Source organism: Adiantum capillus-veneris, chromosome 6, assembly GCF_014529385.1.
Source record: "Adiantum capillus-veneris isolate H3 chromosome 6, ASM1452938v2, whole genome shotgun sequence".
In the NCBI taxonomy this organism is placed as follows: Eukaryota; Viridiplantae; Streptophyta; class Polypodiopsida; order Polypodiales; family Pteridaceae; genus Adiantum; species Adiantum capillus-veneris.
The window spans coordinates 171,331,266-171,403,354 of record NC_140936.1 but is presented as its reverse complement, the minus strand read 5'-3'; positions in this window follow the sequence as shown (position 1 = coordinate 171,403,354).

Below are 72,089 nucleotides of genomic sequence, written 5' to 3'. Positions count from 1 at the left end.
TTCATGACAGAGTTAAATGACTTCAAATTTCTCTTTGCCCATGGAACACAAGGCATAAAGGTAGTAATAAGGCACCAGTATGAAATGAATAATTCTTAGTCTGACATGGAGAGGCCATTCCTCACAGTGCCATGCAGCAATCTTACAGTACACCTTCTTAAGGAGCCAATGTTGTAGGTCAGTCTGAGATACATTCACACCAATGGGGTACCCCAAATGTCTGAAGATATGTCCTTTTGATAGCCCCCCCCCCCCCCCCCCCCCCCCCCCCATATTAGTGCATGCAAATTTTCAGCAGTGACATCTATTAGAGTTGAATTTATTCAATGCAGCCATACACCTTGACACATTCACATTATTGGCCTTCTAAAAAACAAAGGTCATCAGCAAAACCTTGTCCCAGCGTTTGACCAGAACCTCTAGATAGACCCTACAGTACTTGCTGCTGGGCCAAGGAGTCAAGATAACAGAAAAAGGGATGAGTGGACACTGCAAACAGCAAGGGACTAAGTGGACAACCTTGTCTAACAAAGTGGCTGATTGCAATTTCCTTGGACATTGTTCCATTTATCAGTAGTCTAGACCATGCATCTCTACCCAGCATGAATATGTAGTTTAATCCCCATCTTCTCAAGAATTTTGGCAATGAAGTCCCATTGCACTGTGTCAAAGGCTTTCTCATAGTGAATTTTGTAGTACCATGTCTTGCTTTGATCTTTGAGCATGCTCAATGCTTATCTGAATTGATAGAATATTATGAAAAATAGACCTGCCACTAATGAAACCAGTTTGACCCCTGTGGATGAATTTTCTAAGGAGGGGATTCAATTTGATAGCGACTGCCTTAGCTAGCAGTTTATAGACAATGCCCATCATTGTTATGGGTCTCCAGTGCCCCAATTGATTTGGGAAGGTTGGTTTAGGAATCAGCTTGATAAGGCCGTGTTTCAAACAAGGATCCATGTACTGAGCAGACCAAGAGGAGTTTATCAGACACATGATGATGTCCTTGAGCTCATCCAAAAGGGAACCACAAATTCCTTGGAAATACCACAAATTCCAGGTGTTTTTTCATTTCCCAACTTTGACAGTGCATATATGATCTCAGAGATCTCAAAGGGTAGTTCCAACCTCTTTGCATCAGCTTGCTTAGTACATGTATCCACAGTTTGAAGCAGATCCTCAATATCAAATTCCCTATCACAAGTGACTTTAGCCTATCCATTAAGTAGTTGAGTATATAATTTCTCACAGAAGTGCATCATCTCTGCTTGATTATCCAACACAATACCATCCTCATTTTGCTAACAATGCATGACTTCTCTTTTCCTCTTGGATTTTAACTTATTGAAAAACCCCTTTGACACATCATTGGAATCCTTCAGTGCATGGATTCTACATAGAAATCTACACCTTTCAGCTTGCTGCAGGTCAATTTTTCTAATTGCTTCCCTTCCTTCCTGCAATTCTACAAATTTCCTTTTTCACACTGTAGAGACTTTGGCCTGTTGAGCGAGATGCTTAATTTTCTGTTGGTCATCCATCTTGCCCTTTTCCTTCTGTTTGTTAGCAGCCCTTTTGAGCCAGATGCTCAATTTTCTTTTGGCGCATCTTGCCCTTTTTCCTGTGTTTGGTAGCAGCCCTTTTGAGACTTTGGCCTGTTGAGCCAGATGCTCAATTTTATTTTGGGCCATCTTGTCCTTTTCCCTCTGTTTGTTAGCAGCGCTTTTGAGACTTTGGCCTGTTGAGCCAAATGCTCAATTTTCTGTTGGGCCATCGTGCCCTTTTACCTCTGTTTGTTAGCATCCCTTTTTCCAAATCTTCTGATAATGTGCTGCAGGTTAGAGCATATATGCATCCAAACATGCAGTGGATGAGAAAATGCAGTTTGATTTCTTTTAGTCATGCTCTTAACCTCTTGCAAAAATTTCTTATTAGCTAACATATTATTGTTAATCATAAGAGGAGGTTTAAGACCTTCATTAAAGGATCCAACAGTAATGTCAGATAAGGTGCATACCATAGGAAAATGATCAGAGAGAAACATTGATACATCAACCACACATTATTTTTTAATAGGTAGCCAATCCTCGTGCAAGAAATACAACTTGTCCAGTCTAGACCAAGAAGATTGGTGAGAGAGGGAATGGAAGGTAAAGCCTACGTGCTGGTTGCTATCTTCCCATGCATCAGTCATCATCCAATTAGCGTTAAGCTGTTCCCAAGCAATAACTTCCCTTGCACAAATTACAGATGCTATGGATGTGGTATCCTCAACCTTGGTGACCATATTAAAGTCACCACCGAGAACTCCTGACTTCAGCTGAAGCTCCAAGCACCACTGCCACAACTGAGTTCTTCTATGAGCACAATTAGATACACACACATTAATTAGATGAAGAGGTCCAAAGAAAGAATTAATCAAGAATATAGAGCATATCCCAGATAGATGGTCCATCACCCATTGAGGGTTCATCTCTTGCTTAATGCAAGTTAAGACTCCAGAATAAAACATGGAATACCCCTTAAAATGGTACATTTCACCAGCTCTCTTATGCATTTTATGCTCCTCAATAAAAATAACATCCATATTACTCTTCACTAGCCAAGAGTTAAAGGTGAGTAATTTATTGGGGTCTTTAATCCCCCTCACATTATAACAGGATATGATTATGGGGGTGTGTTAACAACTATCTGGGTATCATCATCCATATCTTGCATGTTTATTTCCAAGTTCACAGTAGGAGGGTCCCTTTGTTGCTTCTGTTGGTATTCCTTGACCAGTCGTTCTACTGCTGCTAGTGTGTCAAGTGAGGGCAAGTCCTGAAGGATGTCATAGACATTGGATGAGGTGTAGCCTGAGGCTAAATTTTTGGGTTGGAAGGTTTTTCTGAGGGAGGGGCTTGGAATCCCTCTGAATCAATATGTCTTTTCCCTTTCTTCCCCCCTCTTTGATTTTTGGAAGAGGAAGGTTGAGATACAAAAGATCTGGTATTGACTGAAGTGCCCGAGGGGCGAACATACATAGGAGTTTTAGGAGCAGGAGGGGGAGCATTTGGTTGAGAGGCAGCCACAACAGCTACAGCAGTTGGGGGGTCACAAGGGGTTTTCCAAAGATTTTATTTATCGGCACCAGATTCTTGCTACCTAGGTAAGATGGTATGAGTTCAAATGAGCCATCCTTTAGTGTAGAACAATTCTTGGAGAAGTGCCCTAACTTCCTACTGTGGAAGCACGAGCCAACCAAGTTTCCCCATTTCAAATACAGTACCACTTTGCCCACATCCTCCATTTCAATGTCCAATGTTGAGGGGAACACTTTATCAGTTTTCCAAAGCACACAGGCTTTGTTCCTATTGGGGCAATCAATGGTAGGGCTAAAGAGAACTTTCCCTAGGGAGGACAGGGCCAGAGGTAAGAGGGAAGGTCAACTAGCTCTACCCAGACATGGCATTTGCTCATGAGTTCTTCTTTAATTTTCCTTACTGGTTGCCATTGAAGAACATGCACTACTTGTCCACACACGATAACAGTAGAAGATGTCAAAAAGGATTTTTGATCATCCTCTTTGAAGAACAGTACCTAAAATAAACCAGAACCAAAGCAAAATATTTTATCGACCACAATACGATGAAATCCATGGTCAATGAATCCAGCAACCTATCTAATGCTGGGAAGTCTCCCTGTAAAGTACAACAAAACAACTCTCCTCTGAAACACATAAACATGATTCCATACAGTAGTAGATTTCAGGACCACCTTATGTTGCCCTTGGACAGTAGGGTCCATCTGTCGAGGAATCCTTTAATGCATCAGAAATAGATAGAGAATCAAACAGTAAAGCTTCAACCCTCAAAACAGACGATGTGGCTTCAGCATTAGGGTTAAGGTTAAATGCCTCTGGTAGAGACATGTTCTATTGCTCAAGAAGGGACGTGAGATGTAGACGATGTGAGGTCTATCTTCCTAGCAGGTTGCATGTAGGCGCGGGACGTATCACCAACAGCAGGAGCTTGGGTGCAGGGAGAAATAGAGGCCATTTCTCAGTGCAAGAAGGATGCCTCTCGAGCAGGGCACGTCATTTCTACTACTCTCTCCTCTCTCTCTCTCCCTCCCTCTCTCTCTCTCTCTCCCTCTATCACTATCTCTCTATGTCTCTCTTTGCCAATTTTCGTTCAAGGTTGATTAAGGGGTATCTTGGGGGATGCCTTTCATAGCTTTGAAGTGAAAAAAGCGGGAGGAGACATGTTGAAGGGAGAGAAAAAGGTACATGCCCAGGTTGTGTGGAATGCTTTGAGGATGTCTCTCTCTCTCTCTCTGTCTCTCTCTCTCTCTCTTACTCTCTTATCACACTAACACAGCCTTGAAGTGGTATGAGAGACACATCAATGGCATGGTGGCAGCGAGAGCTTGATACGATAGCTTGCTTGCTCTTGGCGGTGGAGAGATCAAGAAAGATTAAAATCTTTGTGAGAAAAAATTGAGAGCTTATGAGCTCATGGAAGAGTGATTTATGCTCTTGTGGAAGCTCAGAAGAGAGTGTGTAGGGGAAGGTGCCCTAAAATCTATGTGTGCACAATATAACTATTTGCCAAATTAATTTTCTTCTTGTAGATTGTAGATCTGAAAATTTTGTCCTCTATTTTTTCCTATTGCAACATGATCTAAACTTCATAATAGAAAATTTTATCCAATTCCTCACCTTTTTTCTAATATTCACCTCCACGTTTTCTATTTCACGTAGTGTGCAAGGATGATGCATTTTTGAAAGAACGATTGGTGCTCAAAGTTGGGTGCATAAATATTGAGATTGAAGATGCAATTTAAGCTTTTGCAAAGGTTAATATTTGAGAATTTTTGGTAGATTTGGGTGAAGAAGAAGCGGGTATGTTTGTAGATTGTATCATTTTCAACTGTAACATGGAATCTCAAATGGCCTACCCTCTGTATTTCCTTGACATCCCACACATTACGTGGAAAATAGCCAAAATCTGCTAGTGTGGCATACACACATATCCTTGTATTTCATCTTTACATTACCAAAAGACAAAGTATGATAGAGGGAAGAAAACTCGATTTTTTTAGCCATTATCCATACCTAATTCCCATGGGAGACTTTATTCGTGTATTTCATCTTTACATTACCAAGGTCTATTAATTAGAATAGAAGAATACGGGCAATAGTAGACAGGCTCAGTAAACAAGGGAATTTCATACCGGTCAAAAGTTGTATTAAAGCCCAGCATATGGCAACCCTCTTCATATAAAAGATCTTTAAGTATCATGGCTTACTAACATACATAGTATTTGAGAATCGATAGAGATCCAAGAATGACCAATAACTTTTAAAAATGTCTCTTAAGCTTTGAGAATTTGGATACTAAGTTGAACCTCTCTTCGGCCTATCACCTACAAACGGATAGCCAAAGTGAAATACAAAACTCAACTATTATTGATCTACTCAAAGCCTATGTTATGGAGTTAGATCAAAGCGATCAATGGGAAAAGTATTTACCCTTAGTGTAGTATGCATACAATAATACAGTCCATGTAATGTACTTCTATGGGAAAGGATCTCTTCAAACTTATTGAAGGAAGACCAAAACTTCTATTGATAGTCAAGACAGTTGTGGGAAGTTCTTTGATGTTGATGAGTATAGTAGAGACCTTAAAGAATATTTTAACAAGATTAAGGAACATATATCCCTCATAGTACAACAAAAGCAAAGGCTACTACTGATAAAAATAGAAGATCCTTGACCTTCAAAGAGAATGATTCATGGGTATTACTTCAGTTTCCCAAAGCACACGTAAGCCATACAACATGCAAGGGGAAAGAAGGACTCCCAATAAGTAAGAATTTTTTTAAAGTTAAGCTATCAAAAAGATATTATGGCCCATTTCATGTCCTTAAGACAATTAGTAAATTGGCTTATCAGTCTTCGCGTTGTTGTCTGTAGGATGAGCCTGTTGTAGTCTTATAGCTCTTTTTGCATTGCCCACTCCGCATCTACCATGTTACCATCGCGATAGCTCTTGTCTCGATCTCTAACTTGGTTGGCCGTTGCATGTCGTACACATGATTGCTTGTTTTTCAAAGATATTTTTATGTAGCCCTCCAACCAGTCTAGTGAAAAAAGTTGATCGAGGGCATTTAGACTCCCAATGATTAATCAACAATATTAAGTTAAGCTATCAAAACTAATGACATTATGGTCCATTTCATGTCCTTACACCAATTAGTGAATTGAATTATCAATTACAGCTACTTAGCACTTGGCTCATTCATAAACCCTTTCATGGAAGCCTTTAAAACATTATAGATTAACCTCTCGTTGAAAAACCTTAGCACAATCCTTTGGATGTCTAATTAAATTGATCCCAAAACATGCTAAATTTAGACTGACTTTGGTAAGATTTAATTTTACCCTAAGGCTTTCGAATCTTCATACTTAGATTCTAATGAGTAAATTTGACAACTTAAAATTTACATAGTTAATTTCTAATTTTAGAATCCTATAATTGCTATAATTAACTCCCTTGACTTGTATCTTTGATCAAGATTGCTCAAGATAGATTTATCCTTTTTTGATCGATGCTCTTTCATAGACTTCTTTCATTTGGCCCCAACCCTTTGAGCGAATTGAGTCTATACGCACTTTAATCAACTTCACTTGTTCTCTTTTAAAGGTTAGAGATTACTTTTCATGACATTACCTCTCTCTTAAAGTCATAGTTATCCTCGACTATGGAGTAGGGAAAATAAAGGCATAGCTAGTCCTTTTAATTTAGGTAGATGATCCCTTCTTACCCATCAACTTCCTTCCTTAGTGTTTGAAAGACTTAGTTGTTGCAAGCATGTCTTTACTTAGCCCTTACATCTTCCAAACTAGAATGGGTAAATCCACTTGATGCTTAAGAGTCTAAGCTACTGCAAGCATGTAATGTATCGAGCCCCACTAATCGTCTTCCATAGTGGATTGGCAAAGTCTATTAGGTTCTTGAGAGAAATGTGTCTACCCCAAGAATGATTAATTGTATGCATACAATTAGAAAAAACTTATCAACATTAAAAAGAAATCATAGAGTCAAAACAAGACAAAATTCCTTAGGAAACACATTGCTTGTTCGTACTTTGTTCTTACCTTTGACATGAGTCATTGTAAGCATTTACAAAGTTTAAAATATCCTTTAGCTGGATGCCTCCCATATTCCACCTTTTATCTTCAAAAAGATAATATTGAAATTTAATAATATAACCTTACCACTTTGTTAAACCCTTTTTACATGTCATAGAATGCTCTCAAGCTGCAAGATCTCTTCTTGACCTTCAAACTCAAGTGAATCTCGGTCTTAGGGTGGCTTGTCCTTATAAGGTTTTAAAGGCTCCCATGAAAGGCTTTATGAATGAGATAATTGCTAAGTAGCTTTAACTGATAAGCCAATTTACTAATTACGCCATAATATATTTTTGATAGCTGAACTTAATATTGTTGATTACTCATTGGGAGTCCTTGTTTCCCCTTGCATGTTGCATGGCTTAGGTGTGCTTTGGGAAATTGAAGTAATACCCAATCATTCTCTTTGAAGGTCAAGGATCTTCTATGCTTATTAGCCTCTGACCATCAAAAACACCGCATAATAGTCGACAAGGCCACTTGCCACATACATAGTGCCCCAAGGAACCCGGCATTTTTACCAGGGAGTGAGCTCCATCTCTCTCTCTCTGTCTCTCTCTCTCTCTCTCTTTCTCTTTCTCTCTCTCTCTCTCTCTCTCTGTCTCTCTCTCTCTCCATGTTGCCTAATGGAAGGGCTCATTACCCTTTATATATGTAGTCAAAATCATGGAAGTCACCCTTCGTGTGGGTTGTAAAAGAATACCATGTGGAGTTGCCTCAAGCAACGCACTCTTGGAGTTGAGAAATTTTCTTCTAAAAACCTTTTTTTACCTTACCACTTTCCAACGTCCTAACTCCTGGCTCTTGAATCCTTTTCGCAAGCTATAAAGCTCAATTGAAAGCCCACTATGCTTGCCCAAGGTCATTCTCACTACTAATTCAAGCCTTGGGTTACATAACCACCTTTGGAAATCGTTCATGGTCAATCAAGAAGGGAAATCTTGTGATTCTCAAGGGTCAAATTCATGGAATTCTTTACTTGATTTTTATTTTTTGTGTAAAAGAGGATTGTATATCCATAGCCGAACTCAGTCGTGGCATAAGTATCCAAGCCATGTGAGCCAAAAGGGAATGAAAACGCTAGCGTGTTTTGGGTACATACTTGTGTTTAGTTATTCCATTTTTCCATGTGTGAGCTATGCATATATGGTAAATAAATTGGGAGTACCTCATCTCCATTAAATAGGAATCATTGATAGCCTTTGGAGCTTGTTTATAGCAACATTTTTTGTCCTAGGTTGACCCATTCATTAGGAGAAGCCATCTATTTTGTGACTTTGGTAGATGATTCCACTAGAAAGATGTGGGGTTATCTTTTGCAACATGAGGATCACATCTTCTCTATTTTCTAGAAAATCTTAGTATATATCTATAATAATAGAGAGGAAGAAAAATAAGAAGAGCTATGCGGATCTATTTACTTGGATTTGCATTGATAGACAAGTGCTTGATCACGAAGACCATCTCTTAAGCTCCCTTGTTTGTGTGTGTGTGTGTGTGTGTGTGTGTGTGTGTGTGTGTGTGTGTGTGTGTGTGTGAGAGAGAGAGAGAGAGAGAGAGAGAGAGAGAGAGAGAGAGAGAGAGAGAGAGAGAGAGAGAGAGAGAGAGAGAGAGAGAGAGAGAATACTTTCTTGAACACATTGGGCATATAAGAGAGTGAGAGAATGAAAAAGAATGCACAAAAAAATCCCTCGAGGCTTCTCCTTCGTTCCCTTTCCACACTCACCAAAAATCTTCACAATGGAAAACTAGGTACGTGGAGCAATCATAACTAAATACTTAGGGGAGCAGAACTTATCATAGAAAGAAAGCATAGTGTCAAAACAAGACAAATTTCTTTAGGAAACATGGTTGTTCATACTTGGTTCTTACCTTTGACATCAGTCATTGTAAGCATTTACATGGTTTAGAATATCCTTTAACTAGATGCCTCGCATCCACCTTACATCTTCAAAAAAATAAGTTTGAAATTTTATAAGATGCCTTTAAATAGCCTTACCACTTTGTTAAACCCTTTTTTCATGTCATAGGATGCTCCCAAGCTGCAAGATTTCTTCTTCACCTTCAAATTCAGGTGAACCTTCAATTACTTGGTCTTTGGATGGCTTGTCTCTATATGGTTTTAACTACTCCCATGAAAGGCTTTATGAATGAGCCAAGTGCTAAAGTAGCTTTAACTCATAAGCGAATTTACTAATTGTCTTAAGGACATGAAATGGGCCATAATATATTTTTGATAGCTTAACTTAAAAAAAATTCATACTTATTGGGAGTCCTTCTTTCCCCTTGCATGTTGTATGGCTTACGTGTACCCATGAATCATTCTCTTTGAAGGTCAATGATCTTATATTTTTATTAGTAGTAGCCTTTTGCTTCTGTTGTACTATGAGGGATATATGTTTCTTAATCTTGTTAAAATATCCTTTAAGGTCTCTACTATACTCATCAGCATCAAAGAACTTCCCACAACTGTCTTGACTATTAGTGGAAGTTTTGGTCTTCCTTCAATAAGTTTGAAGAGATCCTTTCCCATAGAAGTACATTATATGGGCTGTATTATTGTCTGGACACTACACTAAGGGTAAATACTTTTCCCATTGATCGCTTTGATCTAATTCCATAACATAGGCTTTGAGTAGATCAATAATAGTTGAGTTTTGTATTTCACTTTGGCTATCCGTTTGTAGGTGATAGGCCGAGGAGAGGTTCAACATAGTATCCAGATTGTCAAAGCTTAAGAGACATTTTTAAAAGCTACTCGTCATTCTTGGATCTCTATCGGTTCTCGAATACTATGGATGTTAGTAAGCCATGATGCTGAAAGATCTTTTATATGAAGAGGGTTGACATATGTTGGGCTTTAATACAACTTTTGACCGGTATGAAATTCCCTTGTTTACTGAGCCTGTCTACTATTGCCCGTATTCTTCTATTCTGATTAATAGCCCTTGGTAATGTAAATATGAAATACACGGATATACTCTCCCATGGGAATTAAGTATGGATAATGGCTAAAGCAATCGAGTTTGTTTCCCTCTATCATACTTTGTCTTTTGGTAATGTAAAGATGAAATACAAGGATATGTGTGTATGCAAGCACACTAGTAGATTTGGTCTATTTGCCACGTAATGTGTGGGATGTCAAGGAAATATAGAGGGTAGGCCATTTGAGAGTCCATGTTACAGTTTCAAATGATACAATCTACAAACATACCCGCTTCTTCTTTACCCAAATCTACCAAAAATTGTCAAACCTTAACCTTTGCAAAAGCTTAAATTGCATCTTCAATCTCAATATTTATGCACCCAACTTTGAGCACCAATCGTTCTTTCAAAAATGCATCATCCTGGCACACTCTGTGAAATAGAAAACCTGAAGGTGAATATTAGAAAAACGGTGAGGAATTGGCAAAAACTTTCTATTATGAAGTTTAGATCATGTTGAAATAGGAAAAAAATAGAGGACAAAATTTTCAGATCTTCAATCTACAAGAAGAAAATTAATTTGGCAAATAGTTATATTGTGCACACATAGATTTTAGGGCACCTTCCCCTACACACTCTCTTCTGAGCTTCCACAAGAGCATAAATCACTCTTCCATGATCTCATAAGCTCTCAATTTTTTCTCACAAAGATTTTAAGCTTTCTTGATCTTTCCACCGCCAAGAGCAAGCAAGCTATCGTCTCAAGCTCTCCCTGCCACCATGCCATTGATGTGCCTCTCATACCACTTCAAGGGTGTGTTAGTGTGATGAGAGAGAGAGAGAGAGAGTGAAGATAGAGGCAAAGAGAGAGATAGAGAGATAGGGATGAGGGAGAGAGAGAGAGAGAGAGAGAGAGAGAGAGAGAGAGAGAGAGAGAGAGAGAGAGAGAGAGAGAGAGAGAGAGAGGAGAGAGAGAGAGAGAGAGGAGAGAGTAGGAGAGATGACGTGCCGTGCTCGAGAGGCATCCTGCTTGCACTGAGAAATGGCCTCTCTTTCTCCCTCCACCCAAGCTCCTGCTGTTGGTGATACGTCCCGCCCCTATATGCAACCTGCTAGGAAGATAGAGCTCACATCGTCTACATCTCATGTCCCTTCTTGATCAATAGAACGCGTCTCTACCAGAGGCATTTAAGCTTAACCCTAATGTTGAAGACACGTCGTCTATTTTGAGGGGTGAAGCTTTACTCTTTGATTCTCTGTCTATGTCTGATGCATTAAAGGATTCCTTGACAGTGGACCCTACCGTCCAAGGGCAACATAAGGTGGTCTTGAAATCTACTACTGTATGGAATCATGTTTATGTGTTTCAGAGGAGAGCTGTTGTGTTGTACTATACAGGGAGACTTCCCGGCATTAGGTAGGTTGCTGGATTCATTGACCATGGATTTCATCGTATTGTGGTCGATAAAATATTTTACTTTGGTTCTGGTTTATTTGAGGTACTGCTCTTCAAGGAGGATGATCAAAAATCCTTTTTGACATCTTCTACTGTTATCCTGTGTGGACAAGTAGTGCATGCTCTTCAATGGCAACCAGGAAGGAAAACTAAAGAAGAACTCATGAGCAAATGCCATGTCTGGGTAGAGCTATTTGACCTTCCCTCTTACCTCTGGCCCTGTATTTCTGAAATAGTGTCCTCCTTAGGGAATGTTCTCTTTAGCCCTACCATTGATTGCCGCAATAGGAACAAATCCCGTGTGCTTTGGGAAACTGATAAAGTGTTCCCCTCAATATTGGAAATTGAAATGGAGGATGTGGGCAGATGCTCTATATTCTTGATTGATTCTTCCTTTGGACCTCTTCATCTAATTAATGTGTGTGCATCTAATTGTGCTCATAGAAGAACTCAGTTGTGGCAGTGGTGCTTGGAGCTTCAGCTGACGTCAGGAGTTCTGGGTGGTGACTTTAATATGGTCACCAAGGTTGAGGATACCACATCCATAGCATCTATAATTTGTGCAAGGGAAGTTATTGCTTGGAAACACCTTAACGCTAATTGGATGATGATTGATGCATGGGAAGATAGCAACCAACATGGAAGCTCTACCTTCCATTCCCTCTCTCACCAATCTTCTTGGTCTAGACTGGGCATGTTGTATTTCTTGCAGGAGGATTGGCTACCTATTAAAAAAGAATGTGTGGTTGATGTATCAATGTTTCTCTTTGATCATTTTCCTGTGGTATGCACCTTATCTGACATTACTATTGGATCCTTTAATCAAGGTCTTAAACCTCCTCTTATGATTGACAATAATATGTTAGCTAATAAGAAATTTGTGCAAGAGTTTAAGAGCATGATTAAAAGAAATCAAACTGCATTTTCTCATCCACTGCATGTCTGGATGCATATATGCTCTGACCTGCAGCACATTATCAGAAAATTTGGAAAAAGGGCTGCTAACAAACAAAGGTAAAAGGGCAAGATGGCCCTACAGAAAATTGAGCATTTGGCTCAACAGGCCAAAGTCTCAAAAGGGCTGCTAACAAACAGAGGTAGAAGGACAAGATGGTCCAAAAGAAAATTGAGCATCTGGCTCAATAGGCCAAAGTCTCAAAAGGGCTGCTAACAAACAGAGGGAAAAGGGCAAGATGGCCCAAAAGAAAATGAGCATCTGGCTCAAAAGGGCTGCTAACAAACAGAAGGAAAAGGGAAATATGGACCAACAGAAAATTGAGCATCTGGCTCAACAGGCCAAAGTCTCTACAGTGTGTCAAAGGAAACTTGTAGAATTGCAGGAAGCAATTAGACAAATTGACCTGCAGCAAGGTGAAAGGTGAAGATTTCTATGTAGAATCCATGCACTGAAGGATTCCAATGATGTGTCAAAGGGGGTTTTCAATAAGTTAAAATCCAAGAGGAAAAGAGAAGTCATGCATTGTCAGCAAAATGAGCATGGTATTGTGTTGGATAATCAGTCAGAGATGATGCACTTCTGTGAGAAATAATATACTCAACTACTTAATGGATAGGCTAAAGTCACTTGTGATAGGGAATTTGATATTGAGGATCTGGTTCAAACTGTGGATGCATGTACTTAGCAATCTGATGCAAAGAGGTTGGAACTACCCTTTGAGATCTCTGAGATCAGATATGCACTGTCAAAGTTGGGAAATGAAAAAACGCCTGGAATTTGTGGTATTTCCAAGGAATTTGTCGTTGCCTTTGGGACATCATCATGTGTCTGATAAACTCCTCTTGGTCTGCTCAATACATTGATCCTTGTTTGAAATAGGCCCTTATCAAGCTGACTCCTAAACAAACCTTCCCAAATCAATTGGGGCACTGGAGACCCATAACAATGATGGGCATTGTCTATAAACTACTAGCTAAGGCAGTGGCCATCAAATTGAATCCCCTCCTTAGAAAATTCATCCACAGGGCTCAAACTGGTTTCATTAGTGGCAGGTCTATTTTTCATAATATTCTATCAATTCAGATAAGCATTCAGCATGCTCAAAGATCAAAGCAAGACATGGTACTACTACAAAATTGACTATGAGAAAGCCTTTGACACAATGCAATGGGACTTCATTGCCAAAATTCTTGAGAAGATGGGGTGTAAACTACATATTCATGCTGGGTAGAGATGCATGGTCTAGACTGCTGATAAATGGAACAATGTCCAAGGAAATCGCAATCAGCCACACTATTAGACAAGGTTGTCCACTTAGTCCCTTGCTGTTTGCAGTGTCCTATCATCCCTTTTTCTGTTATCATGACTCCTTGACCCAACAACAAGTAGTGCAGGGTCTATCTAGAGGTTCTTGTCAAATGTTGGGACAAGGTTTTGCTGATGAGACCTTTGTTTTTTTAAAGTCCAATAATGTGAATGTGTCAATGTGTATGGCTGCATTGAACAAATTGAACTCTAAGAGATGTCAATGCTGAAAATTTTCATGCACTAATATGGGGGGGGGGGGGGAGGCTATCTAAAGGGCATATCCTTAGACATTTGGGGTACCCCAGTCGTGTGAATGTATCTCAGACTGACCTGCAACATTGGGTCCTTAAGAAGGTGTACTGTAAGATTGTTGCATGGCACTGTGAGGAATGGACTCTCCATGTGAGACTGAGAATTATTCAGTCCATACTGGTGTATTATACTACCTTTAAGCCTTGTGTTCCATGGGCAAAGAGAAATTTGAAGTCATTTAACTCTGTCATGAACAAATTCCTGTGGAATTGCAAGAAAGCATCATCTGTTTGGGTGGCTTGGGAGGTGTTGGCTTTGCCTAAGAACATGGGGGGCTGTGGAATTCTGTATCTGGGCCTGCATGCTATTCCCAGGAGGGAAACCTTCATAAAGTATATGCTGGAGTCTGATCAAGATTGGGAAAAATATATGTGGGCCATCGTGAGAGCTTCTGTCTGCTATTTTCATGGCTGCTGGAGTTGTCTGAATGCGATAAACCTTTTAGTGTTGAACCTATCAAAACAGGTTATGACATGTCAAATATGTTGGTTGTATCTTGAAAGCAAGTGTTTGATGTGCTGATCTGCCAAGGTAGAATGAGATATACGGGGTGTTCTTTATCTGTTGAAAATGTCTTTTGGAGTTATGTATTCAGAAAGTTGCCTGCTAAAGCCTTAGGGAAAAAGGCCCTTTCTCTTTTCAAGAAGGGCATCTGCTCCATTAGTAATGTTGTGGACTCTAAGGCCTGTTTTAAATCTTTTTTAACAGCTAAAGGACAATTTGGATTGCAATATGGCTTCAAAATTCCTTGGCATATGCAATGTGCCTCTATCAACAATCTGCAAGTTCCTATCAACAGTGAAGACCAAGACAGGTTCAAAGATTTGGCATTTACTGCTTCACAAAAGAAGTAGTGGACTGCCCAAACCAAGGACTTCCATAGAGCCTTGCTTCCTCTAGGGACAGTAAAGGATAGATGTGATAAAATATGGCATGTGAACAATGACAAGGAGTGGTGGTCTCAAGTGTTTATCAAAACTTGGAATTGTAAAATGCTTTTCAAACCTAAAGTGTTCTGGTGGAGAGGTATATTGGGGGGGCTCCCCACTGTTGATGTAATGCTCAAAAAACAAATTGGAGATGGTAAATGTCCAAGATGTGGAAAAGTTGAAACTATTACACGTGTATTTTGGTACTATGTTGTGGTAGCTGAATGGTGGCAGTAGGCTGAATTTTGGTGCCAATCAACTTGGGGTGTCAAAATCTCTAAGTTTATGTCTACTTTTCCTTTGGTGTCCTCTGATGATGATGCTATGTCTTTCTGCTTATGGTCTTTCAATGAGGCAGTCTACATTAATCAGGATGATATGAGGAAGAGATGTATGTGCATTATACATAACATGTAAATATATAGTAAAAAGACATATTCACTTAAAAGAGAGAGAGAGAGAGAGAGAGAGAGAGAGAGAGAGAGAGAGAGAGAGAGAGAGAGAGAGAGAGAGAGAGAGAGAGAGAGAGAGAGAGAGAGAGAGAGAGAGAGAGAGAGAGAGAGAGAGAGAGAGAGAGAGAGAGAGAGAGAGAGAGAGAGAGAGAGAGAGAGAGAGAGAGAGAGAGAGAGAGAGAGAGAGAGATAGAGAGAGAGAGAGAGAGAGAGAGAGAGAGAGAGAGAGAGAGAGAGAGAGAGAGAGAGAGAGAGAGGAACGTAAAGTACTAGTTATGGATTCCAAGAAAGTAATGTGCATGCTGGTGATAGTGATGGTGATGTTAGTGCCATACATGAGCAACATTGCTAATGCTGAGGTGAAGGAATTGGGGTAATAATTAGTGGCTAGGGTAGGGGCACAAATAGATGAGGAGGAGGATTGGTTGGCCAAGAAAGTTCATTACCCTTACAATAAAGGGTATCACGCTCACTACAAGAAGAAGGGCAGCAACCACCACAAGAAGGGTGGCTATGGCAAGGGTGGCACGGGCCATCCTTACTATCTAATTCAACCCCAACTACTATGTTTGTGCATCTTGTGTCTAGTTTTTGGTTTAACTCCCCAGGCGCACGGTCTTGTGAGATAAGTAATGCAATGTCTACACTTGGGTGCCAAAATGTGTTCTTTGTTGTTGTAAAGTGAGTACCTTATGGGAGTTCTTTCTTTGGTGTAAGTTTTGTCTAAACTACCTTCTTGTAAAGGGAAATGTTCAATTTCATATATATAGAGAGAGAGAGAGCTCTAGAGAACAAAAAAAGTGGGTAGTGTAGCTCTAAGTATGGGTACTCCCTTATTCTTTTTTTGTATTATGATTAAGAGATACGGCTAGTGTAATTGGTGTGTTACCGAGAATCGATCACATGAGCCTTTACCCTAGTAACAAAATCTTGTGCAACATATCTCTCTCAATTTTCATGCATATGTAAACAACACCTTCAACACATATGTAAACAACACCTTCTACACATAACGACTCCAAATCTACCCTACACCCACATCAAATAGGGAGAAAATATAAGATTTGTTTTTTATAGAAAGGATAATCAATCATATAAATGCTACAAAACATGCACCATAGGTATTCTAGTATTCTATCATGGATACAATCCTTCACCAACCCCTCCAAAAATATCATCAATTTTCTCTTTTTTTATCATCATATGATCCTCCATGTGCATACCCAAATCATGGTCTAGAGGCATCAAAAAATTGTGCTGGCAAATGATGATACCAATATGCAATCAAATTGAACGCAAGAAATCTCAATCACAAAATGTCTATTATATGATCAAAAAAACAATAATGGCATCCCTCATGAATAGTGTCCTCACTAATAGGGTTAATTAACAATATCAGGTATGTCCTCTTATAGGCTTAGATACTAATTCCATGCCCTGAGAGCTCATATAAACAACAGACACGGAATGTGGCTGCTGTTGAGCCCTAATTTTTGTCGTGCATGGGTTGTTGACCAGCGCCTTTATCTACAGACGCACCTTGCATGGCGCACAGACGTGCGTAACTATCAAGGCTAACAGCCTCAGTACATCGTTGCTGGACACTGGCCGCCCCGGGGGTGTAGTGGCAAGGCTTGTGGCTGGATCGCCCCGGGTGGTGGGCTCGAATCCTAGAGCCGTGGAGCGGCCGCTTTTGCCCTTCTTGGACGTGGCTGCCGCAAGCAATGGAGGGAGCTTGCACTCCGTCCGGCAACGGCAATCCTGACAACTATTTTAAAGGCCTATCGATAAATGGATGTTGTCAAAGGTACAATTTTTTTTGTCCAAGTGTGGAGAATGAGCAGCCACTAGATTCGAGATCCACATGCTTTATTACTTTAGAGAGAGAGAGAGAGAGAGAGAGAGAGAGAGATGCCGACTGCTAGGGTTTTTCTTTCTTCGTTTTGCTCAATTTCTTTGTTGTCGACATGCTTCTAATCAAGTCCCTTAATGTGTAATCACGCTATGTAGCCTATTCTTTTAACACTAGGTTGGTAATGGGACACTTTTATGTCCTGTTAAGTGACCATTTTCCATGAATTATATCAGGAGTTTCAAAATGGATTTTGAGGTGCTATCTATCTAGAAAGTTGTCTCATGAGCTGAAAAAAACTCGACATTTTTTTGGAATATCAATTTCATCTTTAACCTTGTCCTTGCACAACATTTCAGAACCTAAACTGTGTGAAAAAAAGGGTCGTGTTTTTGTCTTTTTTCAACTTTTTTCAACTATACCACTCTAGAATTCATGTTTGTGAGGTCTATAATGCTAGAGAACTATCTTTAGTAGTCCTCAACATGTCCTGATGCTTCTAGGGAGAAATAAATGTTAAAGTTGTAAGTTATGACCAAATTACAAAAATTGTCAAATCCTATTTTTTAGCCAATTTTAGCTCTTCTATGATTTTTTTGGTGGCTTTCATGATATCCAAATGCAGTTTTGATTTTCTATGTCTCATATTGTAACATAAAGCTAATATTCCTTGAGTTTTGGGGCACCTAATACCCTATTTTGCACAGTAGACAACGATGGTTGATTTTTTTTAATTATAGAAGAAAACGAAGCATTCTAGTATATCAAGTATAGCTTTTTCAATATTGTTAGTTTCTTGTGACAACTACATGCATTTTGTAGGTAGTAACTATATCTAGTCATAAGGATCAAATTTGGCTAGATATTGAATAGTTTCTATGGGATTCTACAACTCATAATGTTGAACCTAGTTTTTTCATGTTTGTTGTATTTAGCACTTCATCTTTGTCTCTAAGATTCCCCTTGGCGGTAAGAGATGTATTATTCTTTTGACATGCTCCAAGGCTGCTTATGAACCTAAAGGACAATAGGGAACTAAGAAAACATGCATATATTATTTGTATTGAGCGTGGCTATAGAAACTTTGATGATAGGTTTGCAGAATGGTAAAAATTCAACTTTTTTGCATCTATTTCTTTTGGCAAAACAAAAAATAGTGAGCGTAAAGCAATCATATGTTTTGATCACCAACCCATTGAAGTTAACTGGGGAATTTATCTCAAGTCCTACAAAAATCCCTAATCTTATTTTTATGCAACAAAACGTAAGAAATGACTGTTTTGATGAAAAGGTACTGGTCCATCAACTTTGGAGTCTTGGTGTGACCAAAAGATGAGAAATTTTACAAGTTTCTTATTTTTTCCATGTGTAGTAGGCTTTGAACTATAACCTCATGAAAGAATTTTACAAAATGAGTGGATCTACTATGGTTTTGGAGGTTTTTTTCAAAACCCTGAAAGGACACTTTTATGCCCTATTAGGTTACCAACCTAGTGTTAAGGCTTCTACTGAGCTCGACCTTGTTGTAATGTCTGCCTTGCTTAAGGATACCGTGATTGTTGATCGTGGAAGTTAAAGGGGAGCATAAGGTTATACTTTGGTCACATTTAATTCGTCTATCTTTCGAGAGCGGAGCGTGCTCTTGTGTTGTTCTGTATTAGTCGTCTTTCTGCCTTACCTGATATAGCTCATAATATTGATAGTGGGCTTGGGATACCTGCTATTGACAAGATTTTTTACTCGAGTTCCGATCGGTTTGAGGTTTTGTTTATGTGTAAAGAAGCTCGTATGGCTTTTCACATTGCGTCTACCATCATACTGTGTAGAAAAGTGCTGCATGTTAATCCATGCGAGCCCATTAAAATGATCAAAGAAGAGCTCTTTACTAAGTACCCTATGTGAGTTCAGTTTGTTGAGCTCCCTGCCTTTCTTTCACCATGCATTAAAGATCTTGCTCAATCCTTAGGCAAAGTATTGTTCTCTCTCCTGATTCAATGTCCCAAGAAGAACAAGACTTTTATCCTCTCCCAAACCAATGAAAAATTCTTTGAGACTTTACAAATTTAGTTTGATAGAGTGGGTAAGCTGGTTATATATTTCAAAATGGCCAGCCTCGTAGGGTCTTTCTATCATTGTGGCCACCTTGGCCACTTATGTAAAACTATTTTGACTCTTCTTCAATCATCTGCCGAGATGATTCCTTCTTCTCTTGGAAGTAAGAGGGAAGGAATACTTGTTCCTAAAAAAAATATTTTTGCCAAGGCACAGAGACTAGATAAACCTCTTATTCCACCTCCTTCTTTTCAAACACCATCTTACGCTAGAATGCCAAGTCAAGGTAGGGCATCCCCTTCCACTCAAACTGCTCGTCCTGAATTTGTTTATTAAAAAACCCTACTCTTCTCCCTCTACCTCTTCTAATCCAAGATCTACTACTAACAAAGGAGAACGTCCTATGTACTCTTATGGATTTGTAGCCTCTAGGAAAACTTTCAAGGCCAAAGCATCCTCTTTCGATTATGCTTCTCATAACTACTATGAAGCCCTCATGCAATACATGTTGCATTCTCCCTAAACACTAGTTGTTATTCACCATGTTGTTCAAGCTCATGAATTTTCTCAAATGCAATCTTTCGATGACCCAATCATACCACTTGAAGTTCACATGAGACACACTAATACTGAGGGGGATACACAGATAGTTATAACTACTCGTCTTTTAATGACGAAGGGCTTTATTGTCCCACTCATTTACATAGCTTTAACACTAGTCCTGTACTTGGACACTTAAATGTCTTGAAACACTAAAGTGTCCTGTTTTCCTACCAAAGCCTAAGTCCTACTTCTACTTGCCACCTTGAGTCCTCAATGGAGAGGGTAAGCAATGTATCACTTTCTAAAACTTACAAATACATCCAAAACATATTTTTCTTTGTATACAATGATATGCTTGAGATGGCCATATTAAACACGTAGAAATTTTCATTATTTTATATATTCTCAAGTAATTTTTTTTGCACTTTAAAATTTGCGATTATCTATAGCACAATTGTGGAAAATTATGTAAAATTTTCTAAGAGGTCTCTTCATTTTTTCTTGAGCTTATGAAGTCAAATTTTTCAAATCATCAATCGCATTCTTATGGGGGTCCACTTGATGAGTATAGTTCTTGATCATGATAGCTTCTAAAATACAAGGTTATATTTTTAAAAGAAGTTATATCAGGCCACCGCATCCAATAGTGAGTTGCTAGCAAAGTTTGCATGGGGATTTGTGTATGAGAGGTGTCAAGCAACATCGAGTGATCTGATAGAGCATCAAATTACATGGGAAAGGTTGGGTGGAGCTCTCCTTGACAATTGCAGGATGCAAAAGGGACTTTGGAGAGGAAGATCATCAAGTTTAGTGTTTATTATGGGTTCACCAATAGAGAAGCATCTATATGTGACGGTGCCTTATCATCAATACCGACAATGTCGGCACACATATTGTAGCCACACAAGGTAGTAGAGAAGTCGATGTATATTTTGCTGGTACCGGGCATGGAGATAGGGGGAATAAATGTCAAGGAGGATGAGCTGCAAAAGCTGTTGACTGAGATGAAAGTATAGTTGCATGAAAAGAGGGATTTGTGGTTCAAAAATGATGGGTTTTTCTCTGCTTGTAGTGGCTTCTACACTGCATTGGAGCAACTAAACAAGGAGTTGGAGATACTCAAGAACTCACCAAATTTTGATCTACAAGAGGTTGATTGCAAGGAGAGAGAGGTCAAAGAAGTCACCAAAATGCTTTATAGAGGAGGTGCCAACACTGACTGGGCTCGGCCTCAAGAAGAATGGGATTCCTTGTAGGTAAGCTTGTTACTCAAATAGCAAGAAAATTGCTTTTACTTCTTTGGAATTACTAAGAAACTACTTGAGCTATGCATACAAAGTGCTTAAAAAGTGTAGATGGAGCACTAAGAAGTGATTGGAACGTGGTGAATCCAAAGATGGTTGGTGCTATGAAAAATACAAAGCAATCCTATGGGTGCCTAAGGGTGCATGACAAAGTGCTAGAGTAGGTATGAAGGACCTCAACAGGCAAGAAGACCAGGAAATGTATGTCTAAGGTGGTTATATAGGCCAAGAAGGCTCCAAAAAGGGCCAATTAGGTTGGTAGGTTGAGGTTTCCAAAATACTAAGATTGTGCTTTGATATGTGGTATTCAAAGTACCTTACGAGCCAGTCCAAACGGCTCCTCAAATGAAGCTACGGTATGAAAGATATTGGAATTCAAAGTTGGAATGCTTTGCAGATCCCTGACATACAAAGTAAATGGAGGTGGATATTCAAAGGTAATGTGAGAAGATAGGACTGAAGTGCTCGATTTGTGGTGCATGCTGGTCTTTCCAGATTGTCAATCGAAGCTCGGATGGGCAAGTTATTGCCAATTGAATATTTGATGGGGGCCAGTTGTGTGGCAGTTTGATAACCTACCTCGGTAGGCATGCCATCTTGGGGATTTTGGGCCTTTCCATTGTTATCCAGGACAATATCACTCTGTAGAGTCAGCAAGAATTGACGGATCATTAATTGAATATAGGAAGATTGAGATATTGACGGTCAAAGTTGGGAGCAAAGTGAAATACAAAACTCAACTACTATTGATCTACTCCAAGCCTATGTTACAAAATTAGATCAATGCGATCAATGGAAAAAGTATTTACCCTTAGTGTAGTATGCATAGGATAACACTTTCCATACTTCTATGGGAATGGATCTCTTCAAATGTATTGAAGGAAACCCAAAACCCCCACTGATATATAGTCAAGATGCTGGGAAGTTCTTTGATGCTGATGAGTATAGTAGAGACCTTAAAGAATCTTTTAACAAGATTAAGGAAGCTATATCCCTCATAGTAGAACAAAAGAAAAAGGCTACTGTTGATAAGCATATAATATCCTTGACCTTCAAAGAGATATAATGATTGGGTATTACTTCAGTTTCCCAAAGCACACCTAAGCCATGCAGCAGGAAAGGGGAAGCGAGGACTCCCAATGAGTAATAAACAATATCAAGTTAAGCTATCAAAAAGATCTTATGGACCATTTCATGTGCTTAAGCCAATTAGTAAATTCGCTTATCAATTAAAGCTACTTAGCACTTGGCTCATTCATAAAAACCTTTCATGGGAGCCTTTAAAACCTTATAAGTACAAAGCCACCCAAAGACCGAGTAATTGAAGATTCACCTAAATTTGAAGGTCAAGAAGAGATCTTGCAGCTTGAGAGCATTTTATGACATGTAAAAAGGGTGTAACAAAGTTGTAAGGTTATCTTATTAAATTTCAATAATATCATTTTGAAGATAAAAGGTGGATGTGAGCCATCTACTTAAAGGATATTTTAAACTTTGTAAATGCTTACAATGACTCATGTCAAAGGTAAGAACCAAGTACGAACAAGCAATGTGTTTCCTAAAGAATTTTGTCTTGTTTTGACTCTATAATTTCTTTTTAATGTTGATAAGTTTCTTATAAGTGTATGCATACAAATAATAATATATGGGGAAGACACGTTTCTCTCAAGAACCTAATAGACTTTGCCAATCCACTATGGAAGATGATTAGTGGGGCTTGATACATTACATGCTTGCAGGAGCTTAGACTCTTAAGAATCAAGGGGACTTAGCCATTCTCGTTTGGAAGATGTAAGGGCTAAGTAAAGACAAGCTTGCGACACCTACATCTCTCAAGAACTAAGGAAGGATGTTGATGGGTAAAAAGGGATCATCTACCCAAATTAAAAGGACTAGCTATGACTTTATTTTCCCTTCTCCATAGTCGAGGATGACTATGATTTCAAGCGAGAGGTAATGTCAAGAAAAGTAATCTCTAACCTTCTAAAATTGTTTCCATCTTAAGTTTTCCACTTAAGTGCAGGGGATATAAAAGAGAACAAGTGAAGTTGATTAAAGTGCGTATAGACTCAATTCTCTCAAAGGCTTGGGGCAAAATGAAATAACCAATGAAGAAGATAAGAATTGGTTAGCATGGGATGCATGCCGCATGCCTAGCCTCTCTCTCACTCAGTATCTTTCTAAGTATCAAGAAATCATATTAAAACTAGAAGGTCTACATAAATTCCAAAAGATATGGGGTTTCAATAGGGACCTTGACAAAGACTATCGTCTTCATGTCAAGACCCAATATCCAAAAACTTTGGAAGAAATTATCGCTCATGCCCAAACATATGATGATGACCAAGAGAGGAAGGGAAATGTTCCCTACTCTAGGAATACTTTTACTAAGAGCAATTTGGCAAAGAGCCAATGGTGAGGTAGATATCCCACACGTTCCAAGAAGAACAAGAGACAATCTACCTCTCCACGCCCTCAAGAGGCTATGAATCCTAAGCAATCACGAGATTCTCCACGTGGGTCTCTTAGCACTACCGACTCTTGACCGTGCAAAAAAACACAATTTGTGTTTTAAATGTGTTTCAAACCAGCATAGCAAGAAGGATTGTCCTCTTTTGCAAGGCAAAGAAAAGGCCATGCACACGGTACAATGCCTCACATTAGATTCATCTCCTACATATTGTGTTTGTAGAGGTTCTTCATATGGATAAAAAGCACAAGTGTTGTGTGCCTGCTTCAATATGCACCCACCTTTGGCACCCATGAGTTTATTCGCAGGCATGGCACTATTAATGGACAACGTAATCGTATTTTAGTGGATGATGGTGCAGCTCATAACTTCCTGAACTATAAGCAAAAAATTGAAGCTTACGTAGACTCCCTACTCCCACAAGTATGTGGTACAACAGATGTGTGGAAATGATAAAGAAGTATGGGACATGGTAGTTCAAGGGGTTGATGGAATTGGAGCTGATCTCTTGAGATATCTAATTCCAGTGTTAGAAGATTTCAGCTACTGGTGATGTATTAGTTCAGACAGTAGACTGGACAGAGGAACAGAAACTGAACCGAAACTGTACTGGAATTTATCTACTGGAATAAGAACCAGACTATGTACTGAGAATAATATTCAGATTCAGATTCAGAGTGCTGAATACAGACTAAGTGTAACTGGAATATACTACCGTGAATGGAATTACAGATGAAAGATTACAATGAGTATGATGTGGCTTACAAAGAGAAAGAAGAGTACAGTCGACAACAACAGCCAATGATTGACAACTCAAGTACAAATGCCACCAAAATGCTAACCCGACTATGCTCACGATTATGCTAGCCCGATTACAATGTAATGGGCCCTATTTATATGCCTTGGGTTTACCATGGTAATTACCATAGTAATTATTGACTGATTCACTGCCCGTCTTCATAAGAGAGCGTTCCCACTTAGGATCACTAGTTCTGGCCAGCTTGTGACAATGCGAAGTAGTATGGATCCATCCTTCTGGAAGAGGATGATTGGTTTTGACCCGAGCTTCAAAAAGAATATCTCTATACTATGGTGCTAGGCCCGCCTTAGCTGAAATATCCTTTTCAGGAACTTTAGTGGACTCAACAGTAAGTTGCAGCAATTGATTGGTGATCTTGGTCAGGACCCTGATCTGAATCTTCCACTGACTCATACACATCCAGATCCTTTGCATCTCTTCTTTCAGCTCGTGAATATCATTGAGTTGGAGAGCATCATTGAGTAGTGTTTGCCAAGTTTTCCATTCCATAGTTGATCGCTCATACCAATTCTGGAGCTCATCAATAATCTTGAAGTATGTAAGGCGATCGACTGGTTCTGGATGTTGAGGGTAAAGTGCCGGAAAAAATCTTGGCAGTTATGTCTCTCTTGCTGGGAAAGCATACAAGAGAGCTGGAGAAGCAGGCACGAATTCTAAAAAATTGAGAATAGCCTGGTTCTCTTGCTGCATCATTTTTCTAGTTATCCTCACTAGCTGATATGGTTTGCGGAGAGAAGTTGCCTGTTCTCCAACTGACATTCTAGTCTGAGGTCCTTTAATAGTGGTTGTCTGATCTTCAACAATGGCCCACACTCTTTGATCCAAGACTCCTCTAGCAATTTGCATCTGCTCCAAAACCTCTTTCAACTGTTCCCTAACATCCTTCATACATTTGTAGGTTGGTTTGTTTCCCAGCAGAAGTTCCCATTCAAGAGCGAGAGAGCGACAATCTGCAGTAGCTTGTCTTTGCAAATGTGGGTTGGTCACTCTCTCTTCATCAATGATTATCCATTCAGGGACCCTTTCCAGCAGTTGGACTGTGCTGGGATGGGCAGGTAAACGGCAAGTTTCTTGATCATGAAAATCCACTGATTTCCAGTGCTCCACCATTTCCCTGGCCCCGACATACACTCTTTGAAGGCGTTCCAGATCAGATAGGAGATCATCATCCTCCAGATATTGTCTGGTTATGAGAGCCTACTAATGTCTCAATCGCCTGTTAAGGGTGATAAGCTGTAACGAATGCTGCTGATCAGCTGCTGGTCCCTCATCCTTAGCTTTGCTTTTCCCTTTAGCCTCCCTACTGAGCTGGGACTGATTTTTTGGCTGATTCCCATTGTGACTGGGTTGTTGTTCTTCTGACTACTGATTACCTAACTTCTGCCCTTCATTCTATTTTACAAAAGTAGATTTAATGGATGAAGTCTTTTTGTGTTATTGCTTCTCTTCAAGTCTTATGAATTTTCAAGAGAAAATTGCTATGGATTCAAGCCTTTTGCTAACAATTATAAAGAGCAAAGGGCTCTCAATTCTAATTATATTGAGAAACATGCAACCGTTGTAGAATAAATATTAAAGAAATTACAAGATTCTCCATCCTAGCATAACTCTAGTTACTTTCTCCTTTTGCAAGGCAAAAGCTGACTCACTTACTCACGGTGTATAGTGATGTATTCTCAAGTGATCTACCGCTAGGTTTACCCCCTACACATGACATGCAGAATGGCATAGATGTCCTGCCAGGCACTACACCGGTGAGTAGTTTGATCAACTCCATGGGGCAAGATAGTATACAAAGATAGATCTTCATTCAGGATACCACCAGGTGTGTATTCTTTTGACAGATATCTCTAAAACTACCTTTAGAACACGGTTCGGCCATTTTGAATTTTTGGTTATGCATTTTCCTTTAACCAATGCTCCATCTACATTCATGACACTCATGAATAGTGTCTTACATCCCTATCTTGCAAAATTTGTTGTGGTTTTCTTTGATCACATTATCATTTACAATAAGACTAAAGATGAACACATAGAACACTAATGGGGGATTAGTGTTTGAACAGCTACGAACTCACACCATGTATGCTTAGCCAAGCAAGTGCAATTTTTTTAAAAACGAGATACATTAAGTCGATAATGTGATCTCTTATTCTGGCATCAAGATGGGCACTGACAAGGTTGCTGCCGTTCTTCGATGGCCACATCCCAACATGGTTGAGGAGCTTCAAATCTTCTTAGACATGGCTAGATTTTATCCACAAAAATATATCTGTGATTATTCTAGAATCGATGTTCCTATGATGGATTAACTTAAAGAAAAAGGTAAGACTTTTTATTGGGAAGACACCCAACAATGCAGTTTTGAACATATCAAGGTAGCTATAGCCATAGCTCCCATCCTAGCAAACGTTCACCCACTTAAGTCATTTGTGGTAGAGACTCGTGCTAGTGATAAAGCAATTGGTGTGGTACTTCTCTAGGAGGGAATACCTGTAGCTTTTGAAACTAAAAACTTGGATAGAGCTCAACAGAAATATTATATCTATGAGAGGGAGCTCTATGCCATCAAAATTGATGTTCCTATGATGGATCAACTTTAAAAAAAAGGTAAGACCTTTTTGTGGGAAGAAGCACAACAACATAGTTTTGAACAGATCAAGGTATCTATAGCCACTGCTCCCATCCTAGCAATCGTTGATTCACTTAAGCTGTTTGTGGTAGAGATTGATGGTAGTGATAAAGCAATTGCTACGGTACTTCTCTAGGAGGGAAGACCGATAGACTTTGAAAGTAAAAAGTTGGATAGAGCTCAAAAGAATTATTATGTCTATGAGAGGGAGCTCTATGCCATAGTTCACGCTTTACAAAAGTGGCGACACTATTTATATGGTGCCACGTCTGAAGTAGTTTTTGACCATGAGAGTATAAAATTCTTTACTACTCAAACAGACTTGAAGGGTCGCAAAGCTAAATGGGCGAAGATCCTTTAACGTTATGATTGTAAGCTATGATATTGCAAGGGGCAGTATAATGTAGTAGCGGATGCACTAAGTCAGATGTCTCAGATTAATTCACTTGCTTTCATGGAAATAAACAGTGAATTTTTGGAGTCATTGTGTGGCAAGTGTTCACAAGATCAATCATATGCTAAAGTGCGGAGTGCAATTTTAAGAACGGATCCCTTACACTCACATGTCTCTGCACGGCGAGATAAAAAGTCCAAAACCCAGAGCTCCACCCCTACTCAGGACGAGTTTAATCAATGGAAGAGTTTTTCCATTAATGATGGCTACTTACTCCACAAGGGTAGAGTCTGCGTGGCAAAGGGCTCAAACGCTAGGTGCCAAATATCATTTGAGTGTCACGATAGTCCAAGAGCTGGTGATCAAGGTATTCATAAGATGTATACCTTAGTTTGACGGCAATTTTATTGGCCAAGCTTACATTATGATGTTCAAGAGTACGTACGAAACTGCCAAAAGTGCCAAGTTAATAAACTGCCAAGTTAATTTTATTGGCCAAGCTTACATTATGATGTTCAAGAGTACGTACTAAACTGCCAACAGTGCCTTTAACATCATTAGAGATTACACAAGGTAAGTGGGTGAGTATCTCTATGGATTTTGTAGTAGGACTACCTAATACAAATCGTGGTTGTGATGCCATATGGGTAATTGTAGACCTTCTAACAAGGATGTGTCAATTCATTCCTACTAAGACTATGGTTAAGACACTGGAACTAGCATCACTATTTATAGAGTATATATATAGACTCTATGGTCTTCCATCTAGTATCATTACTGACAAAGACCAAAAGTTTGATTATCACTTCTAGAGAGCTATATTCCAAAAGTTGAAAACTACACTTAATCTTAGTATGACTGATCATCCCAAAACAGATGGTCAAATCAAAAGGGTTAATCAAGTGCTAGAGGTTATTCTACGAGCGTACATTAGTAATAAGCAAACAAATTGGGAAGACTATTTGCCTATATTGAAGTTTTCTTATAATAGTTCAAAGCGTGTGACTACAGGGTTTAGTCTATTTATGCTTTTATATGGTTTTCAACCTAGATCACCCGTTACGGTGGGGTTGGCTACGGAGAAGATACAACAAGCAAAGGAGAGAAGATACAACAAGCGAAGGATTTTCTTCAAGACCATTTTGATATGCTTCCATTTCCTTGACAAAATGTTAAGCAAGCTCAAGATTGATATAAGAAGTTTGTAGATGAGCATCTCCGTCTTGCTACTTTCCAAGAGGGAGACAAGGTTTTCCTCAAGGTTCCGGAATGTGGGGCAGGGGGGGGGGGGGGGGTAATGTAGGGATGTGGGGGCAAGGCCATCGACACGATCAAATAGTAGTGTACACCTGCATGAGGTTGTAAGATAGCATGGTTGGGTGGAGACCAACACACGGTATTACTCTCGTCCTTTCATCCAAGTTTCAAACTTTCTATACCGCTCCCGAAACTTGACCATCTCTGTGGTTGGTCGACTAAGAGTGATATTTTACTAAGCTAGCAATAACAACAAAAAATCATTAACTAAACTCTTTGTATTCACCGATTTACGTTGTAAGTGATCTAATCTTATACAATTGTCCTTCCAAGCTTCTTTGCCTCCCGAGCCATAGTGCGTGGAGTTTGTTTAGCCCAAGCTTCGCGTTGTTGTCTTTAGGATGAGCCTGTTGTAGTCTTATAGCTCTTTTTGCATTGCCCACTCCGCATCTACCATGTTACCATCGGGATAGCTCTTGTCTGGATCTCTAACTTGGTTGGCCATTGCGTGTCGTCCACTGGATTGCTTGTTTTTCAAAGATATTTTTATGTAGCCCTCCAACCAGTCTAGTGAAAAAAGTTGATCGAGGGCATTTAGACTCCCAATGATTAATCAACAATATTAAGTTAAGCTATCAAAATTAATGACATTATGGTCCATTTCATGTCCTTACACCAATTAGTGAATTGAATTATCAATTACAGCTACTTAGCACTTGGCTCATTCATAAACCCTTTCATGGGAGCCTTTAAAACCTTATAGATTAACCTCTAGTTGAAAAACCTTACCACAATCCTTTGGATGTCCAATAAAGTTGATCCCAAAACTTTCTAAATTTAGACTGACTTTGGTAAGATTTAATTTTACCCTAAGGCTTTCGAATCTTCATACTTAGATTGTAATGAGTAAATTTGACAACTTCAAATTTACATAGTTAATTTCTATTTTAGAATCCTATAATTGCTATAATTAACTCCCTTGACTTGTATCTTTGATCAAGATTGCTCAGGATAGATTTATCCTTTCTTGATCTATGCTCTTTCATAGACTTCTTTCATTTGGCCCCAAGCCTTTGAGCGAATTGAGTCTATACGCACTTTAATCAACTTCACTGGTTCTCTTTTAAAGGTTAGAGATTACTTTTCATGACATTACCTCTCTCTTAAAATCATAGTCATCCTCGACTATGGAGTAGGGAAAATAAAGGCATAGCTAGTCCTTTTAATTTAGGTAGATGATCCCTTCTTACCCATCAACATCCTTCCTTAGTGTTTGAAAGACTTAGTTGTTGCAAGCATGTCTTTACTTAGCCCTTACATCTTCCAAACTAGAATGGGTAAATCCACTTGACGCTTAAGAGTCTAAGCTACTGTAAGCATGTAATGTATCGAGCCCCACTAATCGTCTTCCATAGTGGATTGGCAAAGTCTATTGGGTTCTTGAGAGAAATGTGTCTGCCCAAGAATGATTAATTGTATGCATACAGTTAGATAAAACTTATCAACATTAGAAAGAAATCATAGAGTCAAAAAAAGACAAAATTCTTTAGGAAACACATTGCTTGTTCGTACTTTGTTCTTACCTTTGACATGAGTCATTGTAAGCATTTAAAAAGTTTAAAATATCCTTTAGCTGGATGCCTTCCATATTCCACCTTTTATCTTCAAAAAGATAATATTGAAATTTAATAAGATAACCTTACCACTTTGTTAAACCCTTTTTACATGTCATAGAATGCTCTCAAGCTGCAAGATCTTTTCTTGACCTTCAAATTCAAGTGAATCTTGGTCTTAGGGTGGCTTGTCCTTATAAGGTTTTAAAGGCTCCCATGAAAGGCTTTATGAATGAGATAAGTGCTAAGTAGCTTTAACTGATAAGCCAATTTACTAATTGGCTTAAGGACATGAAAGGCGCCATAATATATTTTTGATAGTTGAACTTAATATTGTTGATTACTCATTGGGAGTCCTTGTTTCCCCTTGCATGTTGCATGGCTTAGGTGTGCTTTGGGAAATTGAAGTAATACCCAATCATTCTCTTTGAAGGTCAAGGATCTCCTATGCTTATTAGCGTCCGACCATCAAAACCACCGCATAATATTCAACAAGGCCACTTGCCACATACACAGTGCCCCAAGGAACCCGGCATTTTCACCAAGGGAGTGAGCTCCATCTCTCTCTCTCTCCATGCTGCCTTTGGAGCTTGTTTATAGCAACATTTTTTGTCCTAGGTTGACCCATTCACTAGGAGAAGCTATGTATTTTGTGACTTTGGTAGATGATTCCACTAGAAAGATGTGGGGTTATCTTTTGCAACATGAGGATCACATCTTCTCTATTTTCGAGAAAATCTTAGTATATATCTATAATAATAGAGAGGAAGAAAAATAAGAAGAGCTATGCGGATCTATTTACTTGGATTTGCATCGATAGACAAGTGCTTGATCAAGAAGATCATCTCTTAAGCTCCCTTGTTTGTGTGTGTGTGTGTGTGTGTGTGTGTGTGTGTGTGAGAGAGAGAGAGAGAGAGAGAGAGAGAGAGAGAGAGAGAGAGAGAGAGAGAGTAGAGAGAGAGAGAGAGAGAGAGAGAGAGAGAGAGAGAGAGAGAGAGAGAGAGAGAGAGAGAGAGAGAGAGAGAGAGAGAGAGAGAGAGAGAGAGAGAGAGAGAGAGAGAATACTTGCTTGAACACATTGGGAATACAAGAGAGTGAGAGAATGAGAGAGAATGCACAAAAAAATCCCACGAGGCTTCTCCTTCGTTCCCTTTCCACACTCACCAAAAATCTTCACAGTGGAAAACTAGGTACGTGGAGCAATCATAACTAAATACTTAGGGGAGCAGAACTTATCATAGAAAGAAAGCATAGTGTCAAAACAAGACAAATTTCTTTAGGAAACATGGTTGTTCATACTTGGTTCTTACCTTTGACATCATTCATTGTAAGCATTTACAAGGTTTACAATATCCTTTGACTAGATGCCTCGCATCCACCTTACATCTTCAAAAAAATAAGTTTGAAATTTTATAAGATGCCTTTAAATAGCCTTACCACTTTGTTAAACCCTTTTTGCATGTCATAGGATGCTCCCAAGCTGCAAGATTTCTTCTTGACCTTCAAATTCAGGTGAACCTTCAATTACTTGGTTTTTGGATGGCTTGTCTCTATAAGGTTTTAACTGCTCCCATGAAAGGCTTTATGAATGAGCCAAGTGCTAAAGTAGCTTTAACTGATAAGCCAATTTACTAATTGTCTTAAGGACATGAAATGGGTCATAATATCTTTTTGATAGCTTAACTTTAAAAAAATTCTTACTTATTGGGAGTCCTTCTTTCCCCTTGCATGTTGTATGGCTTACGTGTGCTTTGGGAAACTGAAGTAATACCCATGAATCATTCTCTTTGAAGGTCAATGATCTTATATTTTTATCAGTAGTAGCCTTTTGCTTCTGTTGTACTATGAGGGATATATGTTTCTTAATCTTGTTAAAATATTCTTTAAGGTCTCTACTATACTCATCAGCATCAAAGAACTTCCCACAACTGTCTTGACTATCAATGGACGTTTTGGCCTTCCTTCAATAAGTTTGAAGAGATCCTTTCCCGTAGAAGTACATTATATGGACTGTATTATTGTCTGCATACTACACTAAGGGTAAATAATTTTCCCATTGATCGCTTTGATCTAATTCCATAACATAGGCTTTGAGTAGATCAATAATAGTTGAGTTTTGTATTTCACTTTGGCTATCCGTTTGTAGGTGATAGGCCGAGGAGAGGTTCAACTTAGTATCCAGATTCTCAAAGCTTAAGAGACATTTTTAAAAGTTACTGGTCATTCTTGGATCTCTATCAGTTCTCAAATACTATGGATGTTAGTAAGCCATGATACTTAAAGATCTTTTATATGAAGAGGGTTGCCATATGCTGGGCTTTAATACAACTTTTGACCGGTATGAAATTCCCTTCTTTACTGAGCATGTCTACTATTGCCCGTATTCTTCTATTTTGATTAATAGACCTTGGTAATGTAAAGATGAAATACACGGATATACTCTCCCATGGGAATTAGGTATGGATAATGGCTAAAGCAATCGATTTTGCTTCCCTCTATCATACTTTGGCTTTTGGTAATGTAAAGATGAAATACAAGGATATGTGTGTATGCAAGCACACTAGTAGATTTTGGCTATTTTCCATGTAATGTGTGGGATGTCAAGGAAATACAGAGGGTAGGCCATTTGAGAGTCCATGTTACAGTTTCAAATGATACAATCTACAAACATACCCACTTCTTCTTTACCCAAATCTACCAAAAATTCTCAAACCTTAACCTTTGCAAAAGCTTAAATTGCATTTTCAATCGCAATATTTATGCACCCAACTTTGAGCACCAATCGTTCTTTCAAAAATGCATCATCCTTGCACACTATGTGAAATAGAAAACCTGGAGGTGAATATTAGAAAAACGATGAGGAATTGGCAAATAAATTCTATTATGAAGTTTAGATCATGTTGAAATAGGAAAAAAATAGAGGACAAAATTTTCAGATCTACAATCTACAAGAAGAAAATTAATTTGGCATATATTTATATTGTGCACACATAGATTTTAGGGCACCTTCCCCTACACACTCTGTTCCGAGCTTCCACAAGAGCATAAATCACTCTTCCATGAGCTCATAATCTCTCAATTTTTTCTCACAAAGATTTTAATCTTTCTTGATCTCTCCACCACCACGAGCAAGCAAGCTATCTTCTCAAGCTCTCACTGCCACCATGCCATTGATGTGGCTCTCATACCACTTCAAGGGTGTGTTAGTGTGATGAGAGAGAGAGAGAGAGAGAGAGAGAGAGAGAGAGAGAGAGAGAGAGAGAGAGAGAGAGAGAGAGAAGATAGAGGCAAAGAGAGAGATAGAGAGATAGGGATAGAGGGAGAGAGAGAGAGAGAGAGAGAGAGAGAGAGGGTGAGAGAGAGAGAGAGAGGAGAGAGTAGGAGAGATGACGTGCCGTGTTCGAGAGGCATCCTACTTGCACTGAGAAATGGCCTCTCTTTCTCGCTGCACCCAAGCTCATGCTGCTGGTGATACGTCCCGCCCCTACATGCAACCTGCTAGGAAGATAGAGTTCACATCATCTACATCTCACGTCCCTTCTTGAGCAATAGAACATGTCTCTACCAGAGGCATTTAAGCTTAATCCTAATGCAGAAGCCACATCGTCTATTTTGAGGGGTGAAGCTTTACTGTTTGATTCTCTGTCTATGTCTGATGCATGAAAGGATTCCTTGACAGTGGACCCTACTGTCCAAGGGCAACATAAGGTGGTCTTGAAATATACTGCTGTATCGAATCATGTTTATGTGTTTTAGAGGAGAGTTGTTGTGTTGTACTTTACAAGGAAACTTCCCAGCATTAGGTAGGTTGTTGAATTCATTGACCATGGATTTCATCGTATTGTGGTCGATAAAATATTTTACTTTGGTTCTGGTTTATTTGAGGTACTGCTCTTCAAGGAGGATGATCAAAAATCCTTTTTGACATCTTCTACTGTTATCCTATGTGGACAAGTAGTGCATGGTCTTCAATGGCAACCAGTAAGGAAAATTAAACAAGAACTCATGAGCAAATTCCATGTCTGGGTAGAGATAGTTGACCTTCCCTCTTACCTCTGGCCCTGTATTTCTGAAATAGTGTCCTCCCTAGGGAAAGTTCTCTTTAGCCCTACCATTGATTTCCCCGATAAGAACAAATCTTGTGTGCTTTGGGAAACTGATAAAGTGTTCCCCTCAACACTGGAAATTGAAATGGAGGATGTGGGCAAAGTGGTATTGTATTTGAAATGGGTAAACTTGGCTGGCTCTTGCTTCCACAGTAGGAGGTTAGGGCACTTCTCAAGAATTGTTCTACACTAAAGGATGGCTCATTTGACTCATACCATCTTACCCAGGTAGCAAGAATCTGGTCCCGAGAAATAAAATCTTTGGAAAAACCCTTGTGACCCCCCAACTGCTGTAGCTGTTGTGGCTGCCTCTCAACCAAATGCTCCCCCTCCTGCTCCTAAAACTCCTATGTATGTTTGCCCCCCAGGCACTTCAGTCAATACCAAATCTTTTGTATCTCAGCCTTCCTCTTCCAAAATTCCAAGAGCGGGGAAGAAAGGGAAAAGACATATTGATTCAGAGGGATTCCAAGCCCCTCCCTCCAGAAAAACCTTCCAACCCTGAAATTTAGCCTCAAGCTACACCCCATTTCTATGACATCCTTCAGGACTTGCCCTCACTTGACACACTATCAACAGTAGAAGGATTGGTCAAGGAATACCAACAGAAGCAACAGAGGGACCCTCCTAATGTGAACTTGGAAATAAATCTGCAAGATATGGATGATGATACCCAGATAGTTGTTAATACACCCCCATAATCATATCCTCATATAATGTGAGGGGGATTAAAGACCCCAATAAATTACTCACCTTTAATTCTTGGCTAGTGAAGAGTAATATGGATGCTGCTTTTATTGAGGAGCATAAAATGCATGAGAGAGCTGGTGAAATGTACCATTTAAAGGGGTATGCCATGTTTTATGGAGGGAAGACAAATGTTTATTCTGGAGTCTTAAATTGCATTAAGCAAGAGCTGAACCCTCAATGGGTGATGGACCATCCATCTGGGAGATGCTCTATATTCTTGATTGATTCTTCCTTTGGACCTCTTCATCTAATTAATGTGTGTGCATCTAATTGTGCTCATAGAAGAACTCAGTTGTGGCAGTGGTGCTTGGAGCTTCAGCTGAAGTCAGGAGTTCTGGGTGGTGACTTTAATATGGTCACCGAGGTTGAGGATACCACATCCATAGACTCTGTAATTTGTGCAAGGGAAGTTATTGCTTGGGAACAGCTTAACGCTAATTGGATGATGATTGATGCATGGGAAGATAGCAACCAGCACGCAGGCTTTACCTTCCATTCCCTCTCTCACCAATCTTCTTGGTCTAGATTGGACAAGTTGTATTTCCTGCAGGAGGATTGGCTACCTATTAAAAAATAATGTGTGGTTGATGTATCAATGTTTCTCTCTGATCATTTTCTGGTGGTATGCACCTTATCTGACATTACTATTGGATCCTTTAATCAAGGTCTTAAACCTCCTCTTATGATTAACAATAATATGTTAGCTAATAAGAAATTTGTGCAAGAGGTTAAGAGCATGATTCAAAGAAATCAAACTGCATTTTCTCATCCACCGCATGTCTGGATGCATATATGCTCTGACCTGCTGCACATTATCAGAAGATCTGGAAAAAGGGCTGCTAACAAACAGAGGTAAAAGGGCAAGATGGCCCAACAAAAAATTGAGCATTTGGCTCAACAGGCCAAAGTCTCAAAAGCGCTGCTAACAAACAGAGGGAAAAGGACAAGATGGCCCAAAAGAAAATTGAGCAGCTGGCTCAACAGGTCGAAGTCTCAAAAGGGCTGCTAACAAACAGAGGGAAAGGGGCAAGATGGCCCAAAAGAAAATTGAGCATCTGGCTCAAAAGGGCTACTAACAAACAGAAGGAAAAGGGCAAGATGGACCAACAAAAAATTGAGCATCTGGCTCAACAGGCCAAAGTCTCTGTAGTGTGTCAAAGGCAACTTGTAGAATTGCAGGAAGCAAGGGAAGCAATTAGACAAATTGACCTGCAGCTAGCTGTAAGGTGTAGATTTCTATGTAGAATCCATGCATTGAAGGATTCCAATGATGTGTCAAATAGGTTTTTCAATAAGTTAAAATCCAAGAGGAAAAGAGAAGTCATGCATTGTCATCAAAATCAGGATGGTATTGTGTTGGAAAATCAATCAGAGATAATGCTCTTCTGTGAGAAATTATATACTCAACTACTTAATGGAATGGCTAAAGTCACTTGTGATAGGGAATCTGATATTGAGGATCTGATTCAAACTGTGGATGCATGTACTGAGCAATTTGATGCAAAGAGGTTGGAACTACTCTTTGATATCTCTGAGATCAGATATGCACTGTCAAAGTTGGGAAATGGAAAAACACCTGGAATTTGTGGTATTTCAAAGGAATTTGTGGTTGCCTTTGGGATGAGCTCAAGGACATCATCATGTGTATGATAAACTCCTCTTGGTCTGCTCAGTACATGGATCCTTGTTTGAAACAGGGCCTTATCAAGTTGATTCCTAAACAAACCTTCCCAAATCAATTGGGGCAATGGAGAACCATAACAATGATGGGCATTGTCTATAAACTGCTAGCTAAGGCAGTGGCCATCAAATTGAATCCCCTCCTTAGAAAATTCATCCACAGGGCTCAAACTAGTTTCATTAGTAGCAGGTCTATTTTTCATAATATTCTATCAATTCAGATAAGCATTGAGCATGCTCAAAGATCAAAGCAAGACATGGTACTACTACAAAATTGACTATGAGAAAGCCTTTGACACAGTGCAATGGGACTTCATTGCCAACATTCTTGAGAAGATGGGGTTTAAACTACATATTCATGCTGGGTAGAGATGCATGGTCTAGACTGCTGATAAATGGAACAATGTCCAAGGAAATTGCAATCAGCCACTCTATTAGACAAGGTTGTCCACTTAGTCACTGCTGAAAATTTTCATGCACTAATATGGGGGGGGGGGGGGGGGGGGGGGGGGGAGGCTATTAAAAGGGCATATCCTTAGACATTTGGGGTACCCCATTGGTGTGAATGTATCTCAGACTGACCTGCAACATTGGGTCGTTAAGAAGGTGTACTATAAGATTGTTGCATGGCACTGTGAGGAATGGCCTCTCCATGTGAGACAGAGAATTATTCAGTCCATACTGGTGCCTTATACTACCTTTATGCCTTGTGTTCCATGGGCCAAGATAAATTTGAAGTCATTTAACTCTGTCATGAACAAATTCTTGTGGAATTGCAAGAAAGCATTATCTGTTTGGGTGGCTTGGGAGGTGTTGGCTTTGCCTAAGAACATGGGGAGCTGTGGCATTCTGAATCTGGGCCTGCATGCTATTCCGAGGAGGGCAACCTTCATAAATTATATTCTAGAGTCTGATCAAGATTGGGAAAAATATATGTGGGCCATGGTGAGAGATTCTGTCTGCTATTTTCATGGCTGCTGGAATTGTCTAAATGGGATAAACCTTTTAGTGTACGTTGCACCTATCAAAACAGGTTATGAAATTTCAATATGTTGGTTGTATCTTGAAAGCAAGTGTTTGATGTGCTGATCTGCCAAGGTAGAATGAGATATACGGGGTGTTCTTTATCTGTTGAAAATGTCTTTTGGAGTTATGTATTCAGAAAGCTGTCTGCTAAAGACTGAGGAAAAAAGGGCCTTTCTCTTTTCAAGAAGGGCATCTGCTCCATTAGTCAAGCCGTGGACTCTAAGGCCTGTTTTAAATCTTTTTTAACAACTAGTAGACAATTTGGATTGCAATATGGCTTCAAAATTCCTTGGCATATGCTATGTGCCTCTGTCAACAATCTGCAAGTTCCTAACAACACTGAAGAAGAAGACAGGTTCAAAGATTTGGCCTTTACTGCTTCACAAAAGAACTAGTGGACTGCCCAAACCAAGGACTTCCATAGAGCCTTGCTTCCTCCAGGGACAATACAGGACAGATGTGATAAAATATGGCATGTGAACAATGACAAGGAGTGGTGGTCTCAAGTGTTTATCAAAACTTGGAATTGTAAAATTCTTTTCAAACTTAAAGTGTTCTGGTGAAGAGGTATATTGGGGGGGCTCCTCACCGCTGATGTAATGCTTAAAAAACAAATTGGAGATGGTAAATGTCCAAGATGTGGGAAAGTTGAAACTATTACACGTGTATTTTGGTACTATGTTGTGGTAGCTGAATGGTGGCAGTAGGCTGAATTTTGGTGCCAATCAACTTGGGGAGTCAAAATATCTAAGTTTATGTGTAGTCTTGCTTTGGTGTCCTCTGATGATGATGCTATGTCTTTCTGCTTATGGTCTTTCAATGAGGCAGTCTATATTAATCAGGATGATATGAGGAAGAGATGTATGTGGATTATACAGAAGATGTAAATATATAATAAAAAGACATATTCACTTAAAAGAAAGAGAGAGAGAGAGAGAGAGAGAGAGAGAGAGAGGAACGTAAAGTACTAGTTATGGCTTCCAAGAAAGTAATGTGCATGCTGGTGATAGTGATGGTGATGTTAGTTCCATACATGAGCAACACTGCTAATGCTGAGGTGAAGGAATTGGGGTAATAATTAGCGGCTAGGGTAGAGGCACAAATAGGTGAGGAGGCGGATTGGTTGGCCAAGAAAGTTCATTACCCTTACAATAAAGGGTATCACGCTCACTACAAGAAGAAGGGCAGCAACCACCACAAGAAGGGTGGCTATGGCAAGGGTAGCACGGGCCATCCTCACTATCTAATTCAAATTGTACGCATGAAATCTCGATCACAAAATGTCTATTATATGATCAAAAAAACAATAATGGCATCCCTCATGAATAGTGTCCTCACTAATAGGGTTATCATCATATGATCATCCATGGATACAATCCTTCACCAACCCCTCCAAAAATATCATCAATTTTCTCTTTTTTTATCCTCACGAATAGGGTTAATTAACAATATCAGGTCTGTCCTCTTATAGGCTTAGATACTAATTCCATGCCCTGAGAGCTCATATAAACAACAGACACGGAATGTGGCTGCTGTTGAGCCCTAATTTTTGTCGTGCATGGGTTGTTCACCGGCGCCTTTATCTACAGACGCACCTTGCATGGCGCACAGACGTGCGTAACTATCAAGGCTAACAGCCTCAGTACATCGTTGCTGGACACTGGCCTGAGAGCTCATATAAACAACAGACTCGAGCACCTCTATAGAAAGGTCTCAAGCAACAGCTAGTTTTCGGCTAGGGACACGGAATGTGGCTGCTGTTGAGCCCTAATTTTTGTCGTGCATGGGTTGTTGACCAGCGCCTTTATCTACAGACGCACCTTGCATGGCGCACAGTCGTGCGTAACTATCAAGGCTAACAGCCTCAGTACATCGTTGCTGGACTCGAATCCTGGCGCCATGCTGCGAGGGAGGGTCTGGTCTAGTGGCAAGGCTTGTGGCTGGATCGCCCCGGGTGGTGGGCTCGAATCCTGGCGCCATGCTGCGAGGGAGGGTCTGGGGCCAGCGGGAGCTGCCGCTTTGGCCCTTTTGGACGTGGCTGCCGCAAGCAATGGAGAGGAAGATCATCAAGTTTAGTGTTTATTATGGGTTCACCAATAGAGAAGCATCTATATGTGACAGTGCCTTATCATCAATACGGACAATGTCAGCACACATATTGTAGCCACACAAGGTAGTAGGGAAGTCGATGTATATTTTGCCGGTACCGGGCATGGAGATAGGGGGAATAAATGTCAAGGAGGATGAGCTGCAAAAGCTGTTGACTGAGATGAAAGCATAATTGCATGAAAAGAGGGATTTGTGGTTCATAAATGACGGGTTTTTCTCTGCTTGTAGTGGCTTCTACACTGCATTGGAGCAACTAAGCAAGGAGTTGGAGATACTCAAGAACTCACCAAATTTTGATCTACAAGAGGTTGATTGCAAGCAGAGAGAGGTCAAAGAAATCACCAAAATGCTTTATAGAGGAGGTGCCAACACTGACTCGGCGCGGCCTCAAGAAGAATTGGATTCCTTGTAGGTAAGCTTGTTACTCAAATAGCAAAAAATTTCTTTTACTTCTTTGGAATTACTAAGAAACTACTTGAGCTATGCATACAAAGTGCTTAAGAAGTGCAGATGGAGCACTAAGAAGTGCTTGGAACGTGGTGCATCCAAAGATGGTTGGTGCTGTGAAAAATACAAAGCACTGCTATGGATGCCTAAGGGTGCATGACAAAGTGCTAGAGTAGGTATGAAGGACCTCAACAGGCAAGAAGATCAAGAAATGTATGTCTAAGGTGGTTATCTAGGCCAAGAAGGCTCCAAAAAGGGCCAATTAGGTTGGTAGGTTGAGGTTTCCAAAATACTGAGATTGTGCTTTGATATGTGGTATTCAAAGTACCTTACGAACCAGTCCAAACGGCTCCTCAAATGAAGCTACGGTATGAAAGATATTGGAGTTGAAAGCTGGAATGTGTTGCAGATCCCTGACATACAAAGTAAATGGAGGTGGATATTCAAAGGTAATGTGATAAGATACGACTGAAGTGCTCGATTTGTGGTGCATGCTGGTCTTTCCAGATTGTCCATCGAAGCTCGGATGGGCAAGTTATTGCTAATTGAATATTTGATGGGGGCCAGTTGTGTGACAGTTTGATAAACTACCTCGGTAGCCATGCCATCTTGTGGATATTGGGCCTTTCCATCATTCTACAGGACAAGATCACTCTGTAGAGTCAGCAAGAATTGACGCATCATTAATTGAATATAAGAAGGTTGAGATATTGGCGGTCAAAGTTGGAAGCAAAGTGAAATACAAAACTCAACTACTATGGATCTACTCCAAGCCTATGTTACAAAATTAGATCAATGCGATCGATGGAAAAAGTATTTACCCTTAGTGTAGTATGCATTCCATAATACTTTCCATACTTCTATGGGAATGGATCTCTTCAAATTTATTGAAGGAAACCCAAAACCCCCACTGATATATAGTCAAGATGCTGGGAAGTTCTTTGATGCTGATGAGTATAGTAGAGACCTTAAAGAATCTTTTAACAAGATTAAGGAAGCTATATCCCTCATAGTAGAACAAAAGAAAAAGGCTACTGTTGATAAGCATATAATATCCTTGACCTTCAAAGAGATATAATGATTGGGTATTACTTCAGTTTCCCAAAGCACACCTAAGCCATGCAGCAGGAAAGGGGAAGCGAGGACTCCCAATGAGTAATAAACAATATCAAGTTAAGCTATCAAAAAGATCTTATGGACCATTTCATGTGCTTAAGCCAATTAGTAAATTCGCTTATCAATTAAAGCTACTTAGCACTTGGCTCATTCATAAAAACCTTTCATGGGAGCCTTTAAAACCTTATAAGTACAAAGCCACCCAAAGACCGAGTAATTGAAGATTCACCTAAAAATGAAGGTCAAGAAGAGATCTTGCATCTTGAGAGCATTCTATGACATGTAAAAAGGGTGTAACAAATTTGTAAGGTTATCTTATTAAATTTCCATAACATCTTTTTGAAGATAAAAGGTGGATGTGATCCATCTAGTTAAAGGATATTTTAAACTTTGTAAATGCTTACAATGACTCATGTCAAAGGTAAGAACCAAGTACGAACAAGCAATGTGTTTCCTAAAGAATTTTGTCTTGTTTTGACTCTATGATTTCTTTTTAATGTTGATAAGTTTTTTCTAATTGGCTGCATTGAATAAATTCAACTCTAATAGATGTCACTGCTGAAAATTTTCATGCACTAATATGGGGGGGGGAGGCTATCAAAAGGGCATATCCTTAAACATTTGGGGTACCCCATTGGTGTGAATGTATCTTAGACTGTTCTGCAACATTGTGTCCTATGTACTCTGATGGATTTGTAGCCTCTAGGAAAACTTTCAAGGCCAAATCATCCTCTTTCAATTATGCTTCTCATAACTACTATGAAGTCCTCATGCAATACATGTTGCATTCTTCCTAAACAATAGTTGTTATTCACCATGTTGTTCAAGCTCATGAATTTGCTCAAATGCAATCTTTCGATGACCCAATCATACCACTTGAAGTTCACATGAGACAAACTAATACTGAGGGGGATACACAGATAGTTATAACTACTCCTCTTTTAATGACGAAGGGCTTTATTGTCCCACTCATTTACATAGCTTTAACACTATTCATGTACTTGGACACTTGAATGTCTTGAGACACTAAAGTGTCCCGTTTTCCTACCAAAGCCCAAGTCCTACTTCTACTTGCCACCTCGAGTCCTCAATGGAGAGGGTAAGCAATGTATCACTTTCTAAAACTTACAAATACATCCAAAACATATTTTTATTTGTATACAATGATATGCTTGAGATGGCCATCTCAAACACGTAGAAATTTTCATTATTTTATATATTCTCAAGTAATTTTTTTTGCACGTAAAATTTGCTATTATCTATAGCACAATTGTGCAAAATTATGTAAAATTTTCTACGAGTAATAAGGGGAAACAAGGACTCCCAATGAGTAATAAACAATATCAAGTTAAGCTATCAAAAAGATATTATGGACCATTTCATGTCGTTAAGCCAATTAGTAAATTCGCTTATCAGTTAAAGCTACTTAGCACTTGGCTCATTCATAAAAACCTTTCATGGGAGCCACCCAAAGACCGAGTAATTGAAGATTCACCTTAAAATGAAGGTCAAGAAGAGATCTTGCAGCTTGAGAGCATTCTATGACATGTAAAAAGGGTGTAACAAATTAAACTTGTAAGGTTATCTTATTAAATTTCAATAATATCTTTTTGAAGATAAAAGGTGGATGCGAGCCATCTAGCTAAAGGATATTTTAAACTTTGTAAATGCTTACAATGACTCGTGTCAATGGTAATAACCATGTATGAACAAGCAATGTGTTTCCTAAAGAATTTTGTCTTGTTTTGACTCTATGATTTCTTTTTAATGTTGTTTTTCAAATGTCTTTCAAACCAGCATAGCAAGAAGGATTGTCCTCTTTTGCAAGGCAAAGAAAAGGCCACGCACACAGTGCAATTCCTCACATTAGATTCATCTCCTAAATATTGTGTTGTAGAGGTTCTTCATATGGATAAAAAGCACAAGTGTTGTGTGCCTGGTTCAATATGCAGCCACCATTGGCACCCATGAGTTTATTCGCAGGCATGGCACTATTAATGGACAACGTAATCGTATTTTAGTGGATGATGGTGCAACTCATAACTTCCTGAACTATAAGCAAGAAATTGAAGCTTACGCAGACTCCCTACTCCCACAAGTATGTGGTACAACAGATGTGTGGAAATGATAAAGAAGTATGGGACATGGTAGTTCAAGGGGTTGATGGAATTGGAGCTGATCTCTTGAGATAGCTAATTCCAGTGTTAGAAGATTTCATCTAATGATGATGTATTAGTTCAGACAGTAGACTGGACAGAGGAACAGAAACGGAACTGGAATTTATGTACTGGAATAAGAACCAGACTATGTACTGAGAATAATATTCAGATTCAGATTCAGAGTACTGAATACAGAGTAAGTGTAACTGGAATATACTACCGTGAATGGAATTACAGATGAAAGATTACAATGAGTATGATGTGGCTTACAAACAGAAAGATAGAGTACAGCCGACAACAACTTCCAATGATTGACAACTCAAGTACAAATGCCGCCAAAATGCTAACCCGACTATGCTCATGATTATGCTAACCCAATTACAATGTAATGGGCCCTAGTATTTATATGCCTTGGGTTTACCATGGTAATTACCGTAGTAATTATTGACTGATTCATTGCCCGTCTTCATAAGAGAGGGTTCCCAGTTAGGATCACTAGTTCTGGCCGGCTTGTGACAATGCGAAGCAGTATGGATCCATCCTTCTGGAAGAGGATGATTGGTTTTGACCCGAGCTTCAAAAAGAATCTCTCTATAATATGGTGCTAGGCCTGCCTTAGCTGCAATATCCTTTTCAGGAACTTTAGTGGACTCAACAATAAGTTGCAGCAACTGATTGGTGATCTTGGTCAGGACCCTGATCTGAATATTCCACTGACCCATGCACATCCAGATCCTCTGTATCTTTTCTTTCAGCTCGTGAATATCATTGAGTTGGAGAGAATCATTGAACAGAGTTAACCAAGTTTTCCATTCCACAATCGATCGCTCATACCAATTCTGAAGCTCATCGATAATCTTGAAGTATGTAAGGCGATCGACTGGTTCTGGATGTTGAGGGTAAAGTGCTGGAAAAAATCTTGGCAGTTATGTCTCTCTTGCTGGGAAAGCATACAAGAGAACTAGAGAATCAGGCACAAATTCTAAAAAAATGAGAATAGCCTGGTTCTCTTGCTGCATCATTTTTCTAGTTATTCTCACTAGTTGAAATAGTTTGCGGAGAGCAGTTGCCTGTTCTCCAACTGACGTTCTAGTCTGTGGTCCTTTAATAGTGGCTGTCTGATCTTCAATAATGGCCCGCAATCTTTGATCCAAGATTCCTCTGGCAATTTGCATCTGCTCCAAAACTTGTTTCAATTGTTCCCTAACATCCTTCATACATCTGTAGGTTGGTTTGCTTCCCAGCAAAAGTTCCAATTCAAGAGCAAGAGAGCGACAATCTGCAGTAGACTATCTTTGCAAATGTGAGTTAGTCACTCACTCTTCAGCAATGATTATCCATTCAGAGACCCTTTCCAGCAGTTGGACTGTGCTGGGATGCGCAGGTAAATGGCAAGTTTCTTGATCATGAAAATCCAATGATTTCCTGTGCTCCACTATTTCCCTGGCCCCAACATACAGTCTTTGAAGGCGTTCCAGATCAGATAGGAGATCATCATCCTCCAGATATTGTCTGGTTATGAGAGCCTACTAATGTCTCAATCGCCTGTTAAGCGTGATAAACTGTAACGAATGCTGCTGATCAGCTGCTGGTCCCCCATCCTTAGCTTTGCTTTTCCCTTTAGACTCCTTATTGAGCTGGGACTGATTTGCTGGCTGATTCCCATTGTGACTGGGTTGTTGTTCTTTTGAATGCTGATTGCCCAACTTCTGCCCTTCATTCTATTTTACAAAAGTAGATTTAATGGATGAAGTCTTTTTGTGTTACTGCTTCTCTCCAAGTCTTATGAATTCTCAAGAGCAAATTGCTATGGATTCTAGTTATGGTATGCAAAGTGCAATGAATTTAGTGAAAAACAAAGTGCTAACAATTATAAAGAGCAAAGGGCTCTCAATTCTAATTATGTTGAGCAACATGCAACTGTTGTAGAAGAAACATTAAAGGAATTACAAGATTCTCCATCCCAGCATAACTCTAGTTACTTTCTCCTTTTGCACGGAAAAAGCTGACTCACTTACTCACGGTGTATAGTGATGTATTCTCAAGTGATTTAACGCTAGGTTTACCCCCTACATGATGTCCAGAATGGCATAGATGTCCTGCCGGGCACTAAACCGGTGAGTAGTTTGATCAACTCCATGGGGCAAGATACTATACAAAGATAGATCTTCGTTCATGATACCACCAGGTGCATATCCTTTTGAAAGATATCTCTAAAACTACCTTTAGAACACGGTTCGGCCATTTTGAATTTTTGGTTATGCATTTTCCTTTAACCAATGCTCCAGATACATCCATGACACTCATGGATAGTGTCTTATGTCCCTATCTTGAAAAATTTGTTGTGGTTTTCTTTGATGACATTATCATTTACAATAAGACTAAAGATGAACACATAGAACACTAATCGGGGATTAGTGTTCGAACAGTCTACGAACACACACCATGTATGCTAAGCCAAGCAAGTGCAATCTATTTAAAAACGAGATACATTAACTCAATCATGTGATCTCTTATTCTGGCATCAAGATGGGCACCGACAAGGTTGCTGCCATTCTTCCATGGCCACATCCCAACATGGTTGAGGAGCTTCAAATCTTCTTAGACATGGCTAGATTTTATCGACAATATATCTGTGATTATGCCAGAATCGATGTTCCTATGATGGATTAACTTAAAGAAAAAGGTAAGACCTTTTATTGGGAAGACACCCAACAATGCAGTTTTGAACAGATCAAGGTAGCTATAGCCACAACTCCCATCCTAGCAAACGTTCACCCACTTAAGTCATTTGTGGTAGAGACTCATGCTAGTGATAAAGCAATTGGTATGGGACTTCTCTAGGAGGGAAGACCTGCAGCCTTTGAAACTAAAAACTTGGATAGAGCTCAACAGAATTATTATATCTATGAGAGGGAGCTCTATGCCATCAAAATTGATGTTCCTATAATGGATCAACTTAAAGAAAAAGGTAAGACCTTTTTCTGGGAAGACGCCCAACAACATAGTTTTGAACAAATCAAAGTATCTATAGCCACTGCTCCCATCCTAGCAATCGTTGACCCACTTAAGCTGTTTGTGGTAGAGATTGATGCTAGTGATAAATCAATTGCTACGATACTCCTCTATGAGGGAAGACCTACAGCCTTTGAAAGTAAAAATTTGGATAGATCTCAACAGAATTATTATGTCTATGAGAGGGAGCTCTATGCCATAGTTCACTGTTTACAAAAGTGGCGATACTATTTATATGGTGTTGAGTTTGAAGTAGTTTTTGACCATGAGAGTATAAAATGCTTTACTACTCAAACAGACTTGAAGGGTCGCAAAGCTAAATGGGCGAAGATCCTTCAAGGTTATGATTGTAAGCTATGATATTGCAAGGGGCAATATAATGTAGTAGCGGATGCACTAAGTCAGATGTCTCAGATTAATTCACATGCTTTCACGGAAATAAAGAGTGAATTTTTGGAGTCATATTGTGGCAAGTGTGCACAAGATCAATCATATGCTAAAGTGTGGAGTGAAATTTTAAGAACGGATCCCTTACACTCACATGTCTCTGCAAGGCGAGATCAACATATTTCTTCACGCGTAGATAAAAAGTCCAAAACCCACAGATCCACCCCTACTAAGGACGAGTTTAAGCAATGGAAGAGTTTTTCCATTAATGATGGCTACTTACTCCACAAGGGTAGAGTATGCGTGCCAAAGGGCTCAAACGCTAGGTGCCAAATATTATTTGAGTGTCACGATAGTCCAAGTGCTGGTGATCCAGGTATTCATAAGATGTATACCTTAGTTTGACGGCCATTTTATTGGGCAAGCTTACATTATGATGTTCAAGAGTATGTACTAAATTGCCAACAGTGCCAAGTTAATAAGGCACAACGCCTCAAGGTAGGTGGACTTTTACATCATTACAGATTACACAAGGTAAGTGGGATAGTATCTCTATGGATTTTGTAGTAGGACTACCTAATACAAATCGTCGCCATGATGCCATATGGGTAATTGTAGACCTTCTAACAACGATGTGTCAATTTATTTCTACTAAGACTATGGTTAAGACACTGGAACTAGAATCATTATTTATAGAGTGTATATATAGACTCTATGGTCTTCTAGCTAGTATCATTAGTGACAAAGACCAAAACTTTGATAATCACTTCTGGAGAGCTATATTCCAAAAGTTGAAAACTACACTTAATCTTAGTATGACTGATCATCCCAAAACAGATGGTCAAATCAAAAGGGTTAATCAAGTGCTAGAGGTTATGCTACAAGCGTACATTAGTAATAAGCAAACCAATTGGGAAGACTACTTGCCTATATTGAAGTTTGCTTATAATAGTTCAAAGCGTGTGACTACAGGGGTTAGTCTGTTTATGCTTTTATATGGTTTTCAACCTAGATCACCAGTTACGGTGGGGTTGGCTACGGAGAAGATACAACAAGAGAGGGAGAGAAGATACAACAAGCGAAGGATTTTCTTCAAGACCATTTTGATATGCTTCCATTTCCTTGACAAAATGTTAAGCATCTCCATCTTGCTACTTTCCAAGAGGGAGACAAGGTTTTCCTCAAGGTTCGGAATGTGGGGCGGCGGGGGGTAATGTAGGGATGTGGGGGCAAGGCCATCAACACGATCAAATAGTAGCCTGCACTAGGGGGAGGTTGCAAGATATCATGGTTGGGTGGAGACTAGCACATCGTATTACTCTCCTTCTTTCATCCAAGTTTCAAACTTTCTATACCGCTCTCGAAACTTGACCATCTCTCTGGTTGGTCGACTAAGAGTGATATTTTACTAAGTTAGAAATAACAACAAAAAATCATTAACTAAACTCTTTGTATTCACAGATTTACGTTGTAAGTGATCTAATCTTATACAATTGTCCTTCCAAGCTGCTTGCCTCCCGAGCCATAGTGCGTGTAGTTTGTTTGGCCCAAGCTTCGCGTTGTTGTCTGTAGGATGAGCCTATTGTAGCCTTATAGCTCTTTTTGCATTGCCCACTCCCACTTCGCATATACCATGTTACCATCGCGATAGCTCTTGTCGGGATCTCTAACTTGGTTGGCCGTTGCATATCGTACACTGGATTGCTTGTTTTCCAGAAATATTTTCATGTAGCCCTCCAACCAGTCTAGTGAAAAATGTTGATCGAGGGCATTTAGACTCCCAATGATTAATCAACAATATTAAGTTAAGCTATCAAAATTAATGACATTATGGTCCATTTCATGTCCTTACACCAATTAGTGAATTGAATTATCAAATACAGCTACTTAGCACTTGGCTCATTCATAAAACCTTTCATGGGAGCGTTTAAAACCTTATAGATTAACCTCTCGTTGAAAAACCTTAGCACAATCCTTTGGATGTCCAATAAAGTTGATCCCAAAACTTGCTAAATTTAGACTGGCTTTGGTAAGATTTAATTTTACCCTAACGCTTTCGAATCTTCATACTTGATTCTAATGAGTAAATTTGACAACTTAAAATTTACATAGTTAATTTCTATTTTTAGACTCCTATAATTGCTATAATTAACTCCCTGTGACTTGTATCTTTGATCAAGATTGCTCAGGATAGATTTATCCTTTCTTGATCTATGCTCTTTCATAGACTTCTTTCATTTGGCCCCAAGCCTTTGAGCGAATTGAGTCTATACGCACTTTAATCAACTTCACTTGTTCTCTTTTAAAGGTTAGAGATTACTTTTCATGACATTACCTCTCTCTTAAAATCATAGTCATCCTCGACTATGGAGTAGGGAAAATAAAGGCATAGCTAGTCCTTTTAATTTAGGTAGATGATCCCTTCTTACCCATCAACAACCTTCCTTAGTGTTTGAAAGACTTAGTTGTTGCAAGCATGTCTTTACTTAGCCCTTACATCTTCCAAACTAGAATGGGTAAATCCACTTGATGCTTAAGAGTCTAAGCTACTGTAAGCATGTAATGTATCGAGCCCCACTAATCGTCTTCCATAGTGGATTGGCAAAGTCTATTGGGTTCTTGAGAGAAATGTGTCTGCCCAAGAATGATTAATTGTATGCATACAGTTAGATAAAACTTATCAACATTAGAAAGAAATCATAGAGTCAAAAAAAGACAAAATTCTTTAGGAAACACATTGCTTGTTCGTACTTTGTTCTTACCTTTGACATGAGTCATTGTAAGCATTTAAAAAGTTTAAAATATCCTTTAGCTGGATGCCTTCCATATTCCACCTTTTATCTTCAAAAAGATAATATTGAAATTTAATAAGATAACCTTACCACTTTGTTAAACCCTTTTTACATGTCATAGAATTCTCTCAAGCTGCAAGATCTCTTCTTGACCTTCAAATGCAAGTGAATCTCAGTCTTAGGGTGGCTTGTCCTTATAAGGTTTTAAAGGCTCGCACGAAAGGCTTTATGAAAGTGATAACTGCTAAGTAGCTTTAACTGATAAGCCAATTTACTAAATGGCTCAGGGACATGAAAGGCGCCATAATATATTTTTGATAGCTTAACTTAATATTGTTGATTACTCATTGGGAGTCCTTGTTTCCTCTTGCATGTTCCATGGCTTAGGTGTGCTTTGGGAAATTGAAGTAATACTCAATCATTCTCTTTGAAGCTCATGGATCTTTTATGCTTATTAGCCTCCGACCATCAAAACCACCGCATAACACTCGACAAGGCCACTTGCCACCTACACAGTGCCCCAAGGAACCCGGCATTTTCACCAAGGGAGTGAGCTCCATCTCTCTCTCTCTCTCCATGTTGCCTAATAGAAGGGCTCATTACCCTATATATATGTAGTCAAAATCATGGAAGTCACCCTTCATGTGGGTTTAAAAAGAATACCATGTGGAGTTGCCTCAAGAAAAGCTCTCTTGGAGTTGAAAAAAATTATTCTAAAAACCTTTTTTTAACCTAACTTTCGGCTCTTGAATCCTTTAAGCAAGCTGTAAAGCTCAATTGAAAGCCCACTATGCTTGCCCAGGTACGTCATCTCACTACTAATTCAAGACTTGGGTTACACAAACACCTTTGTGTGTGTGTGTGTGTGTGTGTGCGTGTGTGTGGCCCTCCCCCAACCGTGAGGAAAAGGTACACTTGGTGGAGGATAGGCCACCAAGTGGACCTATCCTCTACCAATTCGTTGTTTTAATGTACTGATGGTAAACCTAATGCCTGGAAACTGATTTCTCGCAATGAAACTGGTAATACATGTAATTATTTTCTCTTTTTTGAAACCATTCTCTACAAACATAGAGAATAATTTATTTAAATCCGTTACCGCATATGATTCTTGGGATGCATTATATAATATGGGAAGAACTTGTGATATGCACACATTATATGCCATCTTTTTTGGTCGATTACTGGCTGCATGAATAAATGAAACATTAGGGCATGGTAATTTGTCGTTTTTCCATGCGGTGCACGTTACATACTCTCCTTCCATTGATTCGCACAATTGGATGAGTGTGTTCAAATATGTGGTTTGATTCGTCTTGTGTGTGGCTTTAATCCCAATAATGTCCAAAGGGTAAATTGTAAAGGGGTCCTCTTGGGACAGGGGTTTTTTGTGATTTAGACACTGTGAAATAAATGGATTATTAGCAAATAGCAAATCATCCATATACCGCCATGAATATAAAAATGCTTTCATCATATCAAATCTGGTAAGACGGGATAATTTCTTTATGTATTCAATTTCATACGAGCCTAATACAAATTACACCATAATGGTGAACAACTATATCCCATTGGTATACCTTTTTCTTGGTGATAAATATTTTTACCTAATTTTGTAAAGCAGTTATCAAGAACAAACTCATTGATGTTATGTAAATACTCAAATGTCCAGACTACTTCCCTTTTCTTTTTTGTGAGCACAATCCGCTTGCGGTTCTTCTTAAACCCAAGATATTTCATACTTTTGATGAGTCTAATAATGTAGTCTAGTACCTCAAGTAATCCATGCTTGCCTTTGTGAGGGATAGCTTCATAACAAGATGTTATATCTGTCATAATAATCAATATCTAATTCTCCTAAATGATTTTCTCATATTAAACTGATCATTTAATGTGGGGAAGTGCCAAGGGAGAAAAAGCTAGAATATTGGTTAAGCTAGCAGACCGGCCACAGTAGGGATCCAAAGGAGGGAAAATAGGGATCCAAAGGGGGGGCCATCTGCAAAAGAGCCATGTGAAACAATGGGCCAAAAAGACCCTAAGGTTCAGCCCATTAAGACTTCCAAAATGCTAAGGTTCCAAAATGCTAAGGTTCCAAAATTCAAAGGTTGAGTCCAAAGGTCAAACCTAGGGAAAATTGGATGCTTTGTGTGTGCCCTAAAAGTCTTTGCACATCCCTACATGGGAGGGGGCGAGCCCCAAAGCTAGGGGATGAGAGAGAAAGCCACACACACACACACAGGCTCCCTTTACACAAAGGGAATGAGGGACACATGTCAGCTCCCTAGGCCAGATGCCCACAAGGTGTGCCCAATTCCTATTGGAAGACCCTTGAAGTGGACCAATGAGAATTAAGCTAGAGTAAATGTAGTTTAATTAAGTTAAAAACATTTAATAAAAGAAACCAATGAGAAATAAGTCTCCTAGAAGACTATTGGGCAGTCTCCCAAAGGGTCCAATGAGCATTCAGAAGCCTCATGGCTTGCGTGATTCCTATTGGCCAGGAGACAAAGGGGTCCAATGAGAGTTTTGTTTAATTATTTAATTACCTAAAGCTCTCACAAAAGGGGAAAGGGGGACACATGTCAGAAGACTATCACTTATGCTGCTTAATTCCTATTGGCTTGACCTGGGGAGGTCCAATGAGGCAAAAGCCAGACCTAATTAGCAGCTAGGGCTCGCCCAAGAGAGAGAGAGGGCTGATTTTTGCTTGGCATTGACACACACACACTCACACTTGACCAGGTGTGAAGGAAGAATACTCTATCTCCTCCCAAGCTTTAATGGAGAGCTCATCACCTACTCCAAGCTTGTGAGATAGAAGCCTACATCAACACTCTCTTGGCATGTGGATGCAAATCCAACCAAGAGCCAAGCTTCAATGCATGCTCATCTTCTCTACCAAGCTAATTACTAAGCTAAGCTATGCTAATATGAGTGATTATGTGAGGAGATGTACATCTTTCTCGTAAGATACTCCTTTTTCTTCTCAATCTACTCTCATACCCTGCTAGCTCTCACCATCTTTGAAGGTGTGTGAGGTCTTGGGTCTGAGAACGGGGATAATTCAAGTTGTGTTTGATTAAGTGTTTTGCTTGGTGTATGAAGCTTCCATTTTCATTGCACTAGCTAGTCTTGAAGGAACACAAAGAATTGTATTGTACAATGTCTCTCTTGATGGGAGAAACCATAATACAAAGCCTTTTGGAGGGGGGACCGGCTCCATGCAAATCCGGTCCTCAACTGTTGTCAATAGCTTAATTTCTCTCTCTTTTGAAAGTATTGTCGATGCTATCTAACTAGGTGTTATGCTTTTTGTTGCTCTCTCCACCCAAGCACTCTTGTAATTCTCATTAGGAATCTATTCTAATGAAATGCCCACTATGTTCATGCTAATTTCCGCTACACATAAGATTATAGGCCATTAAATGTTACATTGGTATCAGAGCTCAAGGTTTCTCTTTTCTTGCTCAAGAAGGGAGGTCCTCAAGCTAGCTACAAATGGTTGGTATTATTAATTGCCTGTGAGTAAGTAGAATAGGGATTTTTTAGCCTTGCAGTGCGCCTGCCTTTGTGCAGTTAACGGGGCATCACCGTCGAGAGCTATGGTCTTAATAGTGGAGTCCTACGGGGCTTGCCTACGGCTTAACCACTATTGAGCTATTAGAAGCTTGACAGGAGCCGGTGCTGTTTTGGTGTCGAAAGACCCTCTCTTCTATTCCTTGCAATTAATGGTATTCAAGCCGCGGGTACAGTAGCTTGAGTGCTTTTTCTAAAGGGGTAAAGAGGAGTAGCAACTAGGGCTTGAAGTGCCAAAGTACACCTAAAAAGTTTACACCTAAAAGTTGTTAGAATGGCTGACAATAGTAAAGAGAGTGAAATTAATGTTGATAACTTTGATTTTGCTCATGAGCAAGCTACTAATGATGCTTCAATGCTTGTGAACTATCTTGTTTCTAGGCTTCAACAAGCCATGGGCAATCCATCTCTCCAAAGTGAAGTGCAACGGCAGCTCCGTGCTCACGGGATTCTCCAAGCTCATCACCATGACGAGAGAACACCTAGGAAGCCTCCTTGTGAGACTACCAAAAGAGGTCTCTCTCCGATTCGGGAAGAAGAAGAGAATCCATATGAAGGGCTCAAGAACTTACTTCTTGATGATGCATCTCCTTCCCAAAGGAGAATTCAAGAGCCTCCACCGAAGGAACGAGAAAGAAGCGAGTCTCCCGTCACCTCGGCGGAGATGGCTCCACAAAGACGGTGGGCTAAACGCTCTCCATCACCACCAAAGCGGAGAAGACCATCACACTCTTCTCCACGCCATAATTCAAAGAGGGATGATAAAAAGCAAGAGAAGAAAAAGGCGAGAAAGAGGACACCCTCTTCTCCATCTTCTTCATCCTCTTCCTCTTATGAAAGCTATGGTGAAGACGACAAAGATCAAGACAAGAAAAAGGCGAGAAAGAGGTCACCCTCTTCTCCACCTTCTTCAAATTCTTCATCTTCTGAAGAAAGTGATGGTGCAACTTTTGAACCATCAAAAAGAAGAGGCCATAGGAAATCCTATGCCGCATGGAAGAGGTCGTCCAAGCTGAAGAAATTCAAAGAGGGAGGGAAGAGCATCTCTTTCCTTACCTATGATGGCACCTTCGGTGCTACAGACAAAGTTTTGGCCTTTATCCAGCAATTCGATGCGGCGTTTGGAGATGAGGGCTTCAGGAGTCCTCTAAGCTACGCCATGTAGCTATGCACTTTCAAAAGTCCGCCAGACAATGGTGGTCTAGCCTACGAGCCAACGGTGAAGCTCCACGAACATGGAAGGCTTTAAGAGCTTCCATTATGAAGCAGTTTTTGGCCACCGATGCCAAAGACAAAGTACTCACCGAATGGCGAAGCTTAAAGCTCTCTCCCAATGAATCCATCCACAAATATGTAGACAAGTTTTGGGACCTACAACTCAAAGCCACTGTCTTCAAAAAGTTGGATTTTGGAGAGCAAAAGCAACAATTTTGTGCGGGCTTAACCGAAGAAATGGCGGAGTATGTCAACTCCCAAAGGCCACGTACCATATCGGCGGTAATACACCATACTATGGTGGCCTCGCGAATCAATTTCCAAACGGGGGGTAAAAGAAATAATAAGCCCCCGGAAAACAAGGGTTCCAATGAGCCTAAGGGGAAGGACAATGTCCAAAAGTCTCCTAAGGGCACTTCCAACAAAGCTAAAGAGAAGGGATTTTACAAAGGAAAGAATAAACTCTCTCCTGAAGAGCTTGAGCGTTATCGTAAAGATAACCGGTGTTTCAAGTGCGGCGAACAAGGGCATGCATACCGCGCTTGTCCCCAAAAGAACAACCGCCAAGATCCTCCTAGAGCTTCTTTGGTTGAAATCCAAGAGGAGGAGATTCACCAAACTCACCACAAAGGATCTTCTCTATGCCATGCTTGGGGAAAGGTAAGAGAACATGATGCTTTTATTCTCTTTGACCCTGGTTCTACTCACAATTTCATATCTATGGAGTTAGCCACCAAGCTAGGCATACAATCCTACGAGATGGGAGATATCCTACCCGCAGACAGTGCCTTCAAGGGGCAAGAAGCTTCAGTCACTCCCTTAATCGGGAAATTGAGGCTTCATGTCCAAGGCTATGTGGACAAAGAGGACTTCTTTATCTCTCCTCTCAAGCATGAGGATGTAATCCTAGGGGCACCATGGTTTGACCGCCTGGCTGCCGATGTTAAATTTCCTGAAAGGAGAATCTCCTTTAAGTTCAGGGAAAAGGACATGTATATAGATGCTAAGGAGATGGGTAACACCATCCCCATTGTACATACACCAGCTTTCAACAAGTCAATAAAGAGCTCTATTTCCGTGTACATGATTTTTGTTAAAGATTCTCAAAATGAACCTAATGCTTTAGCAAAAGAAAATAAAAGCAACCAAAAGGAATTAGAGTTATCCAATTTTCTCAAGGGGTTTCAAGATGTTTTTATTGACGACATCCCTTGTGAGCTACCTCCTAAACGAGGTAATGACGACCATGTAATTGAACTTCTTCCAGGAAGTTCACCGCCTAACAAACCTCCTTATAGAGTTTCTCAATCTCAACAAGAGGAGATTATGCGGCAAGTGCATGAGTTAGTTGAGAAGGGCATGGTTAGGCCTAGCTCATCTCCATTTTGCTCACCTGTGCCATTAGTGCAAAAGAAAGACGGCACATATCGTATGTGTGTCGACTATAGAGCACTAAATAGGATCACTATCAAGAATAGGTTTCCCGTTCCAAGGGTAGAAGACCTATTTGATAAGCTACAAGGATCGACCTACTTCAGTAGGATTGACCTAAAAAGTGGCTATCATCAAATAAGGATAGTTGATCAAGACATTGTAAAGACCGCATTTCGTACTACATTTGGTGTTTACGAATACATTGTCATGCCTTTTGGCTTGACCAATGCACCAGCCACATTCAACCGCTTGATGGAGAAGCTGTTTAGGCCTCATCGAACCTTCACTGGAGTGTTCTTTGATGATATTATCATCTACTCTAATTCATTGGAGGAACACAAGCAACACCTCCAGGTAATATTTCAAGTTTTAAGAGAGAATAAACTTTATGTTAATCGAAAGAAAAGTGAATTTTTCTTGCAAGAGATTCAATATTTAGGTCACATTATCTCTCAAGATGGAATCCAAATGGATCCATCCAAGTTAGAGGTAATAAAAGGATGGCCTAAACCAAGGAATCTTCATGAACTAAGAAGCTTTATAGGTATGTGTGCATACTATAGACGCTTCATAGAAAAGTTCTCACGAATTGCAGGACCATTACATGACCTAACAAAGAAAAATGTTAGGTATACGTGGTCTGCTAAGGAGAACAATGCTTTCGAAAAGCTTAAAGAAAAGCTTATCTCTCAACCTGTGCTTACACTACCGGATCTCTCAAAACCATTTGAGGTCCAATGTGATGCTTGTGGTGATTGCCTTGGGGCTGTTCTGCTCCAAGAAGGGCACGCCATAGGCTATGAGAGTCGAAGGCTCGACCCTGTTGAGCAAGCTCTAGGCATATACGAAAAAGAACTCCTTGCAGTTCTACATGCCTTAGACTCATGGAAGCACTATTTATTGGGGACTCCTTTCATTCTGCGAACGGATCACCAGAGTCTTAAGTACTTCATGACGCAGACCAAGCTTTCCGACAAACAAATGAGGTGGGCAAATTTCCTTTCGCAATTTCATTTTCATATTGCTCACATTGCTGGCAAGCATAATCAAGTAGCCGATGCACTCTCAAGACGACCGAGAGTGAATGCGGTTTCCATAGCAACTCACAATGATCTATCTTTAATGATAGATGAGTATGCTATTGATCCCGATTTTAGAGATGTGATTTCAGCCCTTGCCATGAAGTGATTTTTTTTGTCAAAAGTACGTTTTTTTTGTCAAAGGTGAATCGGCCGCCAAAGTCTGCAACCTAGTTTGGAGAATGGGCAGCCACTAGATTTGAGATCCAACAGCTACATTACTTGAGAGAGAGAGAGAGAGAGAGAGAGATGACTCTGCTAGGGTTTTTCTCTCTTCGTTTTGCTCAATTTCTTTGTTGCCTATCGATAAATGGGTGCTGTGGTTTCCATTTTACCCCTCCCATGGAGTGATTTTTTTGTCAAAAGTACATTCTTTTTTGTCAAAGGTGAATCGGCCGCCAAAGTCTGCAACCTAGTTTGGAGAATGGGCAGCCACTAGATTCGAGATCCACACAACTACATTACTTGAGAGGGAGAGAGAGATGTCGACTCTGCTAGGGTTTTTCTCTCTTCGTTTTGCTCAATTTCTTTGTTGTCGACATGCTTCTAATCAAGTCCCTTCATGTGTAATCACACTATGGGGCTTCCCTGAGCCTTTCAACTTGACCCTCGGGATGTACCTCTTCTTTTAAGGCTTCTACTTGACCCTCGACCTTATTGTATTGTCTGCCTTGATTAACTAAAACCTTAATTGTTGATCGTGGAAGTTAAACGGGAGAATAAGGTTAAAGTCGCCTCCTCTGTTATACTTTGGTCACATTTAATTTGTCTATCTTTTTGGAGCGGAGCGTGCTCTTGTGTTGTTTTGTATTGGTCGTCTTTCTGCCTTACCTGATATAGCTCATAATATTCATAGTGGGCTTGGGATACCTGCTATTGACAAGATTTTTTACTTGAGTTCTGGTCAGTTTGAGGTTTTGTTTATGTGTAAAGAAGCTCATATGGCTTTTCACATTGCGTCTACCATCATACTATGTGGATAAGTGCTACATGTTAATCCATGCGAGCCCATTAAAATGATCAGAGAAGAGCTCTTTACTAAGTATCCTTTGTGAGTTCAGTTTGTTGAGCTCCCTGCCTTTCTTGATCTCTCGACCGCCAAGAGCAAGCAATCTATTGTCTCAAGCTCTCGCTACCACCATGCTCCATCCCATCGATGTGGCTCACATACCACTTGAAGGGTGTATTAGTGCAATGAGAGAGAGAGAGAGAGAGAGAGAGAGAGAGAGAGAGAGAGAGAGAGAGAGAGAGAGAGAGAGAGAGAGAGAGAGTAACGTCAAGTACTAGTCAAGGCTTCCAAGAAAGTAATGTGCATGTTGGTGATAGTGATGGTGATGCTAGTGCCATACATTAGCAACATTGCTAATGTTGAGGTGAAGGAATTGGGGTAATAATTAGCGACTACGGTAGGGGCACAAATAGGTGAGTAGGCAAAGTGGTTGGCCAAGAAAGTTCATTACCATTACACGCTCACTACAAGAAGAAGGGCAACTACCACCACAAAAGGTGGCTATGGCAAGGGTGGCCTGGGCCATCCTCACTATCTAATTCAACCCCAAATACTCTGTTCGTGCATCTTGTGTCTAATTTTTGGTTTTAACTCCCTAGGCACGCAATCTTATGAGATAAATAATACAATGTCTTCACTTGGGTGCCAAAATGTGTTCTTTTTTGTTGTAAAGTGAGTATCTTATGGGAGTTCTTTCTTTGGTGTAACTTTTGTCTAAACTACCTTCTTGTAAAGGGAAATGTTCAATTTGAGAGAGAGAGAGAGAGAGAGAAAGAGAGAGAGCATTAGGAAAAATATGAACCCTCTAGGGGCCCTTTGGGATTAAGGTTAATTAGAGGCTAGCCAATAGGAAGAGTGTGGTAGACACACTCTATACCCTCAAAAAAGTAGGGGGACAAGGTAGCCTTACACCTCTTAATGGCCTCTTACCTAGTGAGAAGGTTATGGAGGTGGCTAGGGGAAAGGGAGGGAGGGGGGGACGGGAGGGGGAACCACTTTGACCCTTTTTCCCACACTTTTTGGCCCGGATTTAAAAATACACTAAAAATTTCAAAATTTCAAAAAATTCCAAATTTTCAAAAAATTTCAAATTTTCAAAAAATTTCAAATTTCAAGTTTTCCCTCCTTAAAAGGTCCTCTAACCTATTTCATGGTCAAAAAAGTATTTTTGACCTCCAAAAGTCAAAAACGTGCACTAAAAATTTCAAAAAAAATAAATTTTAAATTTTTTTTCAAAACATCATTTTCCACCCTCCAAAGTCTTTCGAAACCTATTCTATAGCTAAAAGTGATTTTCTTTCTCTACAAACCCTTTTCCAAGCTCTCCATGGCTGCAACAACCATATGCACCCCCTATAGTCCAACATTATCTCTCTACTAGCTTTCTCCCATCTCCATTGTAGCACCAAGCAAGCTTCTCCCCCATCTCTTCCCCTTGCCCACCACATAGTTCCACACCAAGCTAGCTCCTCTCCCTTCTCTCACCTCCATTACAGCATGAAACAAGATTCTCCTCCTTCTACTTTCATTCACTCGCACTACATGGAAACCTCTACTCCCGAAGGTGGAAAAAGCATTAACTCACATGACTTGCATACCACAAGAACAGGAGGTGTGAATAGTGCATGGGCATTGCAAGGATTCATCTCCAACATAAAGATAGAATGGTGAGAAAACTACCCTTGTAGCTTACATTCAATGCTTAAGATCATCTCCATCTTTAAGTTTATCATGCTGGAGGGAATTAACCTCTTTATGGCTTTCAATTTTTAGGCTTCACACCTCATAACATGGGGTGGTGCTATTTTGTTGATGGCTTTGGTGCGCCATCTATAGTTTTGTAGCATGTGATTGAGTTTCACAATGTAAGTAAGTTGTGTTATCTATAGAGAGTCATCAAAGATTTTTCTTATAATTTATTCTTTGTATAGTTGTCATTAGATTATTAGAATGATATCATTTTGTACTTTATAACTTTGTGCTCACATAATCTGTTGTTTACTTACAGAGTCAACTTGTTTTGAGAAGACATGAGCAAGCAACCATGTGCAGAGATGGAAATCACCCTATTTTTGTTCCGTGAGGAACTTTCAGTACTGTGTTAAAAGATTTTGATAAGAATAGTAGGATTTTTGTAGAATCTTGAACCAATAGGTACTCTAGTCTAGGAGCTCTTAGAAAAGACATCCCTATAGTACTACTATCTTCCCTAGTGTCATAGACACACAAATACTGGTGTATATGAATCTCTAGATGAGAAAGACAAATACTTGTAAGAGAAGCCTAACAGCAACAACATTGTCTCCATTTGTAATTATTTTTATGAGGCTGGATTCCTCTATAAATGCAATATAAATATTTCTTTTTGTTAAATGGTGTCGCATTGAGTGAGAGTATTTTATTTAGATTACTGGAGTTTCATACAGATTTAAGAAATATTGTTGATTTTTTTGGATATTCTGATTTGCCTGTAAGATGTTCGAAGTTTCAAGTCTTAATCATTCTACCATGAAGAAATTCATGCAATATTTTGATTTCAGTTTAATCACTAATGGTTATTCTTATTAAGTGGATCATAAACTTTGTCAAGATGTCCTCATTTGGAGATGTTGAATACATATCAATAGCAACATTTCAAAAGTTGAGAAAGCTAAATTCTTGCTTTCCAAAATGTTATTGTTTCCATACCATGCCTATGCCAAGCTTGACTTAAAGAAAAGACAACTTGAGATGGAGGTGTAGATATATAGGGGTGACTTATTATTGATTCTTGTTTCATCATATATATTATAAATCCTTTGAGTTTCCACCTTTTTGAGTAGTGTTGACAAGTTTTTGGTATCAAACCTTCTTAAATATCCCTCTTCATTCGCTATTGGTAGCTATTTATTTGGTATTGCTAAAGATCATACCAATAGCTATCACCTTGTGAACTTAATTGTTGAATTTCTGATTTGATTTCTACTATGTAGCTCATTTGGATAGAGAAAGTGTAAACATAAATTATAGATACATGCATTGTTAACATAGAAGATATGTATCACTCGAACCTATATAACTGCTAATCAAGAAACCTTTGGTCGGATACTATAACAATAGGGGTCACATGTGGTTTTAAATACCAAAGAAATGGCTTAACCAAAACATTCCCAAGAACACAAGGTGAACACAAGGAAGTAAAAATTGACTCCTTGTTTGGTTGATTTCTAGTGCTAAATGTTCTGACTGCACAAAATTTGTGAGGCCTTTGACCTTGGGAGTTCACTAAAGTATATGTAACATAGCACATGTGTTCAACAGAAGGGAATTTATATTCTTGTAAAGTTACAGAAACATGTGTAGGTAAGGCCTATAAGGGCTACTTTCAATCCATTGTGGTGAACGCACATGATATAGGAAAATTTGACATAGTGAACATCAAACACTACAACTCTATCTCATGGCCATACATTAAAACAAAGCCCCTATTTATCATTTTGAAGCCCCAAGGACCCTCAACAAGAGGGACCACAACGGCGCGTAGAATGCCCAACCAGGCACAAATAGGGACCAAGATATTTCCAAGAACAGTGGATGGACACAAGGAAGTAAAAAATGGTTGATAAGCGTGATACAAGGTTTAGGTATCTGCCATTTGGGGGGGGGGGGGGGGGGGGGGAGGGGTTGCTATGAACACATTAAACTGCCCAGTTCTATCTCATGGCCATGCATTAAAAAAAGCTTGTACTTCTCATTTTAGGGGCCCAGGGACCCTCAACAAGAGGGACCACAAGGGCGCGCAAACTGGCCATCCAAAAATTATGGATGGCCAGTTTGCGCGCCCTTGTGGCCCCTCTTGTTGAGGGTCCCTCGGCCCCTAAAATGACAAGTACAAGGTTTTTCCAATGCATGGCATGATACAATGTTTAGCTATTTGCCATTGGGGGGGGGGGGGCGGAGGGAGTTTGCTATGAATACATTAATTTGCCCAATTCTATCTCATAGCTATGCATCAAAAAAAGCCTGTACTTGTCATTTTTGGGCCCCAGGGACCCTCAACATGAGGGGCCACAAGGGCGCGCAAATCAGCCATCCAAAATTTTTGGAAATTTTGGATGGCTGATTTGCGCACCCTTGTGGCCCCTTATGTTGAGGGTCCATGGGGCCCTAAAATGACAAGTACAAGATTTATTTTTATGCATGGCATGATACAATGTTTAGCTATTTACCATTGGGGGGGGAAGTTTTCTCTGAATACATTAATTTGCCCAATTCTATCTCATGGCTATGCATCAAAAAAAGCCTATACTTGTCATTTTTGGGCCCCAGGGACCCTCAACATGAGGGGCCACAAGGGCGCGCAAATCAGCCATCCAAAAATTTTGGATGGCTGATTTGCGCGCCCTTGTGGCCCCTCATGTTGAGGGTCCCTGGGGCCCAAAAATGACAAGTATAAGATTTATTTTTATGCATGGTCATAATTCAAGTGGTTGTTGAACTTTTAGGCTGTTTTGAAGAGCTTCTAGTGTTCAATTGGCTCTGAATTTTTCTGGGCTTGTCTCACATAAATTTGTTCATCTCGTCGCGCTCTTAGACCATCGTGTGATGCAAAAAAAACATATCCTACTCTGATTTTCCAAAAATCAACGTGCAAGTTGGCAATTTCTTAAAAAATGATGTAAAACAGACATTTCTTACTTTTTCCTTAATCTACGGGCTCGAACGGGCATTAAAACCATGGAATCTGAAAATACTCAGAGAACCAATTTTTTTTATTGTGTTAAGGACTGCATTTCCTACATACAAAACTTTCTCAAAATCTCACCCTAGCACCTTCAAAAGTGGCTTCCAAGGAGTGCCCTCGATCAAAAATTGAAACTGAAGGAAAACAATCAGAATGAACTCCTAGACTGTGTACAAACTTTAAAATAACCAAAATTTTCTTTTAAAAAAAGTTATTGCTAAAAATTTTAAAATAGACCACCATTAGACTTCGCACAATGATAGAAATCAAAAGGTTCAAGGAGAGGTCTGGTGTCACAAGTGCATGGTAGGAATCTAATCGAGGCTTATTCCGTCAAGATCTCTTATACTTTATTATGTCTTCTCATGTACAATCTTACCAAACAAAAACAAACTTACACTTTAAATGAATACAAATTTTATTTAACTTATCAAACAATCTAAAATATGGTAGACCTAGAGTGCTCTTACACATCAACAAACAAAAAAGTCTAAATTTCTTCTCATTAACTTTGATAAACATACATCTGTGAACACTTTCCAAGGAGTAGTGCGGTCATAGTTCTTACATCCATTCCATGACATGGTATGCTCCTAGGGTGACCTATCAGATAAAAATATCTTTGGTAGGAGTGCCCTCATGTTAGGAAAGAGTGTGTTGCTGCTGATGAAAAGTTTTTGCATTGTCCTACTAGGGATCTCTTCATGTCATCATAATGATTTTTGGTGTAGTGGGAGCCACATTGCTGCTGAGGAGAGCTTTGTGCCACTGTAAAAGCTTCATGTTATGCCAGTTCCTTGAGCCATTCTTGCAAACAACGCCACTCAACTAGCATAGCAAGAGGTCACCTTGTAACAAAAACATGTATGAATTCAACATTTGCAAGCTATATAATGAAGACACTTGTTAAGTATATGTTGTACAAATTTGCAAGTATTTCTATCTAGCTGGGAATAAACAATACAAAAATGTACATCAGGATGAGACTACCACCCCTAATAAGCATGGATTTGAAGCACCTACCTGCAAGATGTAACAAAGAAGACTGTTTTAGAGGAAAAGTGGTGACACTTGGCCTCTCTAACCTACAACCTTTCACTATTTGTGCATAAAAGAAACCTTTGTGCCAAGCACTACAAAACAAGTAGAGGCAACACCTTAGACTTCAAAGTTTATGATAAGAAGAACACAATCAAAAGTAAGAAGTATATTGTTACCTTGCATAAAGGGGTGTTTTATTCAAATATGTGATGGTATTGGCAAGATATTGAAGAATCGTCAGCATTCATCTCACCGATGGTACGACGTTCCTGGGATGACCTCTGCTCACCCTCACGTGCAGCCTTCGATGCAAACGTTGCGAACAAGCAAATATGTATGCATACGATTTGTGATGTCCTTGAGCACCATGGTAGCTGTTGCATGAGGAAGCAAAGGATGAAAAGAGAGAGAGGGGAGGGAGAGAGAGAAACATGGGAGAAGACAAGGGGGTAGTGGGGGAGAGAGAGAGAGTGGAGAAGGAGGAGAGAAGGGGGCAGGGAGGGAGAGGGAGGAACATGGGAGGAGAGAAGGGGACAGTGGGGGAGAGGGAGAGAGGGGAGCAGGAGGAGAGAAGGGGCAGGGAGGGAGAGGAGAGGGAGAAAGGAGGGAGGAGGAAGAGAGAAGAAATGGATTTTTTTTGGGGGGGAGTTTTTTTTGAAAAATTGGACTTTTAGTGCTTGTAAGTTTAAAAAAATGTCAAAAAATACTTTTTTGATATGGATATATGTTGGGGGGGAGTTTTAAGTCAAAAATAAGTAAAAATAACTTTTTTTTAAAAAGTCAAATTTTGGCTCTTAGTGATCCACGTTTTTGATGATGTGGCCACACCTCTTTACTCCCTTCACTTTCAAAAAGCTAGAGAGAGAAGGTGACCTCCTAGGTCCACATCCTACATGTGTCTTAAAAAAAAGGCTAGAAAAGCCTACTCAAAACTAGCTTCTTGAATGCCCTTGTCCCCTTAACCCTACACACCATTAGCCTTAATCCCTAAAAATTAGGATTCCTTACAAGGCCCATGCAAGGTTCATATTTCTCCTAATGGAGAGAGAGAGAGAGAGCTAGAGAACAAAAAAAGTGGGTAGTGTCAGCTCTAAGGAAACACCTTAGATACCACACCTTTGGGCGTATGCAACAGTCCACTACCTCACATTCAACATTATGCAACTTCCCTTGTTAGTATGCCATAATACTTAAAGATCTTTTATATGAAGAGGGTTGCCATATGATGGGCTTTAATAAAACTTTTGACCGGTATGAAATGCCCTTGTTTACTGATTCGATCTACTATTGCCCATATTCTTGTATTCTCGTTAATAAACCTTGGTATTGTAAATATGAAATACAGGGATATAGTCTCCCACGGGAATTAGGTATGGATAATGGCTAAAGCAATCGAGTTTGCTTCCCTCTATCATACTTTGTCTTTTGGTTGTGTAAAGATGAAATACAGGGATATGTGGGTACACAAGCACACTAGCGGATTTCGTCTATTTGCCACGTAATGTGTGGGATGTCAAGGAAATACAGAGTTAGGGTTTTTCTCTCTTTGTTTTTATTGATTTCTTTGTTGTCGACATGCTTCTAATCAAGTCTCTTAATGTGTAATCATGCTGTGGGGCTTCCCTGAGCCTTTCAACTTGACCCTCGGGATGTAGCCTTTTCTTTTAAGGCTTCTACTGAGCTTGACCTTCTTGTAATGTCTGCCTTGCTTAAGGATACCTTGATTGTTGATCGTGGAAGTTTAAGGGGAGCATAAGGTTAAAATCGCCTCCTTTGTTATACTTTGGTCACATTTAATTTGTCTATCTTTTGGGAGTGGAGCATGCTCTTGTGTTGTTTCTGTATTGGTCGTCTTTCTGCCTTACCTGATACAACTCATAATATTGATAGTGGGCTTCGGTTACCTGCTATTGATAAGCTTTTTTACTCGAGTTTCAGCCGGTTTGACGTTTTGTTTATGTGTAAAAAAGCTCATATGGCTTTTCACACTGCGTCTACCATCATATTGTGTGGACAAGTGCTGCATGTTAATCCATGTGAGCCCATTAAAATGATCAAAGAAGAACTCTTTACTAAGTACCCTATGTGAGTTCAGTTTGTTGAGCTCCTTGCCTTTCTTTCACCATGCATTAAAGATCTTGCTCAATCCTTAGGCAAAGTATTGTTCTCTCCCCCGATTCAATGTCCCAATAAGAACAAAACTTGTATCCTTCCCAAACCAATCAAAAATTCTTTGAGACTTTACAAATTTAGTTTGATAGAGTGGGTAAGTTGGTTATATATTTCAAAATGGCCAGCCTCGTAGGGTCTTTCTGTGATTGTGGCCATCTACTTATCTAAAACTTTTTTGACTCTTGTTCAATCATCTGCCGAGATGATTCCTTCTTCTCTTGGAAGTAGGAGGGACGGAATACTCTTGTTCCTAAAGAATAGATTTTTGGCAAGGCACAGAGACTAGATAAACCTCTTAGTCCACCTCCTTCTTTCCAAACACCATCTTATGCTAGAATGCCAAGTCAAGGTAGAGCATCCCCTTCCACTTGAATTGCTCATCCTTAATTTGTTTAATAAAAACACTACTCTACTCCCTCTACCTCTTCTAATTTAAGACCTTCTACTGACAAAGGAGAACGTCCTATGTACTCTGATGGATTTGTAGCCTCTAGGAAAACTTTCAAGGCCAAAGCATCCTCTTTCAATTATGCTTCTCATAACTACTATGAAGCCCTCATGCAATACATGCATTCTCCCTAATCACTAGTTGTTATTGACCATGTTGTTCAAGCTCATGAATTTGCTCAAATGCAATCTTTTGATGACCCAATCATACCACTTGAAGTTCACATGAGACACACTAATACTGAGGGGGATATACAGATAGTTATAAATACTCCTCCGTGAAGTTTACTTCTTTTAATGAAAAAGGTCTTAATTGTCCCACACATTTACATAGCTTTGACACTAGTCCTGTACTTGGACACTTAAATGTCGTGAGACACTAAAATGACATATTTTCCTACCAAATCTTGAGTCCTACTTCTACTTTCCACCTTGAGTCCCCAATGGAAAGGGTAAGCAATATATCACTTTCTAAAACTCACAAATACATCCAAAACATATTGTTCTTTGTATACAATGATATGATTGAGATGGCCATCTCAAACACGTAGAAATTTTCATTATTTTATATACACTCAAGTAATTTTTTTTGTTGGTACCGGGCATGGAGATAAGGGGAATAAATGTCAAGGAGGATGAGCTGCAAAAGCTATTGACTGAGATGCAAGTATAGCTGCATGAAAAGAGGGATCTGTGGTTCAAAAATGATGGGTTTTTCTCAGCTTGTACTAGCTTCTACACTGCATTGGAGCAACTAAACAAGGAGTTGGATATACTCAAGAACTCACCAAATTTTGATCTACAAGAGGTTGATTGCAAGGAGATGGAGGTCAAAGAAATCACCAAAATTCTATATAGAGCAGGTGCCAACACTTACTCGGCCCGGCTTCAAGAAGAATTGGACTCCTTGTAGGTAAGCTTGTTACTCAAAGTGCAAAAAAATTGCATTTACTTTCTAGAAATACTAAGAAACTACTTGAGCTATGCATGAGTGGTTATCATGCATACAATGTGCTTGAAAAGTGCATATGGAGCACTAAGAAGTTCTTGAAACATGGTGCAGCCAAAGATGGTTCGTGTTGTGAAAAATAAAAACCAATGCTATGGGTGCCTATGGGTGCATGACAAAGTGCTAGACTAGGTATGAAGGACCTCGACTGGCAAGAAGATCGGGAAATGTATGTCTAAGGTGGTTATCTAGGCCAAGAAGGCTCCAAAAAGGGCCAATTAGGTTGGTAGTTTGAGGTTTCCAAAATACTGAGATTGTGCTTCGATATGTGTTATTCAAAGTACCTTACGATCCAGTCCAAATAGCTCCTCAAATGGAGCTACGGTATGAAAGATTTTGGAGTTCAAAGTTGGAATGATTTGCAGATCCCAGAAATACAAGGTAAATGGAGGTGGGAGCATTTGCAAATAGGGTAGAGTCGGATGGTTTTCCCTGGTGTTTGGGCGTGCTATTTGAGGCTATGACAAGGTTAGAATGAAAAGAGGGCCTTGAAGTTAAGCAAGGGCACTGCCCTCCCCAAAGGTGCTAAAATCGGATGCCAAGCGGACCAATGGGAATGTAGCTACCAAAAATGAGTGGAACCTCCCTTTAAAGAGCAATATTTGTATTATTTTAAATCTTTTTGGCTAGTGCCTTTGAGCTCTTTGTGTGTGCAGAGAGACAGTCTTTTGGGCAAAGGTGTGTGCCTATCAAGCCCAAGCAGAGTTAATTTGAGAGGGCTTTTTGCCAGGGTTTTTGCCTGCCATTCACAGGGAGCCAAGAGTGTGTTTCTTGTGGGGATTCTTTGTCCAGAGGTTTGTGCCTGCAAACTTTGACAACATTATCATCTACGCCAAGTTTATTGAGCAACATAAGGAGCATCTTTAGATAATATTTCAAGTTTTGAGAGATAATAGGCTTGATTTTAATAAAAACAAGAAAGGATTTTTTAAAAAAAGAGATTCAACATCTAGGACATATTATCTCCTAAGAACAAGTCCAAATGGACCCTTAGAAGTTGGATGTAATACAAGGATGTCCCATACCAATGAATCTACAGGAATTAAGGAGATTTATAGGAATGTGTGCATACTATAAAAGCTTCATAGAAAAATTCCCACTCATAGTAAGTCCATTGCAGTATTTAACTAAAACTAATGTGAACATTATATGGATTGGAAAAAAATGATTCTTTTGAAAACCTAGAAAATCTTATCTCTCAACCCATATTAATATTATTGGACTTTGTAAAACATTTTGAAGTCCAATGTGATGCTTGTGGACATCTTGTTGACATTTCCTTGGGGCTATGTTTCTTCAAAAAATGTATTTCATAGCATATGAAAGTAGGAGATTTCATGAATGAGAAAAGAATATAGGCTAAATGAAAAAGAGCTACTAGCTAACAAAAATTCCTTACATGCAAGGAAACATTGCCTCTTATGATCTATCTATCCTCTATGATAGATAAATATGCTATAGATCCAGACTTTAAAGATGTAACTTTGCCAGCAATTACATTAGGGAAGAAAGAGGAACCATACAATGTGTATGATGTATATCTTCTCTATGGATAGGTTATGCCTCACACATAGTTTGCATGAAAACATTTTATATGAATCTTATGCTCCCCCTTGCGTAGGACATAGAGGGATTCAAGTTATTTTCAAGGAAGTAGACATTTACTTTTATTGGCCAACAATGAAGGGAAAAATATGTGACTATGTTGCCAAATGCATTATACATCAAATGACAAAGTATGATAGAAGGAAGCAAACTCGATTGCTTTAGCCATTACCCATACCTAATTCCCGTAGGAGAGTATATCAAAATATTTCATCTTTACATTACCAAGGTCTATTCATGAGAATACAAGAATATGGACAATAGTAGAACGATTCAGTAAACAAGGGCATTTCATACCGGTCAAAAGGTGTATTAAAGCCCACCATATGGCAACCCTCTTTATATCGCAAATCTTTAAGTATCATGGTTTACCAACATCCATAGTGTTTGACAAACAATAGAGATCCAAGAATGACCATTAATTTTCAGAAAGTTCTCTTTGAGAATTTGGATACTGAGTTGAATTTCTCCTCAACCTATCACCTACAAACAGATAGGCAAAGTGAAATACAAAAGTCAACTACTATTGATCTACTCCAAGGCTATGTTACAAAATTAGATCAATGAGATCAATGGAAAAAGTATTTACCCTTAGTGTGGTATGCATACAATAATACTTTCCATACTTCTATGGGAATGGATCTCTTCAAATTTATTCAAGGAAACCCAAAACCCCCACTGATATATACTCAAGATGCTGGGAAGTTCTTTGATGCTGATGAGTATAGTAGAGAACTTAAAGAATCTTTTAACAAGATTAAGGAAGCTATATCCCTCATAGTAGAACAAAAGCAAAAGGCTACTGTTGATAAGCATATAAGATCCTTGAGCTTCAAAGAGAATGATTCGGTATTACTTCAGTTTCCCAAAGCACATCTAAGCCATGAAACAGGCAAGGGGAAACAAGGACTCCCAATGAGTAATCAACAATATCAAGTTAAGCTATCAAAAAGATATTATGGACCATTTCATGTCCTTAAGACAATTAGTAAATTGGCTTATCACTTAAATCTACTTAGCCTTTAAAACCTTATAAGTACAAAGCCACCCAAAGACCGAGTAATTGAAGATTCACCTAAATTTGAAGGTCAAGAAGAGATCTTGCAACTTGAGAGCATTCTATGACATGTACAAAGGGTTTAACAAAGTTGTAAGGTTATCTTATTAAATTTCAATAATATCTTTTTGAAGATAAAAGGTGGATGTGAGCCATCTAGTTAAAGGATATTTTAAACTTTGTAAATGCTTACAATGACTCATGTCAAAGGTAAGAACCAAGTACGAACAAGCAATGTGTTTCCTAAAGAATTTTGTCTTGTTTTGACTCTATGATTTCTTTTTAATGTTGATAAGTTTTTTCTGATTGTATGCATACAATTAATAATATTAGGGGCAGACACGTTTCTCTCAAGAACCTAATAGACTTTGCCAATCCACTATGGAAGATGATTAGTGGGGCTTGATACATTACATGCTTGCAGTAGCTTAGACTCTTAAGCATCAACGGGACTTAGCCATTCTCGGTTGAAAGATGTAAGGGCTAAGTAAAGACAAGCTTGTGAGAGCTACATCTTTCAAGCACTAAGGAAGGATGTTGATGGGTAAAAAGAGATCATCTACCCAAATTAAAAGGACTAGCTATGAATTTATTTTCCCCACTCCGTAGTCGAGGATGACTATGATTTCAAGCGAGAGGTAATGTCAAGAAAAGTAATCTCTAACCTTCTAAAATGGTTTCCATCTTAAGTTTTCCACTTAAGTGCAAGGAAAATAAAAGAGAACAAGTGAAGTTGATTAAAGCGCGTATAGACTCAATTCGCTCAAAGGCTTGGGGCCAAATGAAATAAACAATGAAGAAGATAAGAATTGGTTAGCATGGGATGCATGCCGCATGTCTGGCCTCTCTCTCTCAGTATCTTTCTAAGTATCAAGAAATCATATTAAAACTAGAAGGTCTACATAGATTCCAAAAGATATGGGGTTTCAATAGGGGCCTTGACAAAGTCTATCATCTTCATGTCAAGACCCAACATCCAAAAACTTTGGAAGAAGTTATCGCTCATGCCCAAACATATGATGATGACCAAGAGAGGAAGGTAAATGTTCCCTACTCTAGGAATACTTTTGCTAAGAGCAATTTGGCTAAGAGCCAATGGCAAGGTAGATCTCCCACATGTTCCAAGAGGAACAAGAGACAATCTACCCCTCCACGCCCTCAAGAGGCTATGAAGCCTAAGCAATCATGAGATTCTCCACTTGGATCTCCCAGCACTGCCGATTTTGAGCGTGCAAAGAAACACAATTTGTGTTTCAAATGTCTTTCAAACCAGCATAGCAAGAAGGATTGTCCTCTTTTGCAAGGCAAAGAAAAGGCCATGCACACGGTGCAATGCCTCACATTATATTCATCTCCTAAATATTGTGTTGTAGAGGTTCTTCGTATGGAAAAAAAGCACAAGTGTTGTGTGCATGCTTCAATATGACAGCCCACCTTTGGCCCCCATGAGTTTATTCGTATGCATGACACTATTAATGGACAACGTGTTCGTATTTTAGTGTATGATGTTGCAACTCATAACTTCCTGAACTATAAGCAAGAAATTGAAGCTTACACAGACTCCCTACTCCCACAAGTATGTGGTACAACAGATGTTTGGAAATGATAAAGAAGTATGGGACATGGTAGTTCAAGGGGTTGAGCTTATTGTTCAAGATCATACAATGACCCTAGACT